Below are 72,089 nucleotides of genomic sequence, written 5' to 3' on the forward strand. Positions count from 1 at the left end.
CGAATATAGAAAAACTGGAGGAATGCTATTCCTAACTGCATTGAAGGTACATAGGACTGTCACTTGTTCAGCACGTTCCGCTCAAGTTACCTGTCCGAATTAATTCTGTCCTCGTGAAGCTATCACAGGTGGCGTTGTGTGTATGGTACTAAATCCAGTTTGATCACAGTTAAAAGTACACTTCAGAGTGAAGTTTCATTTCTCATATGCTGATTTCAAATTGTTCAAAAAGTCGCCCACGTTCTGCTTATTGAAGCTGGTACTTTTTGATAAACTTTTGATTCCAGGGATCGCAGAGATAACTGAGGGGGATGCTTCATAAAACCATTAAGCCAGCCATATCCCGCACTTTTCTGCACAGTTTAAAATTCTGGCACATTCTTCTTCAAGGCATTTTCATATGCGTAAATCAAAGTTCGTCCGTGCCTCGTTCTAAGCCCATAGTTCGTCTTACTTGCGCTAACGAGAGTTTCTCACAAAGAGATTTCCTTGAAATATTACAGCATCTCCATTTGGGTCTTGCTTGTACTTTTCAATATGTTGTGTTCTCTTGCTACCTCTCAAATACTCTGCTTTTTCTATATTACTATCTTTACGGCTAGCAGAATATCACTGTTTGCTGTTTGTATTTAGTCTATGTTTATCTTCTTCCACTTGCTTGGCATTTTTCTGAAACACTGATGTGAAAAAGTACTAAATAAATATAGCGTTAGCCAAGCGGAAACACAGGAATTATAATAAATGTACCCAACGTTTTCACACTAGTGAGCAGAAAGGAGTGGAACAGTGTCCCAATCTTCCTCAACTCATCATGTCATAATCCTCCCTGTATACCCACTTTTACTACTGTCACTATAAAGCCACGAACTCTGGTATTAGAATCATACAAAAATGTTCTAAATATACTTTCAATACCTAACTCTCTACTTTTATATCAAATGCTCTACTACCTCTTCATATTGTGAAATATGTTTATAATATACATCTGATATAATAGTTATCAGCGGTGAAGGAAAATCTGTCTTTGCTTCTAAAACCTTGTGCACGTTCAGAACATGGTAGCAATGCTCTTTAAACGTAGCCGCCACATCCGCTAGCAACCACTATGGCTTAACACAAATCACCAGAGAGGTATATCACTGTCCCACATCTCCAACTGTCCTAAACCTCACAATTATTCCCTATATTTGTGTTGGCACCCTGATATGTTTTTTTTTTAATCATTATCTGAAAGTGCCAACGGGATACATATTTGGGCAAAATTTTACTTACGGTCTTACAGCGACTTTAGTCTTGTGATAAAGGTATAAACAAAGAACTTTACTTTGCTTCAAGACATAAATTACCTATAAGACACCCTTTAGAAATAAAATAATAATTGAAATTATAACGTAAAGGTATGGCGCACGTTTGTTTTAGATAACCACCCACTCAAGGGTTATGCCCTCCATGGGGGAAAGAGAAGTGAAGGGTATTTCGAGAAAGGAGTTAAAGATGGTCTATGGGATTTTCAAAATTCTGTAATTTTGTCATAAACAACGTGAGTAAATAGGACATTATGATCTTTACAATCGTAATTATAATGATGGTGGAGAAAGGAAATTGTACAATGAATTATGGACATCATGATGAAAATATTTGGATTTACATTTCATCATATTGCGTTGTTGAGTGAAATCCATGAGACGAGCTGCGTTTGGACGAGAAAAACTATAATATATTGTAAAATGACGGATATAGGATATTCTTCTCTCTCGGGGACTTCTTCAAGCATTATTTAAAGGGATGGGTAGCTCTGTTAGTGACAAAGGAATTATTGTGTAGAATATAATTGTATGATATTGTGCGGAGGGTGATAGAGAAGAAACTTTCTGATGAGGGGAAGATCTTGATGATTCGGTGGTAAGGAATAATGATACATTGTAAAGAGGAGGAAGAGGTAGAATGGCTGATGCTGTGAACGATATAATATTAAATATGAGCTTGATGGAATTAGAGAGGAGTGGAGGATGAGGATGGAGCGTTCCGGAAGTATTTGAGGCAAAGCTTTCCTACATGGAAAAGTAGAAAAGTCACGCGAGAATAGAGCTCAGGAGATTGATGTGGTATAGAATTCTGAGTGTGCGATGTTCGAGAACCTTAAGTTTTTGATAAAAAAAAAGGGGGGGTAGCTACCGAGACCTAACGGTATGGCCGTAACTAATCACAGGTCGAAGGAAGACTACATAAGTGTTTAAGAGTAGGTTTGTAGAACAACTCCAGATTGTGACAGTAAGTAGTTTTAATAGATTGAGTCAAATGTATGCCTTTCTATTGATGTCCTGGACATAAGTCTTCCATCTGAGGTGTCTATCTATGGTGAGTCTTAAGTATTAACAGTTTTGGGGATTCTAAGACAGTTGTCGTTAACAGTGATGGAAGTGAATTACTGAGAAATCTGGAGCGTTTCTTAGGGGCCAGAAATGCTGTAGTTTGGGTTTTAGCAGCATTGGATTTCAGTAGCCATTTATTGCACCACAGACCAAACGTCTGTATTATTGGTTGTAAGGCGTTGTTTACTTAGTGTATAATACTGCAAATTGCAAAAAAGCTGTATCATCAGCGTATGGAAATACCTGAATATTTTGTGGGGAAAGAGGCATGTCAACAACATAAAACAGATATAATAAGGGTGATAGTAAAGAGTCTTAAATACGCCTGAGTGCATAAATATCATTTGATATGACTGTTGATTACGGTATTCGTAAGTACGGTGGCCAGACAAGAAATTGTAAATAAGACGAATATATGCGATAAAGCTAATGTGTAGCAGGTTTGAAGGCAAACCCTAACGCTACACGTCATTAAATGCCTTTTCTAAATTAAAGAGTACCAGGCAGGATGGCTTGGTGGTATTATACTGCTTATGGATGCAGCTGAGGAGACGCAGAAGCTGATCGTTGATGGTAATTTGTGGGCGGGAGACTGCTTGATGGTGTGGTAAAGATAGGCCTAGTAATGAGAAACATGAACATGAAGTCATTTGACTATATTTTTCCCTAGAATTTGGTTGAAGATTCTGTTGAGCTGTATCGGAAGGTATGGTTTATTTTTAAAAACAAGAGAAATTTGGATGATTTGTAAAACTTAGCAGTATTCGTGGACTTTGTCTTACATGTCGATAGATGTTATTGATTTTCGGGTCATTGTAACATTTATGATAGACAAAATTAGTTATTTCAGTGGTAGAAATGAAGGTAGTGAGTGCTTTGTGAGTATATATGTTGGGTTGAAGATGGATATGTGGTGAATTGAAGTTGAAATGCCTACAGGATGATAATTAGGCCTACAATGCTAAGTGAATAATAGAAGTGTAAAAATAATATAATATAATTAGGAAGCAAAGGTTTTAGCTTTTCCTTGGTCTCTGTACAATTCCTAATCGTGATGTAAGAGAGGATAAGAGGTTTGGGTAAATTTACCAGCTAATGCGTTGAAACGCATCTAATATTGCGAAGGGTGTGATAAGGCAGAAATTGTGTTTCAGGTTTTAATCCACTGTCGTAATTTATACACTGTTCTGTGGAGGGTTCTATGTTGCTGAAGAGCTTCGTGGTTGCCAGTGCAAACATATTCTGTATAGATTTGACGTGAGTATTTAAGTAGACGAAAGTAGCGCGGAGGAATTTTGGATGATGAGGTGATATATATGCGGTTTGAGGGATGAAAAGCTCAATTGCGAGTTGAATGATTGGTGGTAGAGATTAGAGTGGATTAACCCTTAGAGAACCAAACCTAAAATGTTAGGTCAAGTATTAAGCGTGGGTTATTTTGACCCATTCGTGCTTCTTACAGTAAATTTCATACGCTGTATACACTGTCAGTGGCGGCTTTTGATTCTTTCAAACAATACCTGAATTATAGTACTGTAACATTAGAAATTTATACATAGAAATACGCTTTGTTAGGAATAAATTCTGTCACACATTGTATTTTGATTACACCTGACAGTCCTTGCAGAGCAGTTTGCTGGTGCAATGCGCTTTGCAAACAAGCTTGTGACAGATTACAGACAAGGGATGGATAAAAAGTAATGGCACAATTGTTATAATTTACAAATGACTGTATACGTTCTACATTCCTTCAATGTAATCACCCCCATGTCCACAACCTTCTGCCACACGTATGGAAGGCGCCGTACTGCGTCAGCACGTTGTTCTCTGGCTATGTCTCGCAGCGACCGCCCTACGGCATTGAGGATGGCCTGTCTGGTGTTGTATCGTTGTCCGCGAAGTGGTTGCTTCATCTTGGAAAACAGGTCATAATCGCACGGACTCATATCCGGCGAATATGGTCGAAGTTCCAGTATCTCCCAGTTCCAGGCACGTAAAAGGTCCGTCACGGCGGTAGCTGTGTAACAGCGTGCATTGTCGTGCAAAATGATTGGGGTCCGTGCCAAAAGATCAGCTCGCTTTCTCCGCAGTGTGGGACGCAGATGGTGTTGCAAGAACGTACAGTAATATGGCACATTCACAGTCTGCCCTGCTGGTACAGCATGGAGCAGGATAACCCCTTGGACATCGTACGCCACTATCAGCATCACCTTCACTACTCCCTGACTAGGGCGCACAGTCTTTGGTCGAGGGGAACCGGGATGCTTCCATTCGTTGGATTGGCGCTTCAAACATGGTTCGTAGGATAGAACCCAGGTTTCATCAATGGTAACGATCCTGCCCAAGCAATAGTCACCCTCTTTCTGGTGGCGGTCGAGCAATTCTTGTGCCAGTGCATATCGGTACCATTTCTGCACCTCCGTAATGGCATGTAGAACCCAACGTGCTGCAAATTTGCGAAAATCCAGGATGTTCAAAATGTGAAGCGCAGTATTATGGCACACCCCAACCTCTGCCGATAACTCACGCGCAGTCCACCGTCTATCCACGTCCAGCAAGGATGCAAGGAGCCGGATTGTCAAGTTGTCCACTGGAGGTCGTCCAGAACATTGGCGGTCTTCCACGTTGTCTGCCTTCCCGAAACACTTTAACCCATCGAGCTACGGTGCGGTATGGCAATGCTGCATCACCACAGGCTTTCCGCAGTCTCTGAAAACATTCTCGTGCACTACGACCACGTGCCACTTCAATTTTGATCCACGAACGCTGTTCATGTTTAGTGAACATTGTGTTTAGAGCGCTTCCACTCGCGATACCAATTTGACGCCACTGCTCTCGTTGACTGATTGACTCAACAGCGTTTCCACTCACCTAAGTTCCTCAACTGAGATTGTCTTCTCCGGTGCTGCCACCCCGCGCTTCTCCGTCACTAGACTGGCGCGTGCCGGCAGGGTTGCGAGAACTTTTTATCCAACTTATGTACTTTTAAGGGGTGAAGAATCACGTGTCTTGCTAAAAATAAAACAAGATATTTTAGGGAACTGAACCAAAATATAACAATTGCTGAGAAGGAAATATGTAGTGATGTGTGGACGTGGGAAAGAGTGGGGAGAAAAGGAGTTTCATGAAATAATATTTACTATTACTCTTACCTGAATCAAAGCTCGGTACAACGGAGAAGTGATTAGTTCAGGTTTCATTTCAGTCGGCGAAATAATAATAATAATAATAATAATAATAAAATGATATTCTTGGGGGCCGTGCCGCGGGGGTATTTTGTTTTTTTAATATGAATTCTACTGAAATGATTTCCAAAAGTAAAAATGGTTGCTAATGGAAGAATACCAAAAATATTAGCCCACTACCTCTTTTTGATATTGTGGCATTTCTTTATAAAAAGATCATCTGAGCCAAATTGACCCAGTTTTGGCATTCAAAGGTGTAATTCATTTTTAGTAAAAGGAGGATAAGCCGCTGACAGTATATGAGTTTAGTAAGTTTAGTAGCGAAGTATTAGCCGAGAAGGTGCTCAGACGGAGGAAGAAGTAATGGAAACTTTTTGAGTGAGTGTAATAGGCACATGTTAACTACCCAGAGGATCTAGAATGTAGATGAAAATACTGTGGGCGAGAGATCATGTGATCAGGAGTAGTGTTAGATCAGGAACGGATTGGTTTTGGTAATGGGTGAATGAAGCAGGTAGTGGAGGCAGGGATAAAATTGTTATAAGCTGTTTCTCTCGGTCTGAGCGGCTATGGATGTTAATATTGGAAGAGATCAGGTAATGATGGAAATTACTTGAAATATATTGGAATGGGAGGGGAATAGGACGACCTGGTCGAACATAGATGACTGTCATTGTGACACATAAAAATCTGTAATAAATAGTTATGATTAGATGTTCTGGAATATTAGATGGAGAGTCAATACTATACCATGTGTAAGGATAAAATACTATTGTCACGGCGCTGGTGGCGCGTCGAGCCGGAACCTTCTTATTGTGTCGAATGAGTTGATAGCCGGTAAATTTGCAATTAAATTTGGAAGTAAGATGCGTTTTACTGATAAGCAATGTGTGAAATTGTTCCTCGTATAATAATTGTTCAAATATGAGTTTATGAAGTAAGTAGAAGAGAATGTTGAGAAATAGAAATAAAAGTCATATTCAAATACCTAGGTATATATAATCACTATGAAGTTAAATATTTGTTTCGAGTGAAGATACATGAAATTGCACGTACGAACCATTGTAAGTGGCATGAAATTCGAAGTGAAGAATCTTGCGAGCTGCGAGCTGAACGTGTAATATTCATGGTTGTGCAAAAGATGAACGTTTTGAAGAGTGTGGTTGCCAAATGCTAATAGTTTATGAATATAAAAAATTGATTAGTTTCTCGTGAAATTTCGCCTTTTCGGTATGGAACATAATGAGTCAACAGTGAACATAATGAGTTTCCTTATTTGTAATACACCCCTATTAAGAGAAATCCTTGTTTACTTCTTTCTAGTTAATAAATATTTTATTTTGAGTGCTGGTATTTAAGCAATAAAATAGTCACATAGGTATGGAACTTAATTATAACAAGAAAGATATTGCTTGAATAAAGTGAATGTACAGTTTCGCTTAAATCGTATCCACTATCTGGTGTTTATATTTAATATTGTAAATATAATAGAAATTTAAATCCTAGTTCACATCTTATCAGGCAAAAATGGTCCTTGGTCCAGGAAGCACAGTTTACCATTCATGAAATTTTCTTTCACCTTACCACTGTAGGGTTAAGAACAATGAATGTCACGAGGGTAAAGTGTACTAACAAGGCGTAAACATTAGGGACAAGGGGTATGAAAAGTTAAAGTTCGTGCTCCTACTTCGGGAAAATATTTGTGCTATTTCTGTGTTTTTCATTTCCATTGTGAACATACGCTCTAGCCAGTAGTAAGGTTACGGCTAGAGTCTGCGTTTGGCAGTATCTCCAGCTGGAAATGCAGTGATATACCGTTTTCACTTATTGCTACAGAACACTCAATTGATATAATTTTCAATGTTCAACCCAGATGGCAAGAAAAGAGTGAGAGTGACTAGAACAACGTGATCCCACGCTAGAGAAGTGTGCCGTCAGGTGCTCTATATTCTGCGTTTAATGTGGTGATGTACAGAAGAATGCTGATCAAAAGTGCAGTGAACAAAACCACGTTTAAACTATACTATCTAAATGTACAATGCATTATAATCAATTTTACGGACTGCGGTATGAATATTAGTTAGTTGCTGGAATATTGATGTCTGGTGGTAATTGAAACGTGTCTGAAAGTATTGGTAAGGAACAGTGGAATGCCTTTTTTCAACCAATTCTCTACATAGATAAACGACCGCAAGACCACAGGGTCGGATTGTTTGTAGTATTAAAATAAATAGGGCAGCAGAACACAGAATGATCTCGTACGTGAGTGTGAAATTATTTTAGCCCAAGTAAGTCTATCCAAAGCAAACTTCGTCCGGTGTTTCTGCTGACCATATACGAAAAGTCCTCAAGTTTAATTGAAACATGCCACGAATCATTTCCAAATGTTGTCACAAGGTGACAAAATTCTTCATTTTGGTGAATATATCTTGGGCTTACATATGGATCTACAGTAAACATGGGATAACATCACACATTGCTTTGTCGAACATTCTACTCAAGCACTCGACTTGGGATTGTAGGATTTTCATAACGCACGTAAAAATAGCAGCTTAGATTATGTCATGTCTATTTTTCTGATATAATCCGTCATCTCATATAAAGAGTTCCTTCTCCCAGACCGCGAGTTGCCCGTTGCCTATCTTACTCCCAATCTCAGAAGCCAGCAATCCAACTCAAAAAGAAAGTTTGTACCTTACTGAAGGAAAGCCCCTTTGGGTGAAATTTGCAAAGTGCAACAGGTGATACAGTGGACACTTTTACTAAATTGAACTATAGACGAGGCACTGGATTCTTTCTCTCATGTTTTTAATGCAACAATAAATACTTTGTACTGTTCAAAAAAGTAAAATCAATGAAATTTCCAATGAGGCACGGCGAACAGAGTCGCTACACTTTACCAAATAAAAAAAAAAAACTTTTGGGAATTATGGTGTGCATTTCCAAATGAATACATATCTTAAAATAATTTCTGATATACGACTTAATACGAAAAAGCTATTGAGATGCAGCAAACACCTAGATTATATCTAAAAAAAAAAACAGACAAGCATCAACAACACTAAACAACTTTGGTATCTTATCAGATCTAGATCTAAAAGTTCTAGCATGTCTTTTAAAGTACAATGTTATATCAGGTGCACAAATTGAGGGAACAACAGAAAATTTTAATGAATTCTTTTGTAATAAATTCTCAACTGAATAATCGACGTACCTCCCTGTTCAATCCGTTTACTCGTCCAATTTATCTCATTTATCTATCACTCCCCCAGAGGATGAGTTACTCTTATTCTCACTCCGGATTGAGAGCATCTGGCCAGGACAATATAAACTGGACCTTTTTGTGTTCGAAATCATATATTATTTATTTTCCACTTTCGCTCATTTTTAATAGATGTTTCAGGGAAACCTGTTTTCCCTGTTCTTGGAAAACAGCCCGATTCTCTTCCATTTGTAAATGTGGATTAGAAAGTAATGTGTCACGCAAAAGCAATATCTCGCTACTCTAAACATATCAACCCTCTGCGAGAAAATTATCAAATGCATTACTTCCCGTTCAGTACAATCCCAAAGTTGGTAGTGGAGGGTGGACGGCCAATCCGCCGTCAGAGGGAGCCAAAACGTGATTTTTTGTTTCGCATTTACATAAAATTGTAAATAAAAGTTTCATTATTTTTCATCCGCTGTTTCATTTTTTACTGCCCTAACATAAAAAAATATTACAAACCCATATCTATACGCGTTAGCATTAGAATTAATAAACGAAAACCTGAAAGCTCATCGTAAAATATCATCTTTGCAAAAAAAAAAAAAAAAAAAAAAAGGAAAAAAAAAATGCTGGTGTGCTTGGCACAATACAGAAAAATAACTACCGATGATGAAGCAGTGTAACCAATCCGAAGAAATATTTCCTACATCTGCTGGTCAAGGGAAAGCAACAGAACTCGCCTTGAATGTAATGTTTGTGGAAAATACATGTTCAGATTGCAGTCAACAATTATCACTACTTGCAATACATGCAAGCAATCTCAGAAAGAAAGCAGTGAAGTGGATGTTGATTAACTTTGAACCCGCCTTGAGTCTACATATTGTGGAAAAACTTGCAAAAAGCATTCAATCATTACTGCTCTCTGCAATAAATATCAGCATTATAACAACAAGCTCAGTGACATGGATATTGGTTAGGTTCGAATCTGTTATTTTGTGTTTTGTACAGTGTTTTACTCATATTTAGCAGTATTATAGTTTAATTAAACTTATACGTTTGGTCAACAATGATTTGTCTTGATTTACTAAACCTAAATGCTCCAAAACATACTTTTTGCATCATGCGCAATGCTGAATAATCAATCACGGCCGAATTACCATCGTCGCGAGCGGAAACGTGAATTGGCAGTACGTGAGATTGATACGTAATATTGAACGAATTTTATAGCACTTTTGATAAATAAGATGTTTCGCATTTGTATATTTTATCACGTGTGTAAATTGAATATACTTTTTATGTACAAACATGATTTTTTAATAATTAGTTTCACATATCTTACAATGTCTTTCCACTAACAAAATATGGACTTCATGTAAATGCTTTTCACAATTATGCACAACCATCTTTCACCCGTATGAGATAGCATGTTTCATCAAAATTGAACTTCGATTATACCGTTCTTCATAGTCTTGACTGAACAGTTACTCCCCATCTGTATTAATATATCTGTTGGCAAATAGAAACTTTAATTAAGCCCTTTCTACACACGTAGAACGCTTTAGTTTTTTCCTTAGTATTTAATAGTATGTTTTCTCCTGTGCATTGTAAAACGTGAGCTCCATATAAATCTTCTTTTCGCCTGTGTGTTGTCATATGTGTGAGAGTTTCATATGTGTATTAAAATATCCTTCCAAACTTGAGTATAGACTAAGTAGTGTTCCAAACTCTTCGTATATGTGAAGTTTTCCACTTGTGTATATTTAAATTTGTCTTGCCAAGCTTGAACGCGAACTATATGAAGCACTCAAATCAGAAGTTGCTAACTCATTATTGCTTGATTTTACAGGATCACGCTTTAAAATTTATAGAAATGTGTTGAAATACCGATATATTAATACAATAGTGTAAAACTTTGTATGCTGGTTCGTTTTGACAGGTGTGACGTTGTCTTACAGTACCAGATTTTTAAAAGGTAAACAGAACGTTTTTGAATAAAATTTAAAACCTGATTTAACAACTTTTCTTATAAAACGAGTGAAAAGTTGTTAAGTCAGTATACTCCAAAACTTCTAAGTATACAAGAGAATAAGTAAGGAATGCGAAACATAGCTTCGAACTTCATTTTCATCAACCCACATGCACATTCACCTTATATCATCATCCCGCGCTTGAGAAGCGACTGTGGGCGAAAAAGAGTAGAAGATATTTGCGTCGAAATTTTGGTACAGACCCTCTTTTCGCACAAACACCACGAATTCCGTTAAGGTCATTAACACTTTGGATAAAAATGCTATTAATCTCGATTTGAAATCAAAGACGACAACAACTGGAATGCAATCGTTTTCAATATTAGTCAGTCATCTTTCGGCACATACAACCTTAATACAATTTTAACGTAAAGTTTATCTGATCAGTTTAACCCATGTGGAAGGGACAAAGACTTGAGTTTATGATCGCTTCTTATCTTCAAATTGCATAAAATTTTCTGTCAAAGAGCATAAAAGAATGTTGTAAAAACGGGAAATATAAATATTTGCGGTGAAAATGGAACTGCGCAACCATGTATCGACAAGCAAGATGCAGCTAAAATGCAGATGGTCCAGAAAGTTCTAGTGTTGGAATTGACGTGTTTTTCCGCTGGATCAACACTTGTAGCTGATGAGGAAAGTGCGCCCTCACTATGGATGTCGCTGAAACTTGTTGCCCTCAACTCCCTTACATACAAGAACTCTCATGGACTATATATAAAATTTTTATCTCTAGATAAATGTTCCTTTGCAAAATCGTCATTTGAATCTTCGTCGGCGTCAGCCACCTTTACACTATCCAGCAATCGCTGTGGCGGCAAAGCAGAAGAGCTATTCGTGGAGTAGATGCGGAACCAATTTCCTCTAACATCTGCCCCCAAAATACGGACTTAACAATTTGTCCTTCACAACTTACATTCCATGCCAAAGGGCAGTTACATTTCAAGGGCTTAATGTGGTCTGACTCCTTTAATATTTAATTCTTTTGTAGTCCTCTTTAGCAGTGTATTTATCGTGCACATAATATTTCTGCCAAAAGTTAACTTGTGAGAGCGGCAAATTCTTTTCTATATGCCATGTCTATTTACGTGTCTTGCCAAGCTGATTCTAAACTAAATCCTATTGAACTTCCTTCGCATATCTGTCGTTATTGAACTATGTGTTTTACCATACGATTTGCCAAATAAGAACTGCCAGTAAATGTATTTCTACACTCCGCGCGTGTGAGACTCTTGTCTTGTGTGGATTAACAATTAACTTTCTCAATGTGAACTTTGAGTAAATAGGAGGCTACGTTCTATGCATCTCTTTGATTTGTCACTTGTGTACTGAAATGCCTTGCAAGCATTGAACGTAGACTAAATCATTTTCATCATTTTCCATCTGAGAGATTTACGTCCTATTTGGCTTAACACGTATGAACGTTGAATAAATTCCATTCCAGGGTTTTGGCACGTGTGAGATTTTGGATCGGATGTGGATTAACATGAGTGTAGAAAACTCTGAATTTCATTTAAATACTTAACCACACTTTGGCAAGTGTGAGCTTTATATCTTTTGTGAATTAACGTGTGTAACCAAAGTTGCACGATGTTTAAATCCCTCAGCACACTGTTGGCACGTATGATGCTTTACTACTGTGTGGATTGACATTTTTGAAGCCAAACTGGAACGTCGATTAAATGCTTTACCACACCCATTGCCTGTGTAAGGTTTTTCTCCTGTGTGGCTTAACAGGTGTGTAGCCAACTCTGAATTTCATTCAAATACTTAACCACACTTTGGCAAGTGTGAGCTTTATATCTTTTATTAATTAACGAGTGTAACCAAAGTTGCACAATGTTTAAATCCCTCACCATACTCTTGGCACGTGTGATGCTTTACTAATGTGTGGATTGACATGTGTGTAGCCAAATGTGAACGTACACTAAATCTTACCCCACTCTTGGCACGCGTGTGGTTTTTCTCCTGTGTGGATTATCAGGTGTCTAGCCAAACGTGAACGTACACTAAATCCCTTACCACACTCTTGGCACGTGTGAGGTTTTTCTCCTGTGTGGATTGACAGGTGTGAAGACAAATTGGAACGTCGATTAAATCCCTTACCACACTCTTGGCACGTGTGTGTTTTTTCTCCTGTGTGGATTAAGAAGTGTCTAACCAAAGCTGAACGCTGATTAAATCCCTTACCACACTCGTTGCATGTGTAAGCTTTTTCTCCTGTGTGGATTAATATGTGTGTAGCTAAATGTGAACGTACACTAAATCCCTTACCACACTCTTGGCACGTGTGTGGTTTTTCTCCTGTGTGGATTAACATGTGTTTAGCCAAATCTGATCGTGCACTAAATCCCTTACCACACTCTTTGCACGTGTGTCTTTTTTGTCCTGTGTGGATTAACGAGTGTCTAACCAAAGCTGAACGATAATTAAATACCTTACCACACTCGTTGCATGTGTAAAGTTTTTCTTGTGTGTGGATTAACATGTGTGTAGCCAAATGTGAACGTACACTAAATCCCTTACCACACTGTTGGCACGTGTGAGGCTTTTCTCCTATGTGAATTAACATGTGTGTAGCCAAATGTGAACGAACACTAAATCTCTTACCACACTCTTGGCACGTGTGTGGTTTTTCTCCTGTGTGGATTATCAGGTGTCGAGCCAAATGTGAACGTACACTAAATCCCTTACCACACTCTTGGCAGGTGTGAGGTTTTTCTCCTGTATGGATTGACAGGTGTGAAGACAAATTGGAACGTCGATAAAATGTCTTACCACACTCTTGGCACGTATGAGGTTTTTCTCCTGTGTGGAGCGACAGGTGTGAAGACAAATGGGAACGTTGTTTAAATGCCTTACCACACTCTTGGCACGTGTGAGGTTTTTCTCCCGTGTGGATTAACGTGTGTGCAGCCAAATCAGAACGTCGTTTGAAGCCCTTACCACACTCTTGGCATGCGTGAGGTTTATCTCCTGTGTGGATTAACATGTGTCTAGCCAAATATGAACGTCGAGTAAATGACTTACCACACTCTTGGCATGTGTATAACCTTGCTCCTGTACGATTTAACATGTGCGTAGCCAAACATGAACATACACTAAATTCCATTCCACATACTCCGCATTTGCGGGATTTTTGACCTGTGTGCACTAAGCTATTGCTTGACAAAGTTGTACTTTGACTAAAGTGTTTTTCACTCTTTCGGTAGATATTACGCTTTTCACTTTCCTGAACTAGAATATGCCTTGACAAAAATGATGGATGAAACCCCTTGCCAATCTGCATCGAAGTATGAGATTCCTCATGTGAATGAAAAATGGTTTCCTTTAAAGTAATACCCGAGTCGTCTTCTCCGTGGAATGGTAATACGTTATCGCGCCTGTAACAAATTCAACAAATAAGGAAATGTGAATGGAGATAATGATTAAGTAGCAACAAGAAAATAATCATTCTCTTAATTTCATGATAAAATTACACTCAATTTTTTTATTACATGAAATATTGTACAAATATGAAACACTGAGTAGTTTCCATATCTTTCTATTCTCAAAATAAGAGGCTGTAGCTTGTTTCAATATATCAAATTGAGCCATCGTTTATACCGTGGCTGTCCTAAGTCTTTAACCGTGGCTGCTTTGAAACAAATGCACAGTACGAGAATTAAATCTGTCTTATCTGTAGTTTCATGTGGAGAAAAAACAAATTTGCGTATCAAAGGTTTAAGAACAACTGAACTTATTAAAATAAACTCTATCGAAAATCATTCACTTATATCATCATAAGAGGAATTTCGTATATGAGACATTTTGAAACGAAGAAAAAAAATATATACAATTTCCAAGGTGAGGCAGAGAAACTTAAAGTAACCAGACTAAAGACGAATCATTTAAAGCGTAGTGATTGTAGTTCAGTGGTCTAGGCGATTGGCGAGTAATCTGGAACTTTTTTCGATCGAATACACGTCGAGCATTTTTTCTTTTTTCTTTTTTTTTTTTTTTACTTTAGGAATGTTGATAGCGATTGACCAGCGATAACACACGCTTTATTACATTCAAATATTTGAATACTTCTTTAATAATTCTTTAATAATAAATTTCTATGATAGACACGCCCGTGTAGTTAAGAAACGTGTTTCGCAACAACTATCACCATGCTAAACCGATGTATTACGTTCGTTAATGGCTCGGACAGATAAAGCTTATAGAGCATACAGGAGACATGTTTAAAATAGCGATCCTTCCAGTGATAGCACAATAAATCCTAATACGAAATTCGAAAACAATAGGATGTTAAGAAACCGTTGCACTCAAGAAGTAACGAAAGCAAAACGGCGCTTTGCCTATTAAATACTTGAATTCCAAAATAATGGAGCAGTTCTTTGGAAATGGCTAAAGTATTGGGTGTTGGGAGAAACATAGCCAAGAACGATGTTAACTATACGCCAGACGAATTGAACACATTTTTCTGTCAAACCTGTATGGTACCAGCCTCCATGAAACTGCAAACAATGAATAATATTGTAGCTTCGAAAATTAACTCTCTGTTCTCCTCTTCTCACGTACAGCCTGCACATGTATTAAAAGCGATCCAAAGAATTAAATATAAAGTCACTGGTACAGATGATATTTCAATAACCATGATCAGGAAAATCTTACTGCATGTACTTAATCCTATCACTGACATTTTTAATTACTCTCTTGCCACAGGTACTTTTCCCACAGTATGGAAACTCGCTAAGGTCCCCCCACTTCCAAAAAAGAACAACGCTGATAATATTGCAGACTATCGTCCTATCAGTGTCCTTCCCGAGCTTTCAAAATTTTTTGAATATATTGTAAATGGTCAAATTCGGGAATACTTAACAACAAATAATTTATTGGATACATTTCAATCTGGTTTTCGAAGTAATCATAGCACATGAACTGTACTAGTAAACATAACGGAGGATATAAGATTGGCTATTTATAGCAGAAAACTGACGCTCCTTACTCTACTTGACTATAGTAGGCATTTCAAACCTTTCATTTTGATATATTACTTCAGAAATTATCATTATTGTTTAATTTTTCTGAATCAGTGGTTAAATGGTTTCATTCTTACCTTCACGAACGTAAACAAAAAGTAGTGATCAATCAGGATCACATATCGACATGGCATTGTATCAACAGTGGAGTGCCGCAGGGTAGCGTACTAGGTCCCCTCCTCTTTGCCCTTTACATTAATGATCTCCCTAAAATTCTCACCTATTGTAAATACCATATTAACGCTGATGATTTTCAGTTATATGCTTCTTTTCCCCAACAAGATATTAAAAATGCGATTGAGAAAATAAATACTGAGTTAAACAAAATCAGAGACTGGTCTACGGCTCATGGGTTAAAATTAAATGCACCAAAATCGCAGTGCATCTTAATTGGCTCCCCAAGAATTCTTTCTTCTATTAATATCTATCAGCTCCCAAATATAATATTGTCCAATACTGTTATTCCATTTTCTACGGCTGCCAAAAATTTTGGAGTCGTAATAAATCAAAATCTCTCCTGGTCAGATCAAAAAAAAAAGGAGTTTGTTAGAGAGCATTTGGTGCCCTACATACGTTAAATCGACTAAGGATTTTTTTTTACCAATATCTTAGAAGATCAAAATTGTCAAGATACTGGTGTTCCTACATCTTGACTACTGCGACTCAGTCTATTCTGATCTAACAGAAAATCAATCAAAGCACTTGCGAAGAGTGCAAAATGCCTCCAATAGATTTATTTTCAATATAACTTACAGGGAACACCTCACATCTTTTTATAAAAAACTGTCATGGCTGGCGTTAGTCGGAAGAAGAAATTTATATAATCTTACCCTATTGTACAAAATACTTACTACGTCAGAACCATCGTATCTAGCCCGTAGATTTTTATATTTATGAGATTTTCATACTAGAAGCACAAGATCACAAGATAATTTCTTGCTCTCCATCCCCAGTCACAATTCTGATTCATACTCAAAATCCTTCACAGTAAGTACTACACGCCTCTGGAACAGTTTACCTCAATCAATACACAAGGTTTCCACAGTCGCCAAATTTAAAAAAAATCGATATATTCCCTTCTCTTAAGTAAAGATAAGGACACTGGTAGCACATGAGGCATCTTCGTTTTACCAGATTATTAATAACCCACATATGGACACACAACCAATAGGTAACCTATGTTAATTTGTACAGCTTATTCATACCTCTAGTACTGCTATATGCAATATGCAACTTTTGGTTTCTCCATGTTATTTTTGTTTCCCCTATTGAATATTATTTTTCAATTTTTGTTTTTTGAAGTGCTTAACCATTTTTTTAAAATTAAGTAGTATATTGTTTTCTTATATGGTTCAATACTTTTCTTTTGTAATTGTTAATATTTTCTATGTTGGTGTTTTTTTAAATATATATAATGTATGCACGTGGTTAAGTGCTCGGAGAAGGCTGCAGATCCTTAACTTCCGCACGTAAAAGAAGTCATAAATACATAAATAAATAAATACTCGTTTGTTTCAACACTTCAACTATCAAATTTTCAGGAATAATACTAGGGATAATAAATATTATCCGGAAAAATATTTAAAAATTAAAAATTTGTTATCGCTCAGGTCATACCATTACAAGCAGAAATAAAAAAAAAAATTGGTTTTGTGTAACGTTGCGCACGAAAAGACGAATTTCTCATCTCGATTCTAAAAACAAACCAAACAAAATCGGGATGAGACTTAACATTTTAATTCCAGACGGGACAAGGCTAACTCACTCTATCGTCATACTTTGGAGATGAGAATCGAGACGAGACGAAAAGTATCGTAAACATTTCTCGTCTTATCTCAATTCTAGAAATAGTATGTGCCACACTTTAAGCAACAATTGCTATGCAGACTGAATCTTATATATTATTTTGCTACTTTGTACTTCAGAGTTCACTGATTTATGGTCTGTGTATATATTTTTGTAGCAAGGCTCTTATAATTACATCTGCAAATTCCACACGTTAGTTTATTACAAGCTTTAGTGTCAATTATATTCAGGTCTTTCTATTACAGTTATTTTCCTGGAAACGTAAAGTAGAATATTTTCTACACGAAATATTAGCAGAAAGCTTTCGTTTAAATTAGAGTAGCTGTACCCCTTCCTCGAAACCCCTACGTTTAAGTATGTTTTGCCGAATGTTAGTGCAACTATAAACTTTTAATAGCATTATTATTATTATTATTATTATTATTATTATTATTATTATTATTATTATTCAAGTGTTGTAAATTTAATGGTACAACCTGTTCCACCTAGCTCCCGCCTAGTATGCATTGTGCTGAACAAACAACGGGTTTATAGGTTTCCTCCGTGTTCTGCTTCCTCGTACTATCTTTATTTCAATATTTCTTTCATTCTCATCATCGACGTGTTCTGTGTCTTAGCCGGCATAACCTTTACTTGAAAACAAATTTTCTTACGGCTCTTGTGAGTTCAGAATCCATACTTTCTAAACGAAATTTCCCTCGAAACTTTCCGTTATAACATTTAGCTAGTTGTAGGGACGTTTGTGAGGGTATGTCCTGTTGATCCTGACACTTCTCTCTAATCCCGACTATTTTGTAACTTCTGGCTAACGCTACGGGCGATTTTACAGATTTTAATACAATGTGTCCTCATACGGAAATTGTTACCTATATTATTATTATTATTATTATTATTATTATTATTATTGAATATTTGAGACCTCAATATTACGTCCTACAGCAATGTAAATAAACATACTGAAGTTACGGAAATGAAAATAAATTCTTTTAACCCTATATAAGGATGAATTGAGTTATGAGATACTATGCAAAGAAAAGATAGGAAAAAGGTGTCAGCTACTGGATAATGAAGAAAATCGAACAGAACCTAAGTAGGATGTGTCTTTATCACAACACCCTTTCGAAGTAACACCCTTTCTTTGGGTAAAGGACAGTAGTGTAATAACCTAACTCCTGGGCCAAACTCTAGGCCAACCCATTTTGAAAATATCTTTGACCAGCTCAGATTGAGTAGGGTGAGATTGAGCAAGGTGCTTTGCGCATAGGCTTTAATGACATTTAAAATCATAAAATACTAACATCTAAAACTTACATCTAACATTAAAAGTAATAAAGAAGTTTTTACGTCAAATTAAACATCCTGGGTTGATTTTAAGAATAAAAGATTGGTTAATGTATCTAATGCTATCGATAAACAAGATTTTGTAACATTAGAGCAGCTTGAATAAGCAAAGTTTACACAAAAAGAAACTGTAGAATTACCATGTTGATTGGCAAAAGATGATGTTGAGAAACCAGTCATTTTTGAATATAATTTAGCTGCTGCCTACAAATTTCTTTATAGAAGTAGTTAATGCATACAGAATCAAGTTTCAATTCATAACTTATAGACACATTTTTAAATGACATTCTATTTGAAAGTTTTCCATTACACTTTAATATAAATGATTAGTTAACAATTAGACCATCCAAAAATTCTGATTTGAAACAAGGCAAATCCTTAATGCTTATTATGTATGTAGAAAGAGAGGATGAAGATGAATACGAAAACGAATCAAGTGATAATGATAATGTTAGGAGGGTAGTATTAGGTAATTATGAATTTTAAATTTCTATATAATAAACAGGCTGTATTGCGTTAAGTGTAAGAAATCAACAGATACGAAGAAAAACACTATTAGAATAGAAAAAACAGAATGGAAGATATAGTAAGAAAGGTATTGGTTCAGTATTTGGTGTTACTAAATCGTAATTCGTTAAAAAGAAAGATTGACTAGAACAAGGTAAAGGTATTAGAGAAGAAATTATAGAAGAAATTCACAAACGTTCCGTAAGAATTATCCTAGGTTAAATGTTATTGTTAAAGGTATCGATGATTTATGGCAAGCAGATCTTGTGGAAATGCATAGTGGCATGTTAAAAGGTATCTCCAAGTTAAACAAAGGCTATAAGTATTTGCTAACGATTATAGATGTGTTTTCGAAATATGCTTTTGCTGTTCCTGTTAAAGATAAGAGCGGTAAAAATGTTACAGAAGCATTTGAATCCATATTAAGAACGGGAAAACCTAGTAACTTACAAACTGATCAAGGCAAAGAGTTTTACAATAAAGAATTTAAGAAGGTGATGGAGGAAAATAAGATTAATCATTACTCAACCCATAGGGGCAAGAAAGCTTCTGTTGTTGAGAGATTCAATAGAACTCTTAAACAAAACATGTGGAGAAATTTACAACACAAGGAGATTATAAATGGATAGAAATATTACCAACACTAGTTAACAAGTATAATAATCGTATGCATAGAACCATTGGTTTAAAGCCTATAGAAGTGAATAAAAAGAATAAGCAAATAAGTAAATCGAAAGGGTTATTTGAAAAAGGATATACACCTAATTGGTCAACAGAACTATTTGTTATTAGCGAAGTTATACCATCTAATGCACCTACGTATAGAATTAAAGCTTTAGAAAAAGAGGATGTGCAAGGTAGATTTTACGAACCAGAACTATTAAAGACGAAACATAAAGATGAATACTTAGTGGAGGTGTTGAGAAAGAAAGGTGACAAAGCATACGTTAAATGGTTAGTATTTGATGATTCACATAATAGCTGGATAGATAAAAGTAATGTTGTAGTATAAATTTAAATATTATTTTTATGGAATAATAACCATAATAGGTTAGTATGGATCAATGTTTGAATGAGATATGTTACGAACAGACTAAAGATATTGGTATGGTATCTTTGGTGATTTTAAACTGGTTATAGATAAGAACACAGGTTACTTCAATGCTACTAAATTGTGTGCAATGGGAGATACAAGAGTTAAAAAAAAGTTAAGAAAATAAAGGTTCAAATGAAATATTAGAATATTACAATAACAAACTAAGTGGACCAAATTCGGGCCACTTCAAAAACTCACCTTATACAGTAAAACTAGCTGGTAACGAAATAATGTTAAAAAATATTTTCTAAACAATAAATACGAGTACTATGGATAGTTTAAACGTTATTTGTTACGAACAGATTAAAGACAATTATTGGTATGCTATTTTTGGAGATTTTAAATTGATTGTGGATAAGAGTACAAGATTTTTCATTGCTACTAAGTTGTGTCAAGATGCTGGTAAGAGGTTAGATAATTGGTTAAAAAATAAAGTCACAAGAGTTAATAAGATACTATGAGCTAGAATTAACCAACTCCTCTAATTATAGGAATTGCTCTTCCTTATACCTAATAAAAGGAGGAGACAAAGAAGCAACCTTAATCATATGTGGAACTTATGTACACAAGAAATATTTCTAGCTGTTGCCTTTTCGTTATCTAAAGATTTTTACAATAAGTGTTATGATATTATCGAAGACTATTTCATCCAAGACTTTAAGCAATATAGAGTTAACAACGAATTACTCCAAACACGAATGCAGGATATAGAAATACAGACGGAAAAGATAAGTCTTAAGAACAAGGGCTTAAAAAAAGAGCAGCACCATATACAGACGATGATTCAAAAGATAATTGCCTAATCATATACAAGAAGAACAAACTTAATTATCCTTTCCCTTATTATGCTATCAGATGCCAAAAGAGAAGTCTATATAAGCCTCTTAATGAGGCAGAAGAAAAATATCCAGATCATGAGATAATATACGAAAAGTTTCGAGATCCTAACAGTATTAAGTTATTCAACCTAGTGCAAAAAGAATTAGATATTCGTAAAGGTAAGAGTAATGAGTTTTGGACGTCCCTATCAGAAGAAGATTTGCTTAAAGAAATTTAAAAAATGGTTGTTTCTATTATCGTTTAACATCGAGTCCTATTAAAAAACTTTCGATATAACTTTTATGATTATCATTTCATAAAAACTTAACATCAATATTCGATGTTATTATTTCCAATCTTCCACAGAAAATAAAACGGATTATCAAAATCAGGATTTTCTTCAGGATATTCATTGTTGTTGTTGTTAAGTATAATAACTGTTCTACAGAAAGGACAAGTGTTATTAATTCTTAACTAGGTAAGCATATATTCAACACAGAACACGTCATTTTACATAATTCAGTTTTTGTTTCTTTGCATATTGAGCATTCTTCTGAGTTCTCTATTAAATGTAAACCTGTTCAGAGTAGCACTAGTTTGTTTCTGAGGGACTCATGACATGCTTATTTACTTTTAAGAATTTAAACGTATCGATCTTACCTGTGATTTTCATTAGAAAGTTTTCCGAGAACTTCCTATCGCAACAAGTGCGTATTATGCTGTTTTTACTCTAAACCTTTGCTTTCGAACTCGAGAACGAATTTTTCGCTTTTATCGTGTAAACTAACATTTGACCAGTAAACTTTATTTTGTTATTTCTCACATGTGCTTCATCTAGCAGTGGTGTAATATCGTGCAAATCGATAAGAGAATCAAATTCTCTCAAGAAGGCTGTTAGTTCTTTTCCTGAGATGCGACAATTTTTAGAAACTATATCCCAACAGAGTTTGTCTTTAAAGGTTTTTAGGAATGTAAGTTTAAGCAAATCTGTTTTGCAAGAGAGTATGCTCCAAAGTAAGTATTCTTGGAAGTGTGTGCAAACATCAATAGCTTGTTTTTGCGAATATTTTTCCAGTCATTTTCTTCACCAAACACGAGCCAATCAACTTTTTCTTTAAATTCATTAACATAATTTTCACTCATTTGTTGAGCGTATTCATACGTGTAGTCTTCCCAATTAATATGTCATCTTTTATGTTCTTTGTGGTTTCGTACGAAATCTGGTTTTAAATGATGATAACAACATGAACCATACCTTCGCTCACACAAGTTGTCTTAGAAAAGTTTATCACTATACTTATTAATAATGTTTTCGTATCTAACTAAGTCTCTCCTGTTTGATAATCTGACCCAATTGATGTGTTCTTCATAACGTTCTATAAAAGAAAGTGACAGTTTATGGGTTGATGTAACTGAACACCAATGTATCTTGTTCTTGAAGATATGTAGAAAGTTATCGGGTAAGTTCTTTATTTCTAAAATTTGTTTCCATTCTTTGAATTTTCGACTACTAAGTGCATTTATAACTATATTTCTACAAAGCGGATTCTGAAAGTAGTTTACAATATGCTCAGGGTTTAACCTTTGAATCGTGTCTTTTATAAGCTCATCTTTATTCATCATTGTTTTATCTTGTTTACTTGGTTGTTGTGAATTTGCAGCAGTTGTTGCTAGAGACTTATTTCTGTGCTCGTTGATTAAGGCTATTATTTCTGCTTTTCTAAGCTTTGAATAACCATGTACTCCGTTCTCTCTACATTATTGCTTAAGTTGGGGGATAGTTTTCCTTTCCATAACCTCCTTTTTTATAATAATAAGAAAGTAGGTATTCATTTTTGTTCATTTCTGTATTTAATAAATATGGATAAGCAGTATGAATGGATACAGAATAAACTTAACCTTATTCATCAAGATCTCCAACTCATAACAGTACTACTAGAAAAACAAATATTAAAAGAACAAGAAATGCTATTAAAAGAAAAAGAGAATGGAGTATTAGAAAGATATACACCAGAATCAAATTGGGATAGCGACAAAATACTTTAGCCCACAAATGATAGTGTCAAAGAACTTGAGCCTACAAATGATAGGTGAGGTAGATTTGAAAAAATAATAATAAAAATGAATTAGTTTTCATTAGATCATTAGTAACTTTCATGGGTTATTCCCATAAAGGCCATGTTCTAACACAATATGCTAATAGACATCGAGATTTCCTACGTCACATGAATATTAGCTGTTGTATTAGATAACGAAAATGATTAAAAATTATTTTTTGTATAATAAAAACAAGAGGGTAATTATGAATTTAATTAAGCGCACAGTAGTGGAATTAAAAAAAAAAAACTTATGTAAAGGAAACGGGATCAAAAGTTATTCCCGATTAAGGAAAAACAGAACTCATAGACCGTATTAAAGAATATGAAGATGAACAAAACAGATTAAACTTTAGCAAAACTTTCCCATTTAAAAAAAAACATATTGGAAAAACAAAAACCTAAGATATTAGGTAGGAAGAGAGTTTTAAAACTGCTTCCATTTAAAAAAGAAGCATTTGGAGAACCAAAAATCAAATCTGAATCAATACCAATCGATGTAAAACGTCAAAATACTACATTTAAATAAAAATTAGAAACATAGAGATTCACAACACAATACAAACCAGAAGATCCATTAGAACATAATATTAAAACATCTAAAGCTATATTAAACAGAATACAACTCAGCTTACAAAAACATGGCTCATTGAAAATTAATCTATGTTTGTTCTGAATATAAGAAAGGAAAAGAAATGCAAGAGTTTTATTTTAATACTGAAAACCGAGTAATATATCAATCAACCAATGTAAAGGAACCACTAACTAATATGAAACAAGCATTAAGAACAAGAATAGATGAGTTTCAAGCTTGAAGTTCTGGCTGGGCTCTTATAAACATTAACTTTTTTGAACTAGCAATCGTTAAATATATACCAAACAGAGGATCATCATACATTACCTAAACAGATTCAAACAAAAAGGCAGTAATTAATGTAAAAATGAAGACGAAAAATGCTTCTTATACTCATTATACAGTGCCTTATATCCTACAAATTCACATCCTGAACGAGTACCAAAAGATGATGAACTATTGTCAAACTTAGAATCCATACTAAAAAATATTCATTTTCCTGTAAAATTAAGCGATATTCCAAAAATCGAAAAATTACTTAATATTTCTATAAATGTCTATGCGAATGATAAAGACTCTCTCTATCTCTCTCTCTCTCTCTCTCTCTATGGCCTATGGAACCCGGAGGTTCAATGCCGCGTTCACAAAAGCTCTCTACTGTTTTCTATCCTTAGCTAACTGCATCCAGTTTCTACTCTTATTCCAATCTCTGCGAGATCCATCTTAATATTGTCCTCTTACCTGCGCCTAGCTCTTCCTAATGGTCGTTTTCCGATTGGTCTTCCAGTCAAGACTTTGAAAGCGTCTCTACTTTCTTCCATTCTAGCTGTATGACCCGTCCATCTAAGCCTCCTACACTTGACAACCCTCACAATGTTGGGTAAACCATATAAATTATGTAGTTCCTCGTTATGAAGTTTCCGCCATTCCCCATTCTCGTTCCTCTTGGGTCCAAATATTCGTCTCAGGATCTTGTTCTCAAATACTTTCAGACTATGTTCTTCCCTCAGAGTAAGCGACCATGTTTCGCAGCCATACAGAACAACAGGCAATATTATCGTTTTGTATATTTTAAGTTTCAAATTCCTCGACAGAATTCGCGACGACAAGAGATTTTGAACCGAATAGCTTAGAGACGCACTAGATAGATTTGATAAACTACATTCACGTTGAATTCTAAGAGAGGAAAATTAATACAAACAAAATTAATATAATTATATGCATCATGCTGAGACAGAGAAAGCATGGCGGGAATGACTTTTTAGTTTTGTTATGTAAATTTTGACAGCGTAAATAAATCTTCGAAAATAATATTTACAAGCTCTCGCATGAACACGCGTTCAAGTATCGGCTGGTACAGCGGGGGACACTTCTAAATGGTACAGCCATATGGAGATTTACGGCTAAGGTGTACAAGCACTAGTAAGGGCCTGACTTGGTCTCACTTTGGACTTTGACCCCGACCTTTATGACGTCATAGGTCAAAGGTCAATGACCTTGGCCCGGGGTCAATGACCTAGGGGTACATAGGACCACCCCCTCTAAATTTTGGCAGGGGTACCATGGCCCACCCCCTAAATTTTGGCAGGGGTACATAGGACCACCCCCCTTAAATTTTGGAAATTGCCAAATCTAAAAATTTGGTATGGTAGCCTAGGACGATAGTATGTACCTCTATCAGTATTGGGTGTCTATGTCGTTCCCTTTCATGGGTAAAAAATTGCCAAAAAGTCAAATTTCGGTGGTTTTTGACCTAATTTATCCCCTTGGATGAGGTGTTATTACCCTATATGGTTATATGGACGTATACAGGGGTCCATTCCCTTTCATAAGACATGGGTATATTAATGCACCCCTTGAAAAATTTGGGAGGAGTACCTTGGCCCACCCCTTAAATTTTGGAAATTGACAAATCTAAAAATTTGGTATGGTAGCCTAAGACCACAGTATGTACCTCTATCAGTATTGGGGGTCAATGTCGTTCCCTTTCATGGGTAAAAAATTGCCAAAAATTCACATTTCGGAGGTTTTTGACCTAATTTATCCCCTTGAATGAGGTGTTATTACCCTATATAGTTATATGGGCCTATACAGGGGTCCATTACCTTTCATAAGACATGGGTATATTAATGCACCCCTTGAAAAATTTGGGAGGGGTACCTTGGCCCACCGCTTCATTTTTAGAAATTGCCCAATTTAAACATTTGGTATTATAGTATAGGACCCTAATATGTATTATGATAAATTTGGATGGTCCACCTCGTTCCCTTTTAGGGGTACCAAATTGCCAAAATATAAACGTAAGCAATACGTAGTACCACGGGTTTGGTTTTGACCTAATTTATCCCCTTGGATGAGGTGTTATTACCCTATATGGTTATATGGGCGTATACAGGGGTCCATTACCTTTCATAAGACATTGGTATATTAATGCACCCCTTTAAAAATTTGGGAGGGGTACCTTGGCCCACCCCTTCATTTTTAGAAATTGCCCAATTTAAACATTTGGTATTATAGTATAGGACGCTAATATGGATCACTATAAATTTGGGTGGTCCACCTCGTTCCCTTTTAGGGGTACAAAATTGCCAAATTTTAGTACAACCACGTGTTTGGTTTTTTAACCTAATTTATCTCCTTGGATGAGGTCCTATTACCTTATATGGTTATATGGTCATGTATAGGTGTTCATTCCCTATCATAAGACATAGGTACATTGGTGCACCTCTTTAAATTTTTAGGAGGGGGTACCCTGGCCCACCCCTTCAATTTCAGAAATTCTCCAATTTAAGCATTTGATATTATAGTACAGGACCTCATTATGTATCATGATAAATTTGGATGGTCCATCTCGTTCCCTTTCATGGGTACGAAATTGCCAAATTTAGGTACAACCACGTGTTTGGTTTTTGATTTAATTTATTCCCTTGGATGAGGTCCTATTACCTTATATGGTTATATGGTCATGTATAGGGGTCCATTTCCTATCATAAGACATAGGTACATTTTTGCACCCCCGGGAGGGGTACAATGGCCCACCCCTTTAATTTTGGAAATTGTTCAATTTAAACATTTGGTATTACAGTATAGGACCCTAATATGGATCACTATAAATTTGGATGGTCCACCTCGTTCCCTTTTTAGGGGTACAAAATTGCCAAAATATAAACGTAAGCAATACGTTGTACCACGTGTTTGGTTTTGACCTAATTTATCTCCTTGGATGAGGTCCTATTACCTTATATGGTTATATTGTAATGTATAGGTGTTCATTTCCTATCATAAGACATAGGTACATTGGTGCATCCCTTTCAATTTTAGGAGAGGTACGTACCTTGGCCCGCCCCTTAAATTTTGGAATTTTTTTGATTTAAGCATTCGGTATTATAGTACAGGACCTTAATATGTATTATGATAAATTTGGATGGTCCACATCGTCCAATTTCATGGGTACGAAATTGCCAAAATATGAACGTAAGCAATACGTTGTACCACGTGTTTGACATTTTGACCCAATTTATCTCTTGGATGAGGTCCTATTACCTTATATGTTTATATGGTTATGTATAGGGGTCTATTCCCTATCATAAGACATAGGTACATTTGTGCACCCCTTTAAAATTTGTTAGGGGTACCTTTGCCCATCCCTTAAATTTTAGAAATTGCTCATTTTATATATTTGGTATTATAGTACTGGACCCTAACATATATTATGATAAATTTGGGTGGTTTACTTCGTTTCTCTTTCATGGGTACATGTTATATGGGTATGTACAGAGGTTTATTACCTTTATATGTTTATGTTCCCTTTTAAATTTGGAGAATTATCAAATAACAAAATTCGGTAAACCTTTTTCTAGGACCCATTGGTGTTCCTCTTATGGCCAAATATTCAAAATTTAAAGGTTATTGACCGGCTTTATTATTGAATAAGTACAAGATTTATTACTTTTTCATAACACACAGGTGTATTTGTGTACCAATCTTAAATTTTGGGAGGGGTACATTTCTTATTGTCATATCAATAATTGGTAATGGTTCTTAAAATTGGATAGTATCTCATTCATTGGGTAAATCATTGTGAAATATGAGTATGATCACGTAATCAGTGATTGACCTATGATGGAATTAGGAGTCCAGGACATTGGAACATTGATACTTTGTAGGATAATTTGAGAATTGCGTTATTGGTTTTGGTTATTCCCGCCAAATATAAACGTAAGCAAGACGTTGTACCACGTGATTGTCCTTGATGAGGTAGTGTACAGGGATTCATTTCCTTTGTTGTGGTACTTCTTAAGTTTGAGTACACACACACTTCTAGAAAACAGTTGGTTCTACTCAGGTAAACAATTGACGGACATTATTGACATTATTGAACATATAATGATATGATTAACTCTAAGACTTAGGTATATCAAGAGAAGTATTCTTTAAATTTGGGAATGGTGATAAACAGAATTTTAACATAAGGTGCGAAATTTGAAACAATACATTGAACTTTAGTCACAGCTCATAGTCTAAGATCATTGGTGGTGATTGATTTGAAATCTGATAGCTAACCTTATTGAATCTTATGACTCATAGACGAAAGGCAATACATGCTACAACACTGGCAAAGTTATTGTTAATGCAATTTGATTGGTTGATCACTATCTTTCGTGCAATCTGATTGGTTGATGATTTTCAAATCTTTGCTGTATTCAGTTTTAAGTTTTGTTTAACATTTAAAAATCTTGGTTTCGTTCAACATTTTGCACTCACTGATAAATATGATCAAAACCGTTTATTTGTTAATCGAATAGTTAAAAACCGGATAAAGGTTGACGGTTAACCGTGAAACGTTTTTTTTTTTTAGTTTGGAATTTTTTTGCTTTAAATTTTTGGTTTGAAAATTTTTTCGTTTCCAAATTTTTTTGTTTCAAAATTTTGTTTGAGATTTTTCGTTTGAATTTTTTTCGTTTCAAAATTTTGTTTCAAAGATTTTTGTTTGAATGTTTGGTTTGACATTTTTAAAAGTTTGTGCACCAATTAGTAAAGAACTGAAACTGTTTAGAGCAAAAACCTTTGACAACATTGTGGTGCAATAGTACACGTCAGAACCTGGGGTTGTACTTGAAATGAAAAAACACAATTCATTGAAATGGATCATTTTATTACACTTCACATACATCCATACCAGATAGTGGTTCTGGATATTGTCGATACAATGTATTTTGAACTTCTTGCACTAGTTTGTCTTTAGCATATAATTTTAATTCCAGTTGAAGTCTTTTAAGGTCTATTGCAATATCAATTGGTGGAAACTCAATGTCCATTTGATCACAAATAAACTGTTTATCAATACAGGTATGCACCCACGAACGATGTTGACAACCATCACAATATCTAGATACATGTTGTACAATATGCATAACACATTTTTCAAAATAGTACTTTTTCAGGAATATACTAGTTTTGTTGCACACTTCCACTGCATGTTTCACACACTGAAATACGCTGAAGAATTTGTTCCATTCCGTTTGTGTTAGATACACCATATTGCGAGGGACATGAAATGTACTCTTTTTACGTAACAGCACCATCTTCTCTTCGAGGACTGTACGCAGCACCACTTCATGATTTGAGCCTAATGATTTGACTATGGTCACATTTAGCTCATCATGAAAATAATCGTTCATTTGGTCGATTCGTGAACATAATATTTGCCATTCTTCACAGGTCAGTTGTACACCAAATTGTTCTGCTTTGCCCAATCGAATCACAGGTTCAAATGTTCTAGCACTGATACCAATCATCACATGTTTTGTTTGAAATATATTTATTGGATAATAGCTTGCGAAGATGAACTCTTTATCGTTAGAAGTACACATCTTTCCTCCTGAAAAGCACTTGCTCAAATGATTTCGTGGGATGACACTGTATTTGCTGGTTTATAGTTATTGCTGACGTCATTGGAAACGAATGTGCTGACGTTTGAATTCATGATTTCATCACAGTTGCTGACGTCATGCCGACCAACCAAATTCATACAACTACGGCTGACGTCATTGGAAAGAAATGTGCTGACGTTTGAATTCATGATTTCATCACAATTGCTGACGAATCTGGCTGTGTACTAAATTCAAATTGATGACTTCGACCCAAGAATCCTTTATAACATAAAGATACAGATCCAGTATTTAAGAAACGCAGCAGTTCTTCTTGTTTTGATGCTTCCATGGCAAAATATCTTGCTGGTAAAATTATATTCTTATCATTTTCAAGCTTCACTACGATTCTTAATCCAAACTTTGTAGGGATCATTTGGCTAGCTAAGATTCTATAAGGTACATTCTGTTGTAAATCAGTAATCTTGGTAAATGATTTCATCACATCACGTGTGTTTAGAAACTGCAGACAAGTAGCCATGATGATGTTATCATGAATACTACCTCGAACGATACTTATATGATTCAAAACTGATGACGTTGCATCATCATGTTCTGACGTGTACTATTGCACCACAATGTTGCCAGAGGTTTTTGTTCTAAACAGATCCGGTTCTTTACTAATGAGTGCACAAACTTTTAAAAAATTCAAACAAAATTTTGAAGCGAAAAATTTTTTCAAACAAAATTTTGAAACAAAAAATTTCAAACAAAAAATTTGGAAACGAAAAATTTCAAACAAAAATTTTAAACAAATTTTGAAACGAAAAATTTTTAAAAATTTTAACGAAAAATTTTTAAACAAAAAAAATTTGAAACAAAAGTTGTCAAAAAAAATTCAAAAAATTTCGAAACGAAAAGTTTCAAACAAAAAAAATTTCAAACTAAAAATTTTACGTTCATGGTTAACCGTGAAACTTTATCCGGTTTTTAACTATTCGATTAACAAATAAACGGTTTTGATCATATTTATCAGTGAGTGCAAAATGTTGAACGAAACCAAGATTTTTAAATGTTAAACAAAACTTAAAACTGAATACAGCAAAGATTTGAAAATCATCAACCAATCAGATTGCACGAAAGATAGTGATCAGCCAATCAGATTGTACGAAAGATAGTGATCAGCCAATCAAATTGCATTAACAATAACTTTGCTAGTGTCAGATTACATCACCTTATGATTAAATTTCAAACTGTTGTAGCATGTATTGCCTTTCGTCTGTGAGTCATAAGATTCAATAAGGTTAGCTATCAGATTTCTAAAGCTCAAGGTCAAATCAATCACCACCAATGATCTTAGACTATGAGCTGTGACTAAAGTTCAATGTATTGTTTCAAATTTCGCACCTCATGTTAAAATTCTGTTTATCACCATTCCCAAATTTAAAGAATACTTCTCTTGATATACCTAAGTCTTAGAGTTAATCATATCATTATATGTTCAATAAGGTCAATAATGTCCGTCAATTGTTTACCTGAGTAGAACCAACTGTTTTCTAGAAGTGTGTGTACTCAAACTTAAGAAGTACCACAACAAAGGAAATGAATCCCTGTACACTACCTCATCAAGGACAATCACGTGGTACAACGTCTTGCTTACGTTTATATTTGGCGGGAATAATCAAAACCAATGACGCATTCTCAAATTATCCTACAAAGTTTCAATGTACCATTGTTCTGGACTCCTAATCAAATCATAGGTTAATAACTGATCACGTGATCATACTCATATTTGACAATGATTTACCCAATGAATGAGATACTATCCAATTACCAATTATTGATATGACAATAAGAAATGTACCCCTCCCAAAATTTAAGATTGGTACACAAATACACATGTGTCTTATGAAAAAGTAATAAATCCTGTACTTATTCAATAATAAAGCCGGTCAATAACCTTTAAATTTTGAATATTTGGTCATAAGAGGAACACCAATGGGTACTAGAAAACGTTTACCGAATTTTGTTATTTGATAATTCCCAAACTTAAAAGGGAACATAAATATATAAAGGTAATAAACCATATAACGTGCTAAATAGGGGTCTATAACTTCCGAAATTTGATTTTTTGGTAGTTCTTTACCCATGAAAAGGAACGATGTGGACCACCCAAATTCATAGTGATACATATTGAAGTCCTGTACTATGATACCAAATGCTTATATTAAACAATTTCTAAAACCGAGTGGATGAGCCAAGATACCCCTCCCAAATTTTTAAAGGGTGCGTCAATGTACCCATGTCTTATGATAGGAAATGAACCCATATACATGACCATATAACCATATAAGGTAATAGAACCTCATCAAAGGGGAGAAATTGGGCCAAAAACCAAACACATGGTACAACATATTGCTTATGTTTATATTTTAGCAATTTTTACCCATGAAAGGGAACAAGATGGACCACCCAAATTTATCATGATACATGTTGAGGCCTGTACTATGATACCGAATGCTCAAATTGGAAAATTTCCAAAATTTAAGGGGGTTGGCCATGGTACCCCTTCCAAAAATTTAAAGGGTGCATCAATGTACCCATGTCTTATAATAGGAAATGGACCAATATATACATGACCATATAATCATATAAGGTAATAGGATCTCATCCAAGGGGATAAATTGAGCCAAAACCAAACACGTTGTTGTACAAAATTTGGCAATTTCGTACCCATGAAAGGAAACGAGGTGAACCACCAAAATTTATAGTAATTTATATTAGGGTCCTATACTATAATACCAAACATATAAAAGGGACAATTTCCAAAATTAAAGGGGTGGGTCAAAGTACCCCTCCCGGGTGCACAAATGTACCTATGTCTTATGATAGGAAATGAATCCCCATACGTGACCATATAACGTATATGGTAATAGGACCTCATCCAATGGAATAGATTAGGTAAAAAACGAAACACGTGGTACAACGTATTGCTTACGTTTATATTTTGGCAATTTTGTAGCCCTAAAAGGGAACGAAGTAACAGTAATATATATTAGGGTCCTATACTATTATACCAAATGTTTAAATTGGGCAATTTCCAAAATTAAAGGGTGGTCCAAGGTACCCCTCCCAAATTTTTCAAGGGGTGCATTAATATACCCTTGTCTTATGAAAGGTAATGAACCCCTGTATACGCCCATATAACGATATAGGATAATAACACCTCATCAAAGGTGATAAATTAGGTCAAAAGACCAAACACGTGGTTGTACTAAAATTTGGCAATTGTGTACCCATGAAAGGGAACGAGGTGGACCACCCAAATTTATAGTGATACATACTAGGGCTCTATACTATTATACCAAATGTTTAAATTGGGCAATTTCTAAAATTGAAGGGGTGGGCCAAGGTACCCCTCCCGGGGTGCACTATATATACCCATGTCTTATGAAAGGCAATAGACTCCTGTATACGCTCATATAAACATATAAGGTAATAGGACCTCATCCAAGGGGATAAATTAGGTCAAAAACCAAACACGTGGTACTACGTATTGCTTACGTTTATATTTTGGCAATTTGGTACCCCTAAAAGGGAACGAGGTGGACCACCCAAATTTATCATAATACATATTAGGGTCCTATACTATAATATCAAATGTTTAAATTGGGCAAGTTCCAAAATTTAAGGGGTGGGCCAAGGTACCCCTCCCAAATTTTTCAATGGGTGCGTTAATATATCCATGTCTTATGAAAGGTAATGGACCCCTGTATACGCCCATATAACCATATAGGGTAATAACACCTCATCAAAGGGGATAAATTAGGTCAAAAACCTCCGAAATTTCAATTTTTGGCAATTTTTTACCCATGAAAGGGAACGACATAGACACCCAATACTGATAGAGGTACATACTGTGGTCCTATGCTACCATACCAAATTTTTAGATTTGTCAATTTCCAAAATTTAAGGGGGGTGGTCCTATGTACCCCTGCCAAAATTTTGGGGGTGGGCCAAGGTACCCCTGCCAAAATTTAGAGGGGGTGGTCCTATGTACCCCTAGGTCATTGACCCCGGGCCAGGGACCATGGGTCCTGAGGCAGGGACCCAGGGGCCAAAAAGTGTCCTATAGTCAGGCCCATACTACTCAAGCTATATTTTTCTCTCAAAACACATTATTTTGTTAATAATAATTTGTTTTCTGCTTTTCTTGTAGATATCTTAAATTTAAATGGCCAGTGCTTAGTGGAGGCTAGTGTTGGTGAAATATCATTACACTTCTATTTTTTTCTTTTAACTGCGTGTGTTATTCCTGTGGCCACAAAATCGTGATTTTTGTCGTTGTTAGAACCTTGTAAATATAATCGTAACGTTCATAATGATTTTCGCTGTTTTTCCATAAGTTTACACATCCTTTCTCTCTCTCACTTGTGTGTTACGTTTATCCCAGCTTTGCTACGGCAAATCACGATTTCTTCCGTACATACGTTGTGTTATAAACGGAAGCTGGATAGAACGGTAGACAAAACATACAGTGAGTCCATAAAGTATTGGTACACCTCGTAATTTTGTAAAGATCGCGCCAGTGAAGCGCTATTTCATATGAAACGGAAGCAGAAAATAACACTGTTGCTGCAGTAAAGCCCAGACAATTTATTCCATACAAAAAATCCACAACAAAAATAAAATTTCTGGTAGAAAAAATTACAAAACAAAAATAAATCATTTTTAAGATCACAAACAAGCATTCGTACAGTCAGGTTTTTTTCCACATATCATCACTATTACAGCCGTTTTCACTATTCTAATATTTGGTGGGATAACCGTTGGCCTTGATAATTGCTTGCAGCCTCTTGGGGACGTTTTTAACACACTTAGCAGTCACTGAGGATGGAATTTTATCCCACTCCTCTGCCAAAGCATTTTTCAGGTCACACGCATTTGAAATCACTCTTTTTCTAATCTGCTTCTCAAGATAACTCCACAAATGTTCAATTGGGTTCATGTCAGGAGATTGGGGAGGTGTATGTAGTTCTTTAGGGCAATTGTACAGAAGCCACAGCTTAGTAGTTTGAGCTGTGTGCTTGGGATCATTGTCCTGTTGAAATACATAATTTTTGCCTAGTCCTAGTTTTGCAACACTAGCATCCAAATTTTGTTTCAATATGTCTATATACATCTTGTGGTCCATGATTCCATCAATGAAGTGTAGGTTTCCAACCCCAGCGGCACTCATGCACCCCCACACAAGCACACTACCACCACCATACTTCACTGTTGGCAATAGATTGCGAGGTTCAACTTCTGCATTTTTTTGCCGCCACACTTTCTGGCTACCGTCTGATCCAAAAATGTTAAATTTATTTTCATCCGAGAAGATAACGCGCTCCCACTGCTTTGGGGTGTCTGCCAAGTGTTCCTTCGCGAAAGCGAGGCGTTTCTTCCGGTTCTTCTCGTTCACCCGAAACTTCCTACGGGGAGTCCGTCCATTGTACCCCGCGGCCCGTAGCTGTTAGCGGACTGTTTCGTTGCACACCTTGGTACCGAGTCGCTCTAACTCTGCAGCAACTTTAGGGGCACTAGTTCGGGGGTTTTCCTTGATCGTGCGGACTATGACACGCTTGTCTTGCTCGCTGAGAGATGGGGTCGTCCAGTCCTCCTCCTATTGCGCACAGATTTTGTCACACAGAAACGGTCTATCACACTTTGTACTGTTGACCGTGGCCTATCGACTAGCTCCGATATCTCCCGCAGCGATTTGCACTTGTTGTGGAGGCGTAGAATTAGTCTCCGCTCCTCCAGTGATGTTTCCTTTCCTTTGCGGCCCATGTTGACAGGGTTGACTGTAGTACTCACTCAGCAGTTCAGTGAGTGCACCAAGACCGTTGTGGCCGAAGTGACGAGACATCTATCGTCATTCACATCTACCCTTTCCTTCCCCGCGTAGCCAGCGAACCGAGATTCGTCCAAAAACAAGCACACTTCCAAGGAAATGCTGGGTGTACGAATACTTGTTTGGGACCTTAAAATTGTTTATTGTTGTTTTATATTTTTTTCTAGCAAATGTTATACTTTTGTTGTGGATTTTTTGTATGGAATAAATTGTCTGGGCCATACTGCAGCAACAGTGTTATTTTCTGCAGGCATTTCATATGAAATAGCGCTTCACTGGCGCGATTTTTACAAAATTACGAGGTGTACGAATACTTTATGGACTCACTGTAGATACCGTATAAAATTGAAAAGTGAGCAAATGATCAAATTAACCTTAGATATTAACAAACTAAAATTATCTTCTGGTGCAAATCATAAAACCTGGTTAAACTGTGCAGAAAATGTGATAATACTGAATGTAATTTACACAAATTAAAAGAACATCAAAAAGTTACAAATGAAAAAGTAGCTTTTACTGTATATATTTTCGGCCGTGTTACCTTTTTTTATTTCCACTTTTATCTTATTTTATTTTCTTTTAATACTGTACTGTGTGGCACAATTGATAAATTAAGATTTCACTTAATCACAATAATCTTCGACCGGTCAACTCCTTCAGAGGCGTTGCAGTTAATAGAATCTCAGGCGTTCCACGTCGGATTATCCCAAGGGTCCGCTGGAGTCCTCTGCAGATAGTAATAAGCGATCGTTCAAGCAGGCACAATTACTCCTTCTTTTCAATGATATGGAGCCAGAATTTGTCACAAAACTGAGATTACAAACGAATGTTAGGGTGCTAACACATATGTACTAGTCACTTCACTGCTGATTTCTGCACAATATTTGAAAAAATTATTTTACACGGAGGCGTATGAAAATATCGTACAGCCACTGATGATAAACAAACAAAAAATTGGATCTCACGTATGCAAACGGCGATTTAGATTGCGAAGCTCAATCCGTACAATTGGAGCACTCATAAGAGTATAACATGAGTTTACTTTAGAACAATGCACTCCACTGTTTAATCCTAACAATCGTTTCTAATCTCAGTTTTGTGTGACAAACCCGAAAATAAAATAACAAGATATTTCGAAAATACCGAAAATAATAAAAGATAAAAGGGGAAATAAAACAAGCTAAAACGGCCGTAAATATATACAGTAAAAGCTACTTTATCATTTGTAACCTTTTGATGTTCTTTAATTTGTATGAATTATATTTGGTATTATCATATTTTCTGTAAAGTTTAAACAGGTTTTGTGATTTGCACATCATAATTTTAGTTTGTTAATACCTGAGCTTAATTTGATCATTTGTTCACTTTTCCATTTTTACGGTATCTATGTTTTGTCTGCCGTTCTCCCCAGCTTCGGTTTATGACACAATGTAGGTACGAAAGAAATCGTGATTTGCCGTAGCAAAGTTGGGATAAAAGCAATAAACAAGTGACAGAGAGAGAGAAGGATGTGTAAAGTTTTGGGAAAAAAACGAAGATCTATATGAACTTTCCGAATATATTTACAAAATTCTAACAACGACAGGAAACAGGATTTCATGGCCACTGGAATAATCCACGCAGTTAAAAGAAAGAAATAGAAGTGTAAAGATATTTCACCATCACTAACCTCCACTAACCACTGGCCAATAAAATTTAAGATATCTACAAGAAATGCAGAAAACATATTATTATTAACAAAATAATGTGTTTTGAGAGCAAAATATAGCTTGTACCAGCCGATAATTGGACGCGGTTTATTTCAAAAAATAACACGACCTGGTTCCGACGTATTCATGCGAGAGGTTGCGAATATTATTTTCGAAGTTTTATTTACGCTGCCCGAACATTACATAACAAAGCTAAGAAATGTCATTCCCGCATGCATTATTGGTGAGTACACCTCCTTCAAGAGGTACAACTGGCTTCGTAGATTTATGAAATCAACGTTCTAATTATACTTAAAGAGCTAGTGTGAATATAGTAAATTAGGGAAACCAAACCTTAAATCGTCGATTCCATCCTGTTCACCCCAACCATAGATAGGTGGGCAACATGGAAATTTTGAAAACCTTCTCTACCGTGGGAGATCAGTTTTAAAACTTGATAACTTTTCTTCTTCGTAAGTGTCTATATATTGTATCCTTGGTATTCTTCTTCCTGGTATTTCTATTGCATTTCCCGCTATCAGCATGGTGATCACATCGGAGTGCCGAATAAGATGGCAAAGCACAGTGTTTCTTCTTTTTCCTATTATTTTCATGATCTGTTGTCCTTCATTAGCAACCCTTAGTGCTTGTTCATTTCTTTTTCTTTCGGTCCATGATATATGCAACATTGTGCGCCAAGACCACATTCAAAGTGCTTCTAGCTTAGATATTTTAGCTTTTCTCAATGGAAATCCTCGATTGATCCTACATATATTTAGACTTAACAGTAACTTCTGAAGATAGTGGATTAAATTTGCCTGACCTTGATCTAGAAATGCATCTTTTTTTTTTTTTGAGGCCAGATGTTAACCCATAAACATTTATAAACCGTAAATAAACTAAAAGTTGAAATGGAACCGGGGGCAATATGTGGCAGTGTGGAGTTTTATGGCTGATTTGAGCATACGCCTTAGATCGTGCACCCAATTCGACAGCGTGTAAGACTCGTTCTAATTAATCTTCGTTCGAATGGCAGCCTGGAACTACAGTTTGTTTTTCAGGGAGTTAAGCATGGTAAGCTATGTTCGCTATTGAAACTAAAAGCGGTATATTCCTTAAAGGAAAGAGAAAAACCAAAAACAAAAAGATGGGAAATGCAGACTTGCTATTCTTAAAAGTTGAAAGTTCGTTGTCCTGTCCATGCTTTCTGTCTTAGCATGATGCATATTGTAATATTCATTTTGCTTGCATTAATTTTCATACCTTAGAATTCAAAGTGAATGTAGTTTATCAAATCTATCTAGTGCGTCTCTAAGTGATGGCGAAATATTCACTCTTTCTTGCTCCAATTGGAGAAATATACTGGCATGTCATATTTCGGGGCATACGTGTTGCCATGTTCGGTGTCCAGCTATCAGACATAAACTGAAAGAATTAAACTGGAGGAAGGAGATACTATTTCTTAGAACGCCAGTCCCCTTAAATGTTAGTGGTTAGCTGACATGGAAAAGTGATAAAAAATTGGATTAAAGAGAAATAAGTGAACATTTAAGAAATATTTGAAACAATTCCTGTTATGCAGCAAAAAGCAATCATCAACAGAAAATGCATATCATAGTAAAAATTAACCAAGAGATGACAAATGGAAAAAAAATATACCGACTATTAAAATTAATAAAAGGGAAAAGGGAATTAAACAAAGAGACGATGAAAATGTTTACAGGTCAGGGTTCCTGTAATTCTTATACTAGAAGATTAAATACCTAATGTGATTTAACATGTTACTGCATAGTAGACCAAAAGTCGGAACAAATCACCGTCGGACTAACTTAGCGGTCAACGGTTTGCGCTTCCTACAAGCAACGGCTTTTGGGTCAAATATAGTGAAAGGCCATATGATCGTTTTTCTGAAGTTTGAATCCACAGAGATCAAATAATCAATCTATTTGACTACCATATCTTTGAGTTGTATTATATTCAACTTTTCAATTTGGATTACACGGCAAAATTTGTACATGTTTAAATATTTGGTCAACTAGCTATATTTTGTACATTTCAAGTTGGTAGCAGTGTTATCCTTGATGTGTAGGCCTGAATCAGAAATAATCGATTTAACTTTTTTATACAAACGAAAAAGTTATAAAATTTAATAAAATGGAATTCTGGCAATTTTGATGACTCACTACGGTACCTGTGTTTCGAGCAGGTGTTTCCAAACCTAGTAACTTATTATGAAATAGTTATCATTTCGCTGCATTTTACTTATTTACAATTTTGAGCGTTCAAACGGTCTGCGAGGATAGTTTGTAATAATACTGCATATACAACTGTTGATAAGCCTGTTTAATAAAAAATACGCATATGAAATAACGTCCCTATGTTACAGTCAGCGGGCCTTATTAATGATTTTATGTCTACGCCCCTCACAGCTTCTCATTATGACCCTGGTAGAAACGAGAACAACATTGTTATTAGAAAAAGCTAATGGAGATACATGGGATAACATCAAATGGTAAGAAAGAAAATTAATTTAAGAACTTAGCTCAATATATGGTAAAGAATATCGGGAGAAGATAAAAACAAGGAAAGCAGAAAAAATCATACATTCCTTCAGCACAAATTATAAATCTTTATAAACGAAGACGAAAACTTGTTATAAACAAAATTATCTTCTCTCGAAATAACGTGGAACAGGTGAACATCACTTCCGTTTTGATAATGTTCGTTATAATACATGTTTGTAATTCCAGATGCTTGGCAATAGACAAAATGGAAAAGAGATATTCGGAAAAATGTAAAGAAAGCCAAGAACAAACTTTAAGATGATATCCTTGTTGATTGCCAGCTGTTTCTTCTTGTTTTAATTCCATTTTACTTGCGCTTTATCTTATCGATTTTAGGACAATACTGATTGGAATTAATCGCGAAGGATTCATCCAAATAGTAACATTATATTTAACTGAAGACAAAGAAGAGAGAGTAGTTTTTTGATTCACTCCCAGCTCTTTTAGGATCTCCATTTTTGTAAAATGTATTCTATTAGAGTAATTTTTAAAGTCAGAAAATATCTTAACCCTTAACAGGGAACGTTATTTTTGTTCGCTTACAGGAAATGCGTGTCTCTGGGACACGGACATGTATAAAGTAATATCTTTTTTAAAAAAACGTATGTGTAATGTAGAATAATGAAACTTTATATTTTGTACTTCGAGCAAAATATGATAAACAAGAATTACATATATTAATTCGGTTTTATTGGAATACAAATTCGGAAAATATTTCAATATCTAAATAAAAATAGAATATAAATTTAAAAACTGCCAAATTCTAAATTAGTATAATTCTACATATTACTACCCCGCAAATATGTTATTTGTCCACATGTAGCTGCCCTGTTCAAATGTTCTATTTGTCGAAGAGCTTGGAAACGTTTAACGAACATGGTAGCTTTAAATAGAGGTCGTCCCAAAGTGTCTTGAAAATGGTGAATACATGTCTTCGTTGCCTGATTTACAAATATAACACAATATTAGGAGAGCAATAAGGGCTTTATTTTCAGATAGGTCAGTAGATCTGTAGTTTGACTTTGCTCTAATTTACTTCAAATTTGTTTCGATTTTCTTCCAACTTCATATTGAAATCTCCTGAATTATATCATCATTACATAAGTTAGACAGGATTTTTTCCCAGATTTCTTACATGGGTGACTATACCAGGAATCCCTCTGACTATGTTTTGATGAAGAACCCTTCGGTTTCTTAGAGGTTCATTTCAATTCCAAACAAACCTGTTTTTACCTCTGTATCTAAGGCCTTCGTTATCACATGAAACTTCACTAGGGCTGCTCACATTGACAGTTCTGTTACTACTTGAGCTCACACCTGGCACTGTATCAGAATTGGTATCGTCCTCACTTTTAGTAGGTAATTCTTGATTTGAGGAAAAAATTAGGCGTCTCAGTCAGAATCTACTGAAGACAATAATATAAATTACTTCTGTACTTTCAACATTTTTGGAATTTTTCCCGTGAAATAAGGATCTGCTGTACTTACAGTTTCATTCTTAAATTTCTTTCTCGAGGTACTAGGTCTATATTTTGCAAATCCATAAATCTCACACAAACAAAATAGTATGTTTCAAGAGCTCAGTAGCTTCTATTTCATGGTAAATAAAAGTAAACCACAAAAATTTTTGAAAGCAAAACTCTCTTCAGGAAATGTGTGTCCAATAATCACGCGAAAATATAAACAATAATGGAAATGTGTGCCTCTTTCTAAAATCATCGATAAATGATCACTCAGACATTACGCCAACAATGGACTACTGCGACAGACATACAACTAAATAATAAGAAGGTACTGAGAGAACCGATACATTGAGTGAATCAGTGTTGCCAATGTAATACAAAGAAAAACCATAGGTGTCTGACATACACATATTTCCTCTTAAGGGTTAAAAAGCAGAAGGAAACGAAGGAGAAAAAGATTGAGTTTAAAATACAGGGACGATGCAAATTTTAAAATGCATTTTCGTAAACTACTGAGTTATAACTAACCAAAAAAAAAAACAAAGGAAATAGACACTTACAAGGATAAAAAAGCATTACGCAAGTGCCCGAGATAAAGGTGTAAGTAGTCAACAAAAAACGGAGAATGCAAGCTAAAATCTCAAAAGAAAACAATAATACAAATTAAAGAAATCCAGGTTTGTTAATGGAAATTCTTGTAAAGGGTGATGCACAAGCTTAGAAACGACACCCAAGCCTGTATCCTATGAGCTTTGAGCCATCAGCAAGTGCAAATCAAACAAACGTCAATTTCATTAGAAACATAAAATCTAACTAATTTTTAAGGCTTCACTCATGAACTTCCTGATTTTATATGGAATAGCTCAGCGTTTACAACTATATGAGCAAAAATATAGACCTGTCCAAAAAGGCAGTATGAACTATGGGAAAAGCTATCAATTCACACAAGTACTGACAAAATGATAGAAAACTCATATCTTGGTGGAATTTAGTCTAAAATGGTGTGAAAAAATCTTAAAAATGGAGAAAAATGCAAATTAAAGAAAGGAAAAATACGTGGAAACACAAAATATATCAGAAAACTGATACACAAGTAAACCATAAACCATTAGCTCCATAATCTTTTCGTCTGTCTTGGTTAGTTTTACTCTCACGTTCCTGCACTTTCGATTGGATCATAGAATATATTCCCCCGTGTAAGAAATATAATAAAGTGGAAAATAATTTTTCTTAAAGCAATTTAAATCTTTGTCTCATAAAAACTTGGACTCAACCATCATCGTGCTTTACTAATGCAAAACCTACATTCAAGAATGAAATGCAGTTTATACTATGTAGTTTTCTGTCATACTAAGAAATTTTGTTCGAAAGGCGGGATGTACTTAATAATATCGTATTTATGATATTCTTAATCTGGACTCTAAAAGGGCTAATTTACAAATAAATAAATAACGCTTCGCTGGCATTTTATGAGTACATCTCATTAACCCACAATAAAATTTGATTTAACATCGTTCTGAAATGAATTTAAATAATAATGATGATCTATACAGAAGTACTACATTTATTTATAGAAGAACGAAAAGTCGTTTATAAAATACCCTTTTCAACAGTACAACGAGAACATTATCTGATAAAATATTGCTGCCCCATAACAAAAATTGAAACTAACGTCACTTAGAATTCGATTCGTAGTCATAATGACAACCGCCCTTTAAAGGGAACCCAAAAAGAAGAAACCGACGTCGGGCACATTTTAAAACATATTAAGATTCTCTAGTGTCAAATGAGATACTTTGCATAGTTATTTTGTATTGATAAATCTATTCTTAATCTTCTATTCCAAAACTGTTCTTAAATAAAAAAACCACAAAATCCTGCGGGACTTGTATCTATGGCCATTCTCACTTCTATCTAAAATCTAAAAGCAGAGTGACAAAATTTATTTAACTCACCTAATAAGAAAGACGTGATCTCAAATTACTTTCACTGCAGTTAGAAGCAAAATAACTGGCAATAACTGTTAAAGTTTAAAAGATGTTAAAAATAGAATGGTTGGGAAATTTTTCATGGTTTGTATCTGAGATATTCTTACTTTCCTTTATATGTTCAAATAAGATCTCAATTTATTTCACTGGGCTAAAAGAAATGAAACGTTCTCAAATTATACCATCCGCAGAGTAGGAGCCGTTCTGATCACGAAGTTTGAAACAACTTTAAAGCTACGATCAAAATGTCTTTATTGTTTGTCAGTACAAACATTAATACTTCCTTCTTCATTCAAAAAAAAAAAAAAAAAAAAAAAACTCGCGAGCTACTTGCCACTTCTACTAGGAATATCTAGATGTCAAATACATACTTTTACGATAGGCTCAGAGCAGCGCAAAAAAAAAAATCGAATTGGAAAGCGCTTGAAATAGAACGAATTCAAACTTTCTTTGTATACGCCACCTAGGGATGTTCTTATAAATTTCTAAATTGTAAAAAGCACAAATCCAAATTTGTTAAACTTAACTACTAAAAATGAAAAGAACTAAGTTATTTATTCAGTAAAGTTGGTTGTAGAATAGTTACCACGATCGTCGCCATGAAACCAAAATTCAATTACCCGCTCACCACATTCCACACATACAAGCAGACAGAATATGTGGCGTCACAGTAACATAGTACCATATGACTGTAAAGACACCCAGTGAGAAAACTAGGAACTACCACCAATCTGTTTACAGTTCAGGGTTTTACTAACAGATGACTGAATCTCTTTTCGTATTTTGTGGGAAGTAATGCCCAATGTGCAATGTAACCCCGTGTTACGGTAGCTAGTTGCCACTGTAAGCGAAATGAAATATCAACATTCAATGTGGCAAATCATGACACAAATCTAGAACTACCTTTGGGAAGGAAGGAATTCATATAACTAAGGAATTACGTCCCTAATATATTGCGTTAGTTTGGAATACAAATATACAAGCAAAGAAAGCATTTCAAGATGTTACCTATAAAATACTTAGGAACGTACAAGAACACATTCAACACGTAAGTTTATCCTAAATACAGAATTTTGCGCTATCCTGGTTTACCAACATTCTGCGTAATGCTCTAATCTGCATAGCAATCTTATTTTTACCGGCCATCTAGCACATGCTGGTTAGCGTTGTCTGTACAATAATACACACATCATGTACGTTCACTAAGCCCCCACAGTGATTATACATTGAGAAATTTAGGTTCATACTCTAGAAATGATTCCTGGGAATGTAAAAAGTCGACTTCCTTGAAAGAAATGAGTGCAGCTATGAAATGGTTTGATGTATGGACCTCTACAATTAACGAACATTCATTGATGGTTAAAATATTCTTTCTCTTGTATTTTACTAATGTCTTTCGAAGCCCTCCGGAAAAATGAGGCTAGACACATTTGAGCTAAATTCTAAGTAAAAACACAAACGTCCATAGTTCTTGTTCCAATATAATATATTCCACGTTTAAATTTGCAAAATATTAGGATATATACCATTCTCACGATTTGTTATTTTACATAAGTCTCTATATAAATAAAACAATATTGTCGAGCACCCATATTTTAAATATGTGCAACAATTAGTGAGAAGTGTGTGATAAATAATAAAGAAATAATTAGTTTATCAAGATCTAAACTACATAAGATTTGTATTAGTCGTATCGATCTTATTTTTATTTGGTATACAGCTTATCTACCTGTGTCTTCCAATTTCCTAATTGTAGGTTACTAACTTACGTTCGAGATATCTCCCATATCTAAATATTTCTCGTGAAGTATTGCTTTTAGCCAACAAACTTTCCGAACGCATGTAACCTTATTATCAATCTGAGCCAATTAGTATATGAAAATTTGAACATTACCTTTCTGGGCGAAGTGAATTTAAACTTTTTGTTGTTAATTGTTGGAAGTCATTAGAGTACGACGCGCAAGTCTCCTGAACTACTATTTTTCTAGGCGTTTCTATATTCCTTTCAAATTCAGGATCATCTTCTACTGCTAATTCTGATTTCACCCTATCAACGTTTAGTTTCACATCCAAAGTACACATAGCTGTATCCTTGTCCATTGTTTCCTCTCCTTCCGTTGTGGATAATATTAACTCTTCCTTGTCAGTCATCAGTTCGTATGTCCACCCTTTCCCTTCGAGTGGATCTTCCTGAGGTAAGTCAAAAGCAGTTTCTTCTTTGCACATCAATTCCAACTTAACAGACGCCTCACCAGCCATTGTGAAATGAAATATAATAAGAATATAACACTGTTCTTATACTTCCCTTATATTTTATGTTGCCAGTCTTAATGAAATGATTTACAAGAACGTTCACAAAAGCAACTTTATATTTAAAATCAGCTTCTTAAGCAAATCCTTATTTCCTTAGCCACGATCGCTCTCTAGGCAATTGTTTGTTTGTTTGTAGCAGCCGGAGGAAAATGAAAAAACCCAGATGTATACTTCTTTAGTTCATATTTCGTTCAAGTGAGATCTTTTGTCGCTAGTGTAGCTCACTCTGACATACCGCTATTCTCGTGTTTGAGAAGGTATCCATTCATCTTTATCGTTTTAGCGGGAATAGTGTAGCGCCCCAGAGGGCCCAATCCCTGACAGGCTACAGCTAAGCTTGATTGCCCAGTGCCGGAGCACTGAAATGATAAATATATGGTAAGGGTCGCCACCTGTGAGCATGCTATGACACAGGAGAAGAATAGCAACAGATGCTAACACTGCATAAGATTGCGCTAAATTAATGCGTTAATAACAAAAACGAAAAGAAAAAAAAAACTTTTAGTACAACGGTAAAACGAATCCAACATGTGCGAGATTGCCCCCTGTACACTCTACGAATGCACAGAACACAGCCCTTCCCTTGTGCTGTGATTTCCTTACCTATTTGAAGCTTATGAAAATGCCAAAGCTGAAATACAAGGCTGCAGAGTTAATTTCGCAAAACATAACACTTATGGTAGGGTGTTGCAACATTTTATTTGACTTAAAACATTCACAGATTTAGAATACGGGATCTCACCAATTATTACACCAAAATCATACCGAAGTTACCATTGTGAATACTTTCTGAGATAACCCTGCAATGTTATACTTAGCAACTTGCTTAGTTACTTAGTTGAATAAACACACACCCATCATATTGCTATACTATAATTGAAAATAATGATATGGGATTCAACACTCATATGAAACAAAATATTGGAACATGTACCTATATATAGTTTTATAAACTTGCATAAAGAGTAATATGACACTAACAAATAATAGGATAAATGGCTCGAGCAAACGTAGATTTACTTACCACGACTAGTCGGGTTTACACTAATTATGTAATACTCAGAAGTATAATATGATGCACTTACTAGTAACCACCATAGCAGTAGGGAACCCCAAAGAAACATCATGCTAGATAGGTTCTCGATACATAGTATGTAAACATAAGACAAGTGACTCGTCCCAAATGAATACGGACATGAATGTAAATAAAAGGTAGACAAATTAGACAAGTGTAAATATTAAACCTTATAAGTAAAACAGACAATGTATTACTGAACGCCAGTGCTGATCAGGAAGTCCGGTACAAGTGAGCATCATGATTATACAAACGTAATGCTCTGACTAATAAAACCCATGTAATCGTCAAGTAGTGGCGTATTTGGACAGAACTTACAAGGAAGTGACGGTAACTCGATCCATATAGACTGACAACAGTAAAAGTCACACTAGCTTTAAGTGGAAAAACAAAAGGACAACATATTGAATCAACTTGTGCTAGACGGCCAGGTGTCTCCTAAATACTGAAAGCACACTCCTGCTTCCGACAGTGATAAATTCAATACACAGCAGTTAACTAGACAATCATATAGGTAGTGGTGTTCCTATAGCTTACTACAGCATTGATAAGTGCAAACAGACAATCGTCGAAATCACATTCTTAAGGCGGGCATCAGCAAATCCACATACGGGCGCTATGCAATTACGATTCCAATGAATCAGCAACAAAAAAAGGATAATTCTGTACAAAGCAGAATTATGGTGAGCCTGCTGCGAAGGCGGGCACTCACAACACAGGGTACTTACAATTCTGACAGGTGTAAACAAGCAGACTGCTATACCTTTCATAAATGCACTTGCACTATTAACGGAACACATTTCCAACTGGACACAAAGAAATACACACTAACTGCTATTCAAAACGCATACGATGCACAGAAACTGAGACAGAATAACTGATCACTGTAGTGGAGAACTTCCCTTAAGCTATAACGTCTAGAAGATCGGACATGAAGAGAATTCTTCGTCTTGCACACAACCCGATCTGGGCAGGCGAGAGCAGGTGGGCACCATCGCCAAAAGTAAATACACCGATCCTGATGCTGACAATCCATGACGTTCACTGGACAATATAACAGACAATGAAGATACAGTATATATTATGAATGTCAACGGAGATTTGACTAATAAGTGGCGCTAATATAACATAGTACTGAGGACATATTAATTGAACGCTTCGTAAGAGACACAAATAGTGTATTGATGAAACTTAAACGTGTAGATATTAACTCTTATGGATAGACACTTCAAACTGTAAGCCTATGTACAAAGTTCCATTCCAATTTCTTGGGAGAATGCTGAATTCTTGACTTCTTAAATCATCACTCGGGAGAACTGGATCACATAAGTCACCAGGTTAAACGATTACGATTAAATGGTTAAACAGCACAAGCAAGATTAGCAGGAACAAGTGATAAACCTGTATCCGTACTTGCCACTCGAATAAATCACAGTGATGACAATGTTCTGGATCCCACTTCCGGAATGTCACATTTTCACTGGCAAATTTACCATAAACTCCTGATGCTTCCATATTACATAAAGGCACGGATATTTCTGAATAGGACTGATGAGGAAAGTACTTACTTCTGATGCGCTTCACGGACATGGCGAATGAGTTGGGGGGCCCCGCTGCTAAAGATTTAGTTGGACATTAGATACATCATTTCTGACTGCAAGTAAAAATATGGTTCACTGAAAACATGATGAGTAGTCCGCTCTGAGAATGTTATTCACTAGATATTTGAATATGCAGAAACAACCAAACAGAGCCAACTTAAAACATACACCTACACAAAGATGACTCACGTGGCAGCCTGGGCTAATAAGTACTTCCCAACTACATTCGGAATTTCATACTATGCTAAATAGTGGCACACTTGCCAAAACCTGTGAAACAGTTCCTTGAGGCATAAAGTGAAGCACACAAACTATTAAACGTGACGATGGCGGCGGTAAATTGGAGATTCGACATAGTTTATCAACGCGCACCAAATTAATCATACCATGATGTCTTCATGTTCGACTTCGAGTACCCAGAATCCCTTGCGCGAACCCGCGAACATGATGCTTCGGCAGGGTTGCCAAATACAAGAGGATTACAAGAGGTAAGTAATAACTTGTACTAATAATACAATTGTAGAATCGTTTACAATGGGGCGTTACAACCTCGCCCTGGTTGAAGAAAAAAAAACTTTGACCAAATAGTTTTTTTTTATAAATACGTATTCACCAACAATTCCTGGCGCTTCTCCAGAGAACAGTTAAACAACTTAACATTATCTAAATTATAAGTGCCAATCCATTCATTGTTTAAATTAACCAAACTTACTGCGTTATTTTCTACACCTATGACCAAAAATGGACCCAAATACTTCAAGAAAAACTTGCTAATGGTCTTATAAATCATAGAGCTATGCTTCTCATTTTTTACGAAAACAAGATCACCAATTTTAATTTCGACACCTTTCGTTTTCACTTTGGAATCATTTTTCTTGAGACTTTTCTTTGTATTTAACAATACTGACTGATGTCTAAACTTATAGTCTACTTCACCAAACTCTGAAGGCCAATCTAATTCTTTCTTGAAATTATCTGGAGCTGAGAAATTAAGAAAAAGCTCTGAAGGAGCGTAACCAGTAGTGAGAGATATAGAATTATTTAACAGTGACTGAATCTCTGATAATTTTTGACTCCATTGAGTATGGTCTTTGTTAATAAATACTCTTAACAAACGAGAAACTTCTGAATGATATCTTTCTACAGGATTAGATTTTGGATTATACGGGCTCAACAACAAATGTTGAATGCCATTTCCGCGACAGAAACGACGCCACAGGCAACAAACAAACTGTGCTCCCCTGTCCGTAATGAGTTCCTGGGGAATAGGATAATGGTAAAAATACCTTTTAGTAAAAATGGAAGTGATCTCTTTAGCATTAGCATTCCTTACTGGGTACAACACAAGAAATTTACTATAGACGTCTAAGACAGATAATATGTAAGAATAAGAGTTACTCTTTGGTAAACGCCCTATAAGATCTACACTTAATTTACAATGTGGGCGGTCAGCCTCCACATGGCAAATTTGATGTACCTTGGCCTGTGAACATGGTTTAGTTGTTGCACAAATTTCACAATCATTTATAAATTTAGCAATATCACGCTTCATATTCGGCCAATAGAAAAGTTTTCTACAATGTAAATAACATTTCCTGGAACCAAAATGGGCTTCCTTATGAATTTCGTCTATTACTACATGAACTAAACTTTTAGGAATAATTAATTTCCAAACATTAGATTGCTTAACATACACTAAGTTTAAATGTTTACAATAATTTGAATTGCCTTCTTCCAATTTAGTTAAACATTTACTAACAAAAGCATCATTCTGTTGTTCTTTAGACATTAGCTGTAAGAAAGAAGATTGAGTTAAATTTTTAAACACAACATTCACCATGTACATAGCACTACCAGACTCATCCTCCTCAGGAGGGTTACGCGAAATAACATCAGCAATATAATTCTCACCAGAAGACAGGTGTTCAAATTGCAAGTTATAATCCTGAAGCTTTAGCAATAACCTAGTGGTTCTAGTATCTAGATTACGTACAGTTTTAAGATGCGTTATGGCCTTGTTGTCTGTATGGACCACCGTTTCTCTACCAAGAATATAGTCTGCGAATCTCTCACACAGAAATACTACTGCTAATAATTCTGTCTGGAAAATAGACAATGACATTTCAGTGGGCTTAATACGTCTACTGGCATAAGAGATAACTCTAAATTCGTCACCTTCGTACTGACCAATATATCCTCCAATAGCTATAGCAGAGGAATCTGAGAAGATGTGAAAAGTTTGACTCATGTCAGGCAATGCTAAGGCAGGAGGAGAAATTAACTCTTGCTTTAATAGTTCAAAAGCTTTCAACTGTCTTGGGCCGAAATGAAATTTCACTTCCTTGCGTAGAAGATGCACTAAATCTTCGGTTAATTCGGCGTAATTGTTAATGAATTTGCGACGCCAATTGGCTATGCCCAAAAATTGACGTAACTGCTTACGAGTTCTTGGCACGGGAAAATTTCTAATAGTTTCATTCAGCTTGGAGTTGACTTTAACTTCTCGGCCAGATATGACATGTCTTAGGAATAACAGTTCAGGAAACAGAAATCTACATTTACGAAAATTTAAAGAAAAATTTAACTTATTTAGCGTATATAGAATAAATTCTAAATGCTTGAGATGCTGTTCTATAGAAGGTGAAAAACAAAGAAGGTCGTCTAAATAACAAGAGACAAAATGTTTTGTGGACAAGTCGAAGATACTGTTCATAACGAACTGAAACAGACTTGTAGCAGATTTCAGTCCCATCACTAGGTAACGAAAACAGTATTGTCTTCCTTCAAATAAGAAAGCTGTCTTCTCATAAGATTCTTCTTCTAAGGGTAGACAATAATATCCATCTTTACAATCAAATGAAGAAAACACCATAGAACCTTTGAGACGAGCTAATATATCTTGTATGGGCTCCACTCGCACATTAGCAGATATTACCTTTCTATTCAGGTGCCTTAAATCCAATGTGGGTCTAATAGACTGCTTGTCTGCCTTATATACACAGTGCACCGGATTTAAATACGGTGACAATCGCTCTTCAATGACTCCCCATTCTAACCATTTTTGCAAGAGTTTTCTAAATGGTTCTCGCATTGAGTAGGCTATCGGGTATGGCTTGCACACCACTGGCTCATTATCTGTAAGTTCGATCTTCAGCGGCTTTATTTTCACTGGCCTAGGCCTCTCAGAGAATAATTCTCGGTACCGAATTAATAAATCTACTAATCTTGACTTAACATCCTCCGTTAAATCAGTTCTGGACAAAATAGTATCTTGAATTTCGCTCACGGGCACCAAATAATCATCGTCTTGGTTCACTTCTTCTATTAAAGGTTCTGGTTCCATTGAACTTATCCATAAGGAGTTCAGGTTCAATTTGGCTGGCTTGCCATCTAAATCTTTGAAGGAAAGAATGCGGTTAGCAAAGTCCACAACACAGCTGTATTTACTCAAGAAAGGAGTTCCTAAGAGAACGTCTGACTTCATACCTTCCACAATGAAGAAAGAAACTTCGAGAACATGACCAGAGAATTCTAGATATAAAGTCTTTTGGCCTTTAACTCGGTGTTTATTATCACCCACGAATGCTTGCAGAGTTACATGCTTGGCTGGCACTAGCTTGGCGGTGGGTAACACTTCTACAATCCTTTTCCAATTATCATAACTCAAAAGGTTAGCTTCGCACCCACTATCAATTATACAGGATAGGGATAAACCTGCTATCTGGCCTGACAAATAAGGTGACTTTACGAAAGTACTATTTTCATTAACACTGTCAAGAGAATTTTCATTTAAAATAAAATAAACTTGAAGAGGAGACTGAGTGAACCACGTACCGTTAGTTCGGTTAGATAATATAGCTTCTGGTCGCTTACTACAATCTTGGCGGGCTCCAGGCGACCGATCAGGAGTCTGCCCTATTAATTTAAAGTTGCATTACATTGAGCATAAGGCTCAGAGACAGTTTGTGAATTTACACCCATACTTTCATGATTATTCCTAAAATTAGGACAATGATTACAATTACAACAAGATGACATAGGTTCAGCCTGTTCACAAGAGTTTCCTGATTGACTATTAGTGTTTCTAGCAAAACCATTGTTAATGTTACGATTTCCAATGTTAACCCTTCTAACATTACGATTACTCTGTCTAGCTTGAAAACCATTATTACCTTGTCTATTAGTGAAATTATTACTACTATTGTTATTATTACGGTTACCAAAACCAAACCTTCTTCGGTTATTACGCCTAAAATTGACATTATTGTTATTACTATTGTTATTGCTATTATCGGGAGGATTATTGCCTAGGTAATCCTTTACGTTAGCATATCCTACTTGAGCCCATTTCTCTTTAGTAGTTACCTTATTTTCAGAACTGGAATTTACACTAGAGCTACCTTGTTCATTATTGTTTTCATTGATCATAGTAGTGGCGAGATTAACATCAAAATGCACATTGCGTTTCTTACTCTTACTAGGAGGATCATTGTCATTACCTGCTTTACGTTTAGAACTAAATGACTCTAAAGACACTAGCGGACTGTTAAATAGCTTAGTTTTATCAGGTACTTCTAGCCGCATTAGGCGCTCAGCGAGTTCAGAAACCGAAGTGATTTCTACTTGACTTAAAGTAAATTGATACTCTGGAGGTAGTGTATCAATTAAATAATCCACTAATTCTATTTGTGACATGTTATTCTTGAGCATTCTTAAACCTTTAGAGAGTTTCCACACAAACTCAGAAGCTTTTCCGTGAATGCTGGGATTATACTTAGTGGACAGCAAATATCTCCACTGAGCCCTACAAACTTTTGGATTGAGAAACTGTGACAAGAAGAGACGTTTAAAGTCATGATATGAGTGAATTTGATCTGAGACCTGTGAGATCCAACAAGCAGCAGAATCTTTCATAGCTCTCATAGCAACTAACACTTGCTATTCGGGATCAAGATTCAACAACTTGAAATTCTGTTCTAATTGTTGTAAGAAATCAAGTGGGGAAATCTCCAAGACATTACCTGTAAACTCAGGGAAATGACTTAAGTCAGACAAACGTAATGATTTTAAACCGTGACCATTATTATTATTATTACCGTTAATGTTAGACAGTGAATAACCATTGGACAAGAAAGAGGGGACATCTGGCTCCAAGGTGGAAGTTCTTGGGTAGGCAGAGTCACCTCGCCCAACACTAACCGATGAAACACAAGGCAAATCATTCCTATCTTTAGCGTGCTGAGAAAGAAAAGGGTTGAATAAATTATTTCGCTCATAACTAGGAAAACCATCAGCTTTCCGACCGTTCAAACCTTTGTCATGACCAGGCTGGGAATGAGTGCAATGACTATGCGGCATACCATGAGCAGAAGCAGTGGAAACACAACTAGCATTGTTAAAGAAATGCTGTACCTGGGACAGATTGACTTTGGCAGGGCGAAGACAAGAGGTAGTGGTTACTGAAGTAGTTCCAATCAAAGGACTAGAAACAACCACTGGAATATCAGACTGACTACTGCCCTCACAAGTACTAGGATTAACAAGACCTAAGAATCTTTCAAAGTCTGTGAAGTGTCTACGCTCCACGTTAACAACATCAGAATTAAGCTGGTTACTTTGCTCTTCCACTTCTTCGTCATAATCTTGATCAAAAAGGCTATCGACCTTCTCCTTCAAGGCTTCAAGTTCGTCCCGTAGTCCTAAACAAGAGTTGCTGGTCTGGTGAATTTCTTTCACTTGGGTAGACAAGGCTTCCAATTGACGCTTACACATACTATTGTCCCTCAAGCAATTAAGCAGGGTTTCTTCCTGAGAGGCTAAATTTTCATTTACCACTTCCAACTGATGATTCAATTCTGCCGTATTATTTTCCAATTGGTTACTCAAGGCTGCTATACGAGCATCCTGCTCTTTGATATGACGATCCACGGTGTCCTTTAATCCTGACATCTCCTTTCCTAACTGCGAAGTCTCTTTGGCTACATCCAACCTCAACTGCGCGGTTTCTTCTGTGACTTTTGACTTCAGTTGCACGGCTTCTTCCGTAACAACTACCTTAATGGAATCTATTTGGGCGGTGAGCTGCGCTAGGAGATCCAAAAAATTAGAAGCAACACCAACTTCACTACTGCTACTTCCACTTTGACACTTCTCTACTAAAGATCCAGTGTTTACATCATCTATTTCAATAGTATTATCTGCTAAATCAGGAGATTGTACCAAACATGAATTACAATCCCACGAAACGTTAGGCTTGCCCTTCTCGGCAAAAGCTTCTTCACTTAATCCTGCACACTGTCTACAGTACCAAGTATTACAGGATGTACACTCTAATAAAGTGCCTGAATGGCCACACTCACGAGTTTTCCTCTTAGACTTGTTCATTCTGGCACCAACAGTTTAACACATGCACTAAGATTAAAAGGATACACTGAAAAAATAGTTTATTCGACGTTAAACACTCAATTGACTTTTACTTCACTGATATATAATGCGGGTCCCCAACCCAATTCGACAATGTCTATAAAGAGCGCTGCACCTCACCTACGATGAAAGTTAACTTAAGACAGCAAGACTTTTTTTTTTTTTGTATGGAAAATTCAAAGATGACGGTATCCAACTTCGGAAGCTAAGGAATATACAAAATGTACAAAATACTGATAAACAAAATTGCAATACGATGCCAACAAAATTCTATATAGAGAAATAAAAATAGAAATCACTAGAACACAAGAAAAATCAAAAGGTACCAGCTGATATCCTGGCGATCAGGTCGCCAAGAACAAACAAACCGCTCTAGCGCCCCAGAGGGCCCAATCCCTGACAGGCTACAGCTAAGCTTGATTGCCCAGTGCCGGAGCACTGAGATGATAAATATATGGTAAGGGTCGCCACCTGTGAGCATGCTATGACACAGGAGAAGAATAGCAACAGATGCTAACACTGCATAAGATTGCGCTAAATTAATGCGTTAATAACAAAAACGAAAAGAAAAAAAAAACTTTTAGTACAACGGTAAAACGAATCCAACATGTGCGCGACTGCCCCCTGTACACTCTACGAATGCACAGAACACAGCCCTTCCCTTGTGCTGTGATTTCCTTACCTATTTGAAGCTTATGAAAATGCCAAAGCTGAAATACAAGGCTGCAGAGTTAATTTCGCAAAACATAACACTTATGGTAGGGTGTTGCAACATTTTATTTGACTTAAAACATTCACAGATTTAGAATACGGGATCTCACCAATTATTACACCAAAATCATACCGAAGTTACCATTGTGAATACTTTCTGAGATAACCCTGCAATGTTATACTTAGCAACTTGCTTAGTTACTTAGTTGAATAAACACACACCCATCATATTGCTATACTATAATTGAAAATAATGATATGGGATTCAACACTCATATGAAACAAAATATTGGAACATGTACCTATATATAGTTTTATAAACTTGCATAAAGAGCAATATGACACTAACAAATAATAGGATAAATGGCTCGAGCAAACGTAGATTTACTTACCACGACTAGTCGGGTTTACACTAATTATGTAATACTCAGAAGTATAATATGATGCACTTACTAGTAACCACCATAGCAGTAGGGAACCCCAAAGAAACATCATGCTAGATAGGTTCTCGATACATAGTATGTAAACATAAGACAAGTGACTCGTCCCAAATGAATACGGACATGAATGTAAATAAAAGGTAGACAAATTAGACAAGTGTAAATATTAAACCTTATAAGTAAAACAGACAATGTATTACTGAACGCCAGTGCTGATCAGGAAGTCCGGTACAAGTGAGCATCATGATTATACAAACGTAATGCTCTGACTAATAAAACCCATGTAATCGTCAAGTAGTGGCGTATTTGGACAGAACTTAAAAGGAAGTGACGGTAACTCGATCCATATAGACTGACAACAGTAAAAGTCACACTAGCTTTAAGTGGAAAAACAAAAGGACAACATATTGAATCAACTTGTGCTAGACGGCCAGGTGTCTCCTAAATACTGAAAGCACACTCCTGCTTCCGACAGTGATAAATTCAATACACAGCAGTTAACTAGACAATCATATAGGTAGTGGTGTTCCTATAGCTTACTACAGCATTGATAAGTGCAAACAGACAATCGTCGAAATCACATTCTTAAGGCGGGCATCAGCAAATCCACATACGGGCGCTATGCAATTACGATTCCAATGAATCAGCAACAAAAAAAGGATAATTCTGTACAAAGCAGAATTATGGTGAGCCTGCTGCGAAGGCGGGCACTCACAACACAGGGTACTTACAATTCTGACAGGTGTAAACAAGCAGAGACTGCTATACCTTTCATAAATGCACTTGCACTATTAACGGAACACATTTCCAACTGGACACAAAGAAATACACACTAACTGCTATTCAAAACGCATACGATGCACAGAAACTGAGACAGAATAACTGATCACTGTAGTGGAGAACTTCCCTTAAGCTATAACGTGTAGAAGATCGGACATGAAGAGAATTCTTCGTCTTGCACACAACCCGATCTGGGCAGGCGAGAGCAGGTGGGCACCATCGCCAAAAGTAAATACACCGATCCTGATGCTGACAATCCATGACGTTCACTGGACAATATAACAGACAATGAAGATACAGTATATATTATGAATGTCAACGGAGATTTGACTAATAAGTGGCGCTAATATAACATAGTACTGAGGACATATTAATTGAACGCTTCGTAAGAGACACAAATAGTGTATTGATGAAACTTAAACGTGTAGATATTAACTCTTATGGATAGACACTTCAAACTGTAAGCCTATGTACAAAGTTCCATTCCAATTTCTTGGGAGAATGCTGAATTCTTGACTTCTTAAATCATCACTCGGGAGAACTGGATCACATAAGTCACCAGGTTAAACGATTACGATTAAATGGTTAAACAGCACAAGCAAGATTAGCAGGAACAAGTGATAAACCTGTATCCGTACTTGCCACTCGAATAAATCACAGTGATGACAATGTTCTGGATCCCACTTCCGGAATGTCACATTTTCACTGGCAAATTTACCATAAACTCCTGATGCTTCCATATTACATAAAGGCACGGATATTTCTGAATAGGACTGATGAGGAAAGTACTTACTTCTGATGCGCTTCACGGACATGGCGAATGAGTTGGGGGGCCCCGCTGCTAAAGATTTAGTTGGACATTAGATACATCATTTCTGACTGCAAGTAAAAATATGGTTCACTGAAAACATGATGAGTAGTCCGCTCTGAGAATGTTATTCACTAGATATTTGAATATGCAGAAACAACCAAACAGAGCCAACTTAAAACATACACCTACACAAAGATGACTCACGTGGCAGCCTGGGCTAATAAGTACTTCCCAACTACATTCGGAATTTCATACTATGCTAAATAGTGGCACACTTGCCAAAACCTGTGAAACAGTTCCTTGAGGCATAAAGTGAAGCACACAAACTATTAAACGTGACGATGGCGGCGGTAAATTGGAGATTCGACATAGTTTATCAACGCGCACCAAATTAATCATACCATGATGTCTTCATGTTCGACTTCGAGTACCCAGAATCCCTTGCGCGAACCCGCGAACATGATGCTTCGGCAGGGTTGCCAAATACAAGAGGATTACAAGAGGTAAGTAATAACTTGTACTAATAATACAATTGTAGAATCGTTTACAATGGGGCGTTACAACCTCGCCCTGGGTGAAGAAAAAAAAAACTTTGACCAAATAGTTTTTTTTTTATAAATACGTATTCACCAACAATTCCTGGCGCTTCTCCAGAGAACAGTTAAACAACTTAACATTATCTAAATTATAAGTGCCAATCCATTCATTGTTTAAATTAACCAAACTTACTGCGTTATTTTCTACATCTATGACCAAAAATGGACCCAAATACTTCAAGAAAAACTTGCTAATGGTCTTATCCATCATAGAGCTATGCTTCTCATTTTTTACGAAAACAAGATCACCAATTTTAATTTCGACACCTTTCGTTTTCACTTTGGAATCATTTTTCTTGAGACTTTTCTTTGTATTTAACAATACTGACTGATGTCTAAACTTATAGTCTACTTCACCAAACTCTGAAGGCCAATCTAATTCTTTCTTGAAATTATCTGGAGCTGAGAAATTAAGAAAAAGCTCTGAAGGAGCGTAACCAGTAGTGAGAGATATAGAATTATTTAACAGTGACTGAATCTCTGATAATTTTTGACTCCATTGAGTATGGTCTTTGTTAATAAATACTCTTAACAAACGAGAAACTTCTGAATGATATCTTTCTACAGGATTAGATTTTGGATTATACGGGCTCAACAACAAATGTTGAATGCCATTTCCGCGACAGAAACGACGCCACAGGCAACAAACAAACTGTGCTCCCCTGTCCGTAATGAGTTCCTGGGGAATAGGATAATGGTAAAAATACCTTTTAGTAAAAATGGAAGTGATCTCTTTAGCATTAGCATTCCTTACTGGGTACAACACAAGAAATTTACTATAGACGTCTAAGACAGATAATATGTAAGAATAAGAGTTACTCTTTGGTAAACGCCCTATAAGATCTACACTTAATTTACAATGTGGGCGGTCAGCCTCCACATGGCAAATTTGATGTACCTTGGCCTGTGAACATGGTTTAGTTGTTGCACAAATTTCACAATCATTTATAAATTTAGCAATATCACGCTTCATATTCGGCCAATAGAAAAGTTTTCTACAATGTAAATAACATTTCCTGGAACCAAAATGGGCTTCCTTATGAATTTCGTCTATTACTACATGAACTAAACTTTTAGGAATAATTAATTTCCAAACATTAGATTGCTTAACATACACTAAGTTTAAATGTTTACAATAATTTGAATTGCCTTCTTCCAATTTAGTTAAACATTTACTAACAAAAGCATCATTCTGTTGTTCTTTAGACATTAGCTGTAAGAAAGAAGATTGAGTTAAATTTTTAAACACAACATTCACCATGTACATAGCACTACCAGACTCATCCTCCTCAGGAGGGTTACGCGAAATAACATCAGCAATATAATTCTCACCAGAAGACAGGTGTTCAAATTGCAAGTTATAATCCTGAAGCTTTAGCAATAACCTAGTGGTTCTAGTATCTAGATTACGTACAGTTTTAAGATGCGTTATGGCCTTGTTGTCTGTATGGACCACCGTTTCTCTACCAAGAATATAGTCTGCGAATCTCTCACACAGAAATACTACTGCTAATAATTCTGTCTGGAAAATAGACAATGACATTTCAGTGGGCTTAATACGTCTACTGGCATAAGAGATAACTCTAAATTCGTCACCTTCGTACTGACCAATATATCCTCCAATAGCTATAGCAGAGGAATCTGAGAAGATGTGAAAAGTTTGACTCATGTCAGGCAATGCTAAGGCAGGAGGAGAAATTAACTCTTGCTTTAATAGTTCAAAAGCTTTCAACTGTCTTGGGCCGAAATGAAATTTCACTTCCTTGCGTAGAAGATGCACTAAATCTTCGGTTAATTCGGCGTAATTGTTAATGAATTTGCGACGCCAATTGGCTATGCCCAAAAATTGACGTAACTGCTTACGAGTTCTTGGCACGGGAAAATTTCTAATAGTTTCATTCAGCTTGGAGTTGACTTTAACTTCTCGGCCAGATATGACATGTCTTAGGAATAACAGTTCAGGAAACAGAAATCTACATTTACGAAAATTTAAAGAAAAATTTAACTTATTTAGCGTATATAGAATAAATTCTAAATGCTTGAGATGCTGTTCTATAGAAGGTGAAAAACAAAGAAGGTCGTCTAAATAACAAGAGACAAAATGTTTTGTGGACAAGTCGAAGATACTGTTCATAACGAACTGAAACAGACTTGTAGCAGATTTCAGTCCCATCACTAGGTAACGAAAACAGTATTGTCTTCCTTCAAATAAGAAAGCTGTCTTCTCATAAGATTCTTCTTCTAAGGGTAGACAATAATATCCATCTTTACAATCAAATGAAGAAAACACCATAGAACCTTTGAGACGAGCTAATATATCTTGTATGGGCTCCACTCGCACATTAGCAGATATTACCTTTCTATTCAGGTGCCTTAAATCCAATGTGGGTCTAATAGACTGCTTGTCTGCCTTATATACACAGTGCACCGGATTTAAATACGGTGACAATCGCTCTTCAATGACTCCCCATTCTAACCATTTTTGCAAGAGTTTTCTAAATGGTTCTCGCATTGAGTAGGCTATCGGGTATGGCTTGCACACCACTGGCTCATTATCTGTAAGTTCGATCTTCAGCGGCTTTATTTTCACTGGCCTAGGCCTCTCAGAGAATAATTCTCGGTACCGAATTAATAAATCTACTAATCTTGACTTAACATCCTCCGTTAAATCAGTTCTGGACAAAATAGTATCTTGAATTTCGCTCACGGGCACCAAATAATCATCGTCTTGGTTCACTTCTTCTATTAAAGGTTCTGGTTCCATTGAACTTATCCATAAGGAGTTCAGGTTCAATTTGGCTGGCTTGCCATCTAAATCTTTGAAGGAAAGAATGCGGTTAGCAAAGTCCACAACACAGCTGTATTTACTCAAGAAAGGAGTTCCTAAGAGAACGTCTGACTTCATACCTTCCACAATGAAGAAAGAAACTTCGAGAACATGACCAGAGAATTCTAGATATAAAGTCTTTTGGCCTTTAACTCGGTGTTTATTATCACCCACGAATGCTTGCAGAGTTACATGCTTGGCTGGCACTAGCTTGGCGGTGGGTAACACTTCTACAATCCTTTTCCAATTATCATAACTCAAAAGGTTAGCTTCGCACCCACTATCAATTATACAGGATAGGGATAAACCTGCTATCTGGCCTGACAAATAAGGTGACTTTACGAAAGTACTATTTTCATTAACACTGTCAAGAGAATTTTCATTTAAAATAAAATAAACTTGAAGAGGAGACTGAGTGAACCACGTACCGTTAGTTCGGTTAGATAATATAGCTTCTGGTCGCTTACTACAATCTTGGCGGGCTCCAGGCGACCGATCAGGAGTCTGCCCTATTAATTTAAAGTTGCATTACATTGAGCATAAGGCTCAGAGACAGTTTGTGAATTTACACCCATACTTTCATGATTATTCCTAAAATTAGGACAATGATTACAATTACAACAAGATGACATAGGTTCAGCCTGTTCACAAGAGTTTCCTGATTGACTATTAGTGTTTCTAGCAAAACCATTGTTAATGTTACGATTTCCAATGTTAACCCTTCTAACATTACGATTACTCTGTCTAGCTTGAAAACCATTATTACCTTGTCTATTAGTGAAATTATTACTACTATTGTTATTATTACGGTTACCAAAACCAAACCTTCTTCGGTTATTACGCCTAAAATTGACATTATTGTTATTACTATTGTTATTGCTATTATCGGGAGGATTATTGCCTAGGTAATCCTTTACGTTAGCATATCCTACTTGAGCCCATTTCTCTTTAGTAGTTACCTTATTTTCAGAACTGGAATTTACACTAGAGCTACCTTGTTCATTATTGTTTTCATTGATCATAGTAGTGGCGAGATTAACATCAAAATGCACATTGCGTTTCTTACTCTTACTAGGAGGATCATTGTCATTACCTGCTTTACGTTTAGAACTAAATGACTCTAAAGACACTAGCGGACTGTTAAATAGCTTAGTTTTATCAGGTACTTCTAGCCGCATTAGGCGCTCAGCGAGTTCAGAAACCGAAGTGATTTCTACTTGACTTAAAGTAAATTGATACTCTGGAGGTAGTGTATCAATTAAATAATCCACTAATTCTATTTGTGACATGTTATTCTTGAGCATTCTTAAACCTTTAGAGAGTTTCCACACAAACTCAGAAGCTTTTCCGTGAATGCTGGGATTATACTTAGTGGACAGCAAATATCTCCACTGAGCCCTACAAACTTTTGGATTGAGAAACTGTGACAAGAAGAGACGTTTAAAGTCATGATATGAGTGAATTTGATCTGAGACCTGTGAGATCCAACAAGCAGCAGAATCTTTCATAGCTCTCATAGCAACTAACACTTGCTATTCGGGATCAAGATTCAACAACTTGAAATTCTGTTCTAATTGTTGTAAGAAATCAAGTGGGGAAATCTCCAAGACATTACCTGTAAACTCAGGGAAATGACTTAAGTCAGACAAACGTAATGATTTTAAACCGTGACCATTATTATTATTATTACCGTTAATGTTAGACAGTGAATAACCATTGGACAAGAAAGAGGGGACATCTGGCTCCAAGGTGGAAGTTCTTGGGTAGGCAGAGTCACCTCGCCCAACACTAACCGATGAAACACAAGGCAAATCATTCCTATCTTTAGCGTGCTGAGAAAGAAAAGGGTTGAATAAATTATTTCGCTCATAACTAGGAAAACCATCAGCTTTCCGACCGTTCAAACCTTTGTCATGACCAGGCTGGGAATGAGTGCAATGACTATGCGGCATACCATGAGCAGAAGCAGTGGAAACACAACTAGCATTGTTAAAGAAATGCTGTACCTGGGACAGATTGACTTTGGCAGGGCGAAGACAAGAGGTAGTGGTTACTGAAGTAGTTCCAATCAAAGGACTAGAAACAACCACTGGAATATCAGACTGACTACTGCCCTCACAAGTACTAGGATTAACAAGACCTAAGAATCTTTCAAAGTCTGTGAAGTGTCTACGCTCCACGTTAACAACATCAGAATTAAGCTGGTTACTTTGCTCTTCCACTTCTTCGTCATAATCTTGATCAAAAAGGCTATCGACCTTCTCCTTCAAGGCTTCAAGTTCGTCCCGTAGTCCTAAACAAGAGTTGCTGGTCTGGTGAATTTCTTTCACTTGGGTAGACAAGGCTTCCAATTGACGCTTACACATACTATTGTCCCTCAAGCAATTAAGCAGGGTTTCTTCCTGAGAGGCTAAATTTTCATTTACCACTTCCAACTGATGATTCAATTCTGCCGTATTATTTTCCAATTGGTTACTCAAGGCTGCTATACGAGCATCCTGCTCTTTGATATGACGATCCACGGTGTCCTTTAATCCTGACATCTCCTTTCCTAACTGCGAAGTCTCTTTGGCTACATCCAACCTCAACTGCGCGGTTTCTTCTGTGACTTTTGACTTCAGTTGCACGGCTTCTTCCGTAACAACTACCTTAATGGAATCTATTTGGGCGGTGAGCTGCGCTAGGAGATCCAAAAAATTAGAAGCAACACCAACTTCACTACTGCTACTTCCACTTTGACACTTCTCTACTAAAGATCCAGTGTTTACATCATCTATTTCAATAGTATTATCTGCTAAATCAGGAGATTGTACCAAACATGAATTACAATCCCACGAAACGTTAGGCTTGCCCTTCTCGGCAAAAGCTTCTTCACTTAATCCTGCACACTGTCTACAGTACCAAGTATTACAGGATGTACACTCTAATAAAGTGCCTGAATGGCCACACTCACGAGTTTTCCTCTTAGACTTGTTCATTCTGGCACCAACAGTTTAACACATGCACTAAGATTAAAAGGATACACTGAAAAAATAGTTTATTCGACGTTAAACACTCAATTGACTTTTACTTCACTGATATATAATGCGGGTCCCCAACCCAATTCGACAATGTCAATAAAGAGCGCTGCACCTCACCTACGATGAAAGTTAACTTAAGACAGCAAGACTTTTTTTTTTTGTATGGAAAATTCAAAGATGACGGTATCCAACTTCGGAAGCTAAGGAATATACAAAATGTACAAAATACTGATAAACAAAATTGCAATACGATGCCAACAAAATTCTATATAGAGAAATAAAAATAGAAATCACTAGAACACAAGAAAAATCAAAAGGTACCAGCTGATATCCTGGCGATCAGGTCGCCAAGAACAAACAAACCGCTCTAGCGCCCCAGAGGGCCCAATCCCTGACAGGCTACAGCTAAGCTTGATTGCCCAGTGCCGGAGCACTGAGATGATAAATATATGGTAAGGGTCGCCACCTGTGAGCATGCTATGACACAGGAGAAGAATAGCAACAGATGCTAACACTGCATAAGATTGCGCTAAATTAATGCGTTAATAACAAAAACGAAAAGAAAAAAAACTTTTAGTACAACGGTAAAACGAATCCAACATGTGCGCGACTGCCCCCTGTACACTCTACGAATGCACAGAACACAGCCCTTCCCTTGTGCTGTGATTTCCTTACCTATTTGAAGCTTATGAAAATGCCAAAGCTGAAATAAAAGGCTGCAGAGTTAATTTCGCAAAACATAACACTTATGGTAGGGTGTTGCAACATTTTATTTGACTTAAAACATTCACAGATTTAGAATACGGGATCTCACCAATTATTACACCAAAATCATACCGAAGTTACCATTGTGAATACTTTCTGAGATAACCCTGCAATGTTATACTTAGCAACTTGCTTAGTTACTTAGTTGAATAAACACACACCCATCATATTGCTATACTATAATTGAAAATAATGATATGGGATTCAACACTCATATGAAACAAAATATTGGAACATGTACCTATATATAGTTTTATAAACTTGCATAAAGAGCAATATGACACTAACAAATAATAGGATAAATGGCTCGAGCAAACGTAGATTTACTTACCACGACTAGTCGGGTTTACACTAATTATGTAATACTCAGAAGTATAATATGATGCACTTACTAGTAACCACCATAGCAGTAGGGAACCCCAAAGAAACATCATGCTAGATAGGTTCTCGATACATAGTATGTAAACATAAGACAAGTGACTCGTCCCAAATGAATACGGACATGAATGTAAATAAAAGGTAGACAAATTAGACAAGTGTAAATATTAAACCTTATAAGTAAAACAGACAATGTATTACTGAACGCCAGTGCTGATCAGGAAGTCCGGTACAAGTGAGCATCATGATTATACAAACGTAATGCTCTGACTAATAAAACCCATGTAATCGTCAAGTAGTGGCGTATTTGGACAGAACTTAAAAGGAAGTGACGGTAACTCGATCCATATAGACTGACAACAGTAAAAGTCACACTAGCTTTAAGTGGAAAAACAAAAGGACAACATATTGAATCAACTTGTGCTAGACGGCCAGGTGTCTCCTAAATACTGAAAGCACACTCCTGCTTCCGACAGTGATAAATTCAATACACAGCAGTTAACTAGACAATCATATAGGTAGTGGTGTTCCTATAGCTTACTACAGCATTGATAAGTGCAAACAGACAATCGTCGAAATCACATTCTTAAGGCGGGCATCAGCAAATCCACATACGGGCGCTATGCAATTACGATTCCAATGAATCAGCAACAAAAAAAGGATAATTCTGTACAAAGCAGAATTATGGTGAGCCTGCTGCGAAGGCGGGCACTCACAACACAGGGTACTTACAATTCTGACAGGTGTAAACAAGCAGAGACTGCTATACCTTTCATAAATGCACTTGCACTATTAACGGAACACATTTCCAACTGGACACAAAGAAATACACACTAACTGCTATTCAAAACGCATACGATGCACAGAAACTGAGACAGAATAACTGATCACTGTAGTGGAGAACTTCCCTTAAGCTATAACGTGTAGAAGATCGGACATGAAGAGAATTCTTCGTCTTGCACACAACCCGATCTGGGCAGGCGAGAGCAGGTGGGCACCATCGCCAAAAGTAAATACACCGATCCTGATGCTGACAATCCATGACGTTCACTGGACAATATAACAGACAATGAAGATACAGTATATATTATGAATGTCAACGGAGATTTGACTAATAAGTGGCGCTAATATAACATAGTACTGAGGACATATTAATTGAACGCTTCGTAAGAGACACAAATAGTGTATTGATGAAACTTAAACGTGTAGATATTAACTCTTATGGATAGACACTTCAAACTGTAAGCCTATGTACAAAGTTCCATTCCAATTTCTTGGGAGAATGCTGAATTCTTGACTTCTTAAATCATCACTCGGGAGAACTGGATCACATAAGTCACCAGGTTAAACGATTACGATTAAATGGTTAAACAGCACAAGCAAGATTAGCAGGAACAAGTGATAAACCTGTATCCGTACTTGCCACTCGAATAAATCACAGTGATGACAATGTTCTGGATCCCACTTCCGGAATGTCACATTTTCACTGGCAAATTTACCATAAACTCCTGATGCTTCCATATTACATAAAGGCACGGATATTTCTGAATAGGACTGATGAGGAAAGTACTTACTTCTGATGCGCTTCACGGACATGGCGAATGAGTTGGGGGGCCCCGCTGCTAAAGATTTAGTTGGACATTAGATACATCATTTCTGACTGCAAGTAAAAATATGGTTCACTGAAAACATGATGAGTAGTCCGCTCTGAGAATGTTATTCACTAGATATTTGAATATGCAGAAACAACCAAACAGAGCCAACTTAAAACATACACCTACACAAAGATGACTCACGTGGCAGCCTGGGCTAATAAGTACTTCCCAACTACATTCGGAATTTCATACTATGCTAAATAGTGGCACACTTGCCAAAACCTGTGAAACAGTTCCTTGAGGCATAAAGTGAAGCACACAAACTATTAAACGTGACGATGGCGGCGGTAAATTGGATATTCGACATAGTTTATCAACGCGCACCAAATTAATCATACCATGATGTCTTCATGTTCGACTTCGAGTACCCAGAATCCCTTGCGCGAACCCGCGAACATGATGCTTCGGCAGGGTTGCCAAATACAAGAGGATTACAAGAGGTAAGTAATAACTTGTACTAATAATACAATTGTAGAATCGTTTACAATGGGGCGTTACAACCTCGCCCTGGTTGAAGAAAAAAAAACTTTGACCAAATAGTTTTTTTTATAAATACGTATTCACCAACAATTCCTGGCGCTTCTCCAGAGAACAGTTAAACAACTTAACATTATCTAAATTATAAGTGCCAATCCATTCATTGTTTAAATTAACCAAACTTACTGCGTTATTTTCTACACCTATGACCAAAAATGGACCCAAATACTTCAAGAAAAACTTGCTAATGGTCTTATCCATCATAGAGCTATGCTTCTCATTTTTTACGAAAACAAGATCACCAATTTTAATTTCGACACCTTTCGTTTTCACTTTGGAATCATTTTTCTTGAGACTTTTCTTTGTATTTAACAATACTGACTGATGTCTAAACTTATAGTCTACTTCACCAAACTCTGAAGGCCAATCTAATTCTTTCTTGAAATTATCTGGAGCTGAGAAATTAAGAAAAAGCTCTGAAGGAGCGTAACCAGTAGTGAGAGATATAGAATTATTTAACAGTGACTGAATCTCTGATAATTTTTGACTCCATTGAGTATGGTCTTTGTTAATAAATACTCTTAACAAACGAGAAACTTCTGAATGATATCTTTCTACAGGATTAGATTTTGGATTATACGGGCTCAACAACAAATGTTGAATGCTATTTCCGCGACAGAAACGACGCCACAGGCAACAAACAAACTGTGCTCCCCTGTCCGTAATGAGTTCCTGGGGAATAGGATAATGGTAAAAATACCTTTTAGTAAAAATGGAAGTGATCTCTTTAGCATTAGCATTCCTTACTGGGTACAACACAAGAAATTTACTATAGACGTCTAAAACAGATAATATGTAAGAATAAGAGTTACTCTTTGGTAAACGCCCTATAAGATCTACACTTAATTTACAATGTGGGCGGTCAGCCTCCACATGGCAAATTTGATGTACCTTGGCCTGTGAACATGGTTTAGTTGTTGCACAAATTTCACAATCATTTATAAATTTAGCAATATCACGCTTCATATTCGGCCAATAGAAAAGTTTTCTACAATGTAAATAACATTTCCTGGAACCAAAATGGGCTTCCTTATGAATTTCGTCTATTACTACGTGAACTAAACTTTTAGGAATAATTAATTTCCAAACATTAGATTGCTTAACATACACTAAGTTTAAATGTTTACAATAATTTGAATTGCCTTCTTCCAATTTAGTTAAACATTTACTAACAAAAGCATCATTCTGTTGTTCTTTAGACATTAGCTGTAAGAAAGAAGATTGAGTTAAATTTCTAAACACAACATTCACCATGTACATAGCACTACCAGACTCATCCTCCTCAGGAGGGTTACGCGAAATAACATCAGCAATATAATTCTCACCAGAAGACAGGTGTTCAAATTGCAAGTTATAATCCTGAAGCTTTAGCAATAACCTAGTGGTTCTAGTATCTAGATTACGTATAGTTTTAAGATGCGTTATGGCCTTGTTGTCTGTATGGACCACCGTTTCTCTACCAAGAATATAGTCTGCGAATCTCTCACACAGAAATACTACTGCTAATAATTCTGTCTGGAAAATAGACAATGACATTTCAGTGGGCTTAATACGTCTACTGGCATAAGAGATAACTCTAAATTCGTCACCTTCGTACTGACCAATATATCCTCCAATAGCTATAGCAGAGGAATCTGAGAAGATGTGAAAAGTTTGACTCATGTCAGGCAATGCTAAGGCAGGAGGAGAAATTAACTCTTGCTTTAATAGTTCAAAAGCTTTCAACTGTCTTGGGCCGAAATGAAATTTCACTTCCTTGCGTAGAAGATGCACTAAATCTTCGGTTAATTCGGCGTAATTGTTAATGAATTTGCGACGCCAATTGGCTATGCCCAAAAATTGACGTAACTGCTTACGAGTTCTTGGCACGGGAAAATTTCTAATAGTTTCATTCAGCTTGGAGTTGACTTTAACTTCTCGGCCAGATATGACATGTCTTAGGAATAACAGTTCAGGAAACAGAAATCTACATTTACGAAAGTTTAAAGAAAAATTTAACTTATTTAGCGTATATAGAATAAATTCTAAATGCTTGAGATGCTGTTCTATAGAAGGTGAAAAACAAAGAAGGTCGTCTAAATAACAAGAGACAAAATGTTTTGTGGACAAGTCGAAGATACTGTTCATAACGAACTGAAACAGACTTGTAGCAGATTTCAGTCCCATCACTAGGTAACGAAAACAGTATTGTCTTCCTTCAAATAAGAAAGCTGTCTTCTCATAAGATTCTTCTTCTAAGGGTAGACAATAATATCCATCTTTACAATCAAATGAAGAAAACACCATAGAACCTTTGAGACGAGCTAATATATCTTGTATGGGCTCCACTCGCACATTAGCAGATATTACCTTTCTATTCAGGTGCCTTAAATCCAATGTGGGTCTAATAGACTGCTTGTCTGCCTTATATACACAGTGCACCGGATTTAAATACGGTGACAATCGCTCTTCAATGACTCCCCATTCTAACCATTTTTGCAAGAGTTTTCTAAATGGTTCTCGCATTGAGTAGGCTATCGGGTATGGCTTGCACACCACTGGCTCATTATCTGTAAGTTCGATCTTCAGCGGCTTTATTTTCACTGGCCTAGGCCTCTCAGAGAATAATTCTCGGTACCGAATTAATAAATCTACTAATCTTGACTTAACATCCTCCGTTAAATCAGTTCTGGACAAAATAGTATCTTGAATTTCGCTCACGGGCACCAAATAATCATCGTCTTGGTTCACTTCTTCTATTAAAGGTTCTGGTTCCATTGAACTTATCCATAAGGAGTTCAGGTTCAATTTGGCTGGCTTGCCATCTAAATCTTTGAAGGAAAGAATGCGGTTAGCAAAGTCCACAACACAGCTGTATTTACTCAAGAAAGGAGTTCCTAAGAGAACGTCTGACTTCATACCTTCCACAATGAAGAAAGAAACTTCGAGAACATGACCAGAGAATTCTAGATATAAAGTCTTTTGGCCTTTAACTCGGTGTTTATTATCACCCACGAATGCTTGCAGAGTTACATGCTTGGCTGGCACTAGCTTGGCGGTGGGTAACACTTCTACAATCCTTTTCCAATTATCATAACTCAAAAGGTTAGCTTCGCACCCACTATCAATTATACAGGATAGGGATAAACCTGCTATCTGGCCTGACAAATAAGGTGACTTTACGAAAGTACTATTTTCATTAACACTGTCAAGAGAATTTTCATTTAAAATAAAATAAACTTGAAGAGGAGACTGAGTGAACCACGTACCGTTAGTTCGGTTAGATAATATAGCTTCTGGTCGCTTACTACAATCTTGGCGGGCTCCAGGCGACCGATCAGGAGTCTGCCCTATTAATTTAAAGTTGCATTACATTGAGCATAAGGCTCAGAGACAGTTTGTGAATTTACACCCATACTTTCATGATTATTCCTAAAATTAGGACAATGATTACAATTACAAGATGACATAGGTTCAGCCTGTTCACAAGAGTTTCCTGATTGACTATTAGTGTTTCTAGCAAAACCATTGTTAATGTTACGATTTCCAATGTTAACCCTTCTAACATTACGATTACTCTGTCTAGCTTGAAAACCATTATTACCTTGTCTATTAGTGAAATTATTACTACTATTGTTATTATTACGGTTACCAAAACCAAACCTTCTTCGGTTATTACGCCTAAAATTGACATTATTGTTATTACTATTGTTATTGCTATTATCGGGAGGATTATTGCCTAGGTAATCCTTTACGTTAGCATATCCTACTTGAGCCCATTTCTCTTTAGTAGTTACCTTATTTTCAGAACTGGAATTTACACTAGAGCTACCTTGTTCATTATTGTTTTCATTGATCATAGTAGTGGCGAGATTAACATCAAAATGCACATTGCGTTTCTTACTCTTACTAGGAGGATCATTGTCATTACCTGCTTTACGTTTAGAACTAAATGACTCTAAAGACACTAGCGGACTGTTAAATAGCTTAGTTTTATCAGGTACTTCTAGCCGCATTAGGCGCTCAGCGAGTTCAGAAACCGAAGTGATTTCTACTTGACTTAAAGTAAATTGATACTCTGGAGGTAGTGTATCAATTAAATAATCCACTAATTCTATTTGTGACATGTTATTCTTGAGCATTCTTAAACCTTTAGAGAGTTTCCACACAAACTCAGAAGCTTTTCCGTGAATGCTGGGATTATACTTAGTGGACAGCAAATATCTCCACTGAGCCCTACAAACTTTTGGATTGAGAAACTGTGACAAGAAGAGACGTTTAAAGTCATGATATGAGTGAATTTGATCTGAGACCTGTGAGATCCAACAAGCAGCAGAATCTTTCATAGCTCTCATAGCAACTAACACTTGCTATTCGGGATCAAGATTCAACAACTTGAAATTCTGTTCTAATTGTTGTAAGAAATCAAGTGGGGAAATCTCCAAGACATTACCTGTAAACTCAGGGAAATGACTTAAGTCAGACAAACGTAATGATTTTAAACCGTGACCATTATTATTATTATTACCGTTAATGTTAGACAGTGAATAACCATTGGACAAGAAAGAGGGGACATCTGGCTCCAAGGTGGAAGTTCTTGGGTAGGCAGAGTCACCTCGCCCAACACTAACCGATGAAACACAAGGCAAAT

General features: G+C 36.3%; 1 protein-coding gene across 1 annotated transcript; it reads right to left on the reverse strand.

Annotated features, from left to right (window-relative positions):
* Nucleotides 1-8,444: 8,444 nt before the first annotated feature.
* Nucleotides 8,445-46,131, reverse strand: LOC145690957 (uncharacterized). Its single transcript, XM_081766426.1, has 2 exons — nt 45,422-46,131; nt 8,445-14,175 (listed from the first exon to the last, which is right to left on the reverse strand). Exons 1-2 carry the CDS (start codon nt 45,784-45,786, stop codon nt 12,720-12,722), a joined length of 1,821 nt encoding a protein of 606 aa, XP_081622552.1. The 5' UTR covers nt 45,787-46,131; the 3' UTR covers nt 8,445-12,719.
* Nucleotides 46,132-72,089: the final 25,958 nt, after the last annotated feature.

The sequence above is a fragment of the Thermobia domestica genome, chromosome 7 (genome assembly GCF_964235325.1).
Source record: "Thermobia domestica chromosome 7, izTheDome1.hap1.1, whole genome shotgun sequence".
Classification (NCBI taxonomy): Eukaryota; Metazoa; Arthropoda; class Insecta; order Zygentoma; family Lepismatidae; genus Thermobia; species Thermobia domestica.

Coding starts and splice junctions, on each gene's coding strand:
- LOC145690957 (XM_081766426.1), bottom strand. CDS start 45,786: ATGGCTGGTGAGGCGTCTGTTAAGTTGGAATTGATGTGCAAAGAAGAA. Junction 14,176..45,421: donor AATTCACTTCGCCCAGAAAG/GTAATGTTCAAA, acceptor AATTTGTTACAG/GCGCGATAACGTATTACCAT.